Source organism: Vigna umbellata, chromosome 7 (genome assembly GCF_029865625.1).
Source record: "Vigna umbellata cultivar VRB3 chromosome 7, Vumbellata_1.0, whole genome shotgun sequence".
In the NCBI taxonomy this organism is placed as follows: domain Eukaryota; kingdom Viridiplantae; phylum Streptophyta; class Magnoliopsida; order Fabales; family Fabaceae; genus Vigna; species Vigna umbellata.
This window is the reverse complement of record NC_142171.1, coordinates 23,976,080-24,047,121: the sequence shown is the minus strand read 5'-3', so window position 1 is coordinate 24,047,121 and position 71,042 is coordinate 23,976,080. Positions and strand designations below refer to the sequence as shown.

The 71,042-nt window shown below is 34.9% G+C and overlaps 7 protein-coding genes and 2 pseudogenes across 15 annotated transcripts in view; 5 read left to right on the top strand and 4 right to left on the bottom strand.

Moving 5' to 3' along the window:
- Positions 1-1,610: 1,610 nt before the first annotated feature.
- Positions 1,611-2,968, top strand: LOC124824445 (ankyrin repeat-containing protein ITN1-like). Its single transcript, XM_088094049.1, has 2 exons — positions 1,611-1,989; positions 2,072-2,968. Exons 1-2 carry the CDS (start codon positions 1,965-1,967, stop codon positions 2,551-2,553), a joined length of 507 nt encoding a protein of 168 aa, XP_087950175.1. The 5' UTR covers positions 1,611-1,964; the 3' UTR covers positions 2,554-2,968.
- Positions 2,969-3,393: 425 nt separating this feature from the next.
- LOC148195521 (uncharacterized) lies at positions 3,394-4,691 on the bottom strand (annotated as a pseudogene).
- A 5,803-nt stretch (positions 4,692-10,494) lies between these two features.
- On the bottom strand, positions 10,495-15,541 carry LOC124824437 (disease resistance protein RPV1-like). Its single transcript, XM_088094798.1, has 5 exons — positions 14,975-15,541; positions 13,448-14,549; positions 12,906-13,181; positions 11,849-12,622; positions 10,495-11,148 (listed from the first exon to the last, which is right to left on the bottom strand). Exons 1-5 carry the CDS (start codon positions 15,451-15,453, stop codon positions 10,576-10,578), a joined length of 3,204 nt encoding a protein of 1,067 aa, XP_087950924.1. The 5' UTR covers positions 15,454-15,541; the 3' UTR covers positions 10,495-10,575.
- A 3,485-nt stretch (positions 15,542-19,026) lies between these two features.
- On the top strand, positions 19,027-23,016 carry LOC148195520 (disease resistance protein Roq1-like; annotated as a pseudogene).
- Positions 23,017-29,648: 6,632 nt separating this feature from the next.
- LOC124845457 (disease resistance protein RPV1-like) lies at positions 29,649-36,649 on the top strand. The gene is made up of 5 exons (XM_088094796.1): positions 29,649-30,234; positions 30,314-31,442; positions 31,544-31,759; positions 31,881-32,612; positions 35,088-36,649. The coding sequence occupies exons 1-5, from the start codon at positions 29,750-29,752 to the stop codon at positions 35,505-35,507; spliced, it is 2,982 nt and encodes a 993-aa protein (XP_087950922.1). The 5' UTR covers positions 29,649-29,749; the 3' UTR covers positions 35,508-36,649.
- Positions 36,650-36,789: 140 nt separating this feature from the next.
- On the top strand, positions 36,790-48,101 carry LOC148195519 (disease resistance protein Roq1-like). The gene is made up of 5 exons (XM_088094799.1): positions 36,790-37,545; positions 38,132-39,230; positions 39,533-39,814; positions 39,905-40,669; positions 46,776-48,101. The coding sequence occupies exons 1-5, from the start codon at positions 37,049-37,051 to the stop codon at positions 47,343-47,345; spliced, it is 3,213 nt and encodes a 1,070-aa protein (XP_087950925.1). The 5' UTR covers positions 36,790-37,048; the 3' UTR covers positions 47,346-48,101.
- LOC148195518 (disease resistance protein RUN1-like) lies at positions 46,986-54,368 on the bottom strand. Of its 9 annotated transcripts, none has more exons than XM_088094789.1 (9): positions 53,680-54,368; positions 51,452-52,553; positions 51,021-51,296; positions 50,134-50,895; positions 49,015-49,639; positions 48,399-48,570; positions 48,108-48,260; positions 47,185-47,232; positions 46,986-47,076 (listed from the first exon to the last, which is right to left on the bottom strand). In XM_088094789.1, exons 1-5 carry the CDS (start codon positions 54,165-54,167, stop codon positions 49,169-49,171), a joined length of 3,099 nt encoding a protein of 1,032 aa, XP_087950915.1. In that variant the 5' UTR covers positions 54,168-54,368; the 3' UTR covers positions 46,986-47,076; positions 47,185-47,232; positions 48,108-48,260; positions 48,399-48,570; positions 49,015-49,168. The 9 variants fall into 9 exon arrangements, with proteins under 9 accessions (XP_087950915.1, XP_087950916.1, XP_087950918.1 ...); XM_088094790.1 differs by having other exon boundaries at positions 48,108-48,227; XM_088094787.1 differs by having other exon boundaries at positions 47,027-47,076; positions 47,185-47,273; positions 48,390-48,570.
- Positions 54,369-59,628: 5,260 nt separating this feature from the next.
- On the top strand, positions 59,629-66,559 carry LOC148195517 (uncharacterized). The gene is made up of 2 exons (XM_088094797.1): positions 59,629-60,799; positions 66,489-66,559. The coding sequence occupies exons 1-2, from the start codon at positions 59,629-59,631 to the stop codon at positions 66,557-66,559; spliced, it is 1,242 nt and encodes a 413-aa protein (XP_087950923.1).
- A 1,319-nt stretch (positions 66,560-67,878) lies between these two features.
- The window catches only part of LOC148195516 (putative mitochondrial-processing peptidase subunit beta, mitochondrial), a 5,146-nt gene continuing 1,982 nt past the window's right edge, over positions 67,879-71,042 (bottom strand). The window contains exons 2-9 of the mRNA XM_088094822.1: positions 71,007-71,042; positions 70,078-70,215; positions 69,836-69,987; positions 69,632-69,740; positions 68,971-69,069; positions 68,767-68,832; positions 68,201-68,308; positions 67,879-68,090 (exon numbers count right to left, since the gene is read on the bottom strand). The exon at positions 71,007-71,042 is cut by the window's right edge and continues 129 nt beyond it. Of these exons, the coding sequence (XP_087950948.1) occupies positions 68,004-68,090; positions 68,201-68,308; positions 68,767-68,832; positions 68,971-69,069; positions 69,632-69,740; positions 69,836-69,987; positions 70,078-70,215; positions 71,007-71,042 (795 nt within the window). The 3' untranslated portion in view covers positions 67,879-68,003. The remainder of the gene's footprint in view (positions 68,091-68,200; positions 68,309-68,766; positions 68,833-68,970; positions 69,070-69,631; positions 69,741-69,835; positions 69,988-70,077; positions 70,216-71,006) is intronic.

The window sequence follows — 71,042 nt, the reverse complement described above, 5'->3', positions numbered from 1 at the left end:
ATATTGAAGTAAATGAAAGATGTACTATATGTGGTCGTAAATCCTTTGACCTTATCAACTATATTCCTGAAATAGTTACTTAACACATCGATAGGATATTGTCTACCAAATATTTACACTACTACCTTGTAGCCAATACAATTATATGGAAGATCATCGAATACTCTGCAATTGATGAACTATATATTGAATACCGATGACTGCACTCCCAAATGAGTAAGTTCAATATTGCATAGCGCGTGCCAATAACCAAATACCGAATATTATGTTTCCTAAACTAAAGGCTACATCGATCCTCTAATAAGCATGCTCCTCATTACTAGTACTTACTCCAGCCTAACAAAGACATTTCATATTAGATAACCTAGTCAAAAATGGTTGTAGTTCGCTGCAAGTAAGCTAGTCATTGGACCTATAGGCCAATGGACCCATTGAGGCTCATTTTAGTGAAGACCCATGATGACGAAAACACCTTATAAATATTATTTTAATCAAATTTTAACTTATTTTTATATTAATTCAAATTTAACTAGATTTTTTGACTAAAGCACCACTTGAATGTTGAAAATTTTTTTATAAAAACCTTACCATTCAATAAAAAACAAAAAAAATTTGAAGTACGAGTAACAAGAGGTAAGAGTTTGTGGAGTAGAAAGAAGATTTACAATTTGATAACAAAATAAATATGACGATATTAAACTTTTAAATAAAATGTTTTCTTTATTGTGGTATATGTTATCTTAAAACCTTTATGAATTTTCTAGTATGCGTTAAACACTATTGTTATGGATGTTGTTTTAATATATTAGTTATTATTTTATCCTTCAAGTGTTCTACTCCATCACATAAAACAAGCTACATACCTTTAGTCCGTGACTTTCTATTTTTATATGCTTTATATCGTTTTATCTTCAATTGTATGCCTAAATGATTAGATAATTACAAAATCTTGATCTTAGTACGTAAGATACCCACTTAATCCATTATGAATGGTTATCTAAGACCACATTAATCTAAGATCTACATAATTAACTTTTGTATAAACCACAATTAATTATACATATATATCATAATCAAATACAAACATAGCATAATTATCATATAAACACAATTTTTGAAAAGTCATTATTTTTAAATTTACTTTGGTTTTACAATTAAAACATAATAATCATTTCATAATAATTCTTATTTTCTTTTTCTCTTAAATCAAACCTGTTCATTCAAACTTTTTTAATATTTTTTTCTGTCCTATTCAATTTGTTCTAATCATCTCTTTTTCTATGTATTATTTTTCTTCGATTTCCCACTTTCTTTACACCATAAAAAACAAATAATTAAAAGTATTGGTTCCAGGACACCCTGTTTGTTCAAGCCAACTGTCCCTTTCCTATAGCAAGAAACACCATATGCTAAAACCTATCACATGCACACTCATTTCGGTGTATCCCATTGTCTAAACACGTGACAACATTATCTGCGCTTTAATAAGAAAAGATTTGAGTCAACAACGTATTAATTTCATGGACCAAGTATACTCATTCCTAATTTAATTCAATTTATTGTTTAATTTTTTATTTTAATGAACAAGATGTACTTATCTCTAATTTAATTTAGGCATAATACCCAATTTTGTCCTCACTTTGGTTCGGAAATCTCAAGTTAGTCCCTTTCTAGAAATGTGAGTGCAATGGATCCTTACTTGTAATTTTTTGAGTCTAATGAGTCCCTTCCGTTAAATAGAAGGAAACGGAGTTAGTGGGCTGATGATGTGGCAGTACTTATTGATTACGTGTCAAAAGTCCAAAGTGTCTTCCTCCGAATGCGTGTGTTTCTCTGAAGTTTCGTGTTTCTGAGTCTGTTTCTCCACTTTCCTTCCACCCATCTTCCTTTCCTTTAAGATTCTCAATATCTTGAAATCATAACAATCCAATGGCCTCTCCTCTGTTCCTTCTTCCACCATCTCAATGGCCTCTCACCCAAACCAAACAGGTTCTCCCTCTCTCTCTCTCTTTCTATATTTCTTCACTCTTCTAAATTTTTCATTTTTCGATCACCCTTTTGCTTGTATCAGGAACGGGAGCTGACGGGCAAGGAGAAAAGGACCCCCCATCGCCGATCCCAGCATCAGCCTTTCAGAATCCACTTTCTGAGATATCGCCGTCACCGTCGCCGTCGCCGTCCTCATCGACAGCTCCGGCGCTGGTGCTTTCGAACTCGGGGAAGCGCATCGACCAGACGGGGAGGAAGAAGTACGTGAAGCAAGTGACGGGGCGGCATAACGACACGGAGCTGCACCTGGCGGCACAGAGGGGCGACGTCGGCGCCGTGAGACAGATCCTTCTCGACGTCGAATCTCAGGTTATGGGAACTCTCGGCGACGGCGACGACGACGATCTCGACATCGAGATTGCGGAAGTGCGAGCTTGCCTCGTCAACGAAGAGAACGAGCTCGGTGAGACCCCTTTGTTCACTGCAGCTGAAAAGGGTCATCTCCATGTCGTGAAGGAGCTTCTCAACCATTCCACTGCTCAGACTGTTTCCAAGAAGAACTGATCGGGATTTGATCCCTTGCATATTGCAGCTAGTAAAGGCCACCACTGTATGTAGTATCTCTCTTTTAGGGTTTCGAGGATGTCTTTGGCAGAGGGGAAGGTTGTTTTGAAGGTGATTGGGAAATTGTGCGAGGAGAGGAAGGAGTTGATGGTGGAAACTACCGTTTGCTGGAACTGGCGGTCTTTGTAGAAATCGAGAGTGGGGCGTCCGCCGACGCCAACGGATGAGGGGCGGCTGCTGACGTCGGAGTCGCGGGAGGGGTACTGGCGGCGGTGGAAGTCGACTGGAGTGGGTGGCGGTGGAGGAAGGAAAGAGTCCTTGGGTTGGCGTCGCGCGGTAGGTCTCATCCTCCCCAATTTCTGAATAAAATCCTTTCTTCCCTAATTTATTTCCTAATTAACCAACACATGTAAGCACATTTTTGACACGTAATCAATAAGTACTGCCACATCATCAGCCCACTAACTCCGTTTCTTTCTATTTAACGGAAGGGACTCATTAGACTCAAAAAATTACAAGTAAGGATCCATTGCACTCACATTTCTAGAAAGGGACTAACTTGAGATTTCCGAACCAAAGTGAGGACAAAATTGGGTATTATGCCTTTAATTTACTAAATTTCAAATTTATATTTCTCTTTAAAAATTCAGGGGTGGTCCCTTTTGAATTCATTATCCAAACCATTCATTATCCAAAACATTCGTGTTTATTTTTTTCAATTATCGTTACACTCTGTATGGTCCGATGATCCTGTAAAACAACACCATCCTATTCGCCGCATAGAATAAACAACATCGTTCATTTGCCGCATTTAAGTTCGATTATTTATGCCCAATAATATTTCTCAACAACCCATAGTTCCTTTTTATAAAATCTCTCATATGCAACACCTATATTAAACTAAAATAAAAAATAAAATAAAAGCTTAAAAAAAAATCAATCATCTCGTACGGACAACCACGCCGCCGCGTCTGGCCTCAGAAACAGAGTCGTCAAAGCCCACGAACCTACATTTGGCACCACCCATCACAGAGACGACAGCGGGAACCGGGTTTCCCTGAACCGGGTTCGTGGTCCTCCGATACGGACCAAACCACTTGTTCTGCATGTACCGGTTTTTCTCCACGGAGGCACAGTTAACCCCCGTTTCCTAAAACAACGCTTCGCAACACCGCACAAGATCCGAACGGTGCGCTTCAATTCCTCTGCAGTTCCAACGAATATTCGCGGCACGTAGCTCAGAAAATCTAGATACTCACTCGTGGGCCGTGCGATCTCGAACTGGCCCACGAAATCAAGGTCCACGAAGTACCTCTTATGCCACGTGGACGGTCCTGATCGTACCACGTCGATAAACTCATAGTTACCCGCCGTGGTGCCACCGGAAGAATCCCACCGCGTTTTGCAAATCGCGGCATTGTGTCCGCTCTCGCGCAAAAACGACATGGCGTTTCGCAGATACGTCGAAATGTTTCGTTCCTTCAAAAACGCGAACTTCTCCGCGGCCTCCGAAGCGTGCGCGAGAAGCAAGTTTGTGTAAGAGTCGGAAGCGTTGGATTCCCTTAGCATAAGAAGATCATCCACCGAGTCTAAACAATCGGAGACCGAGTCGACTCGCTCCGAGTCAAAGTCGTTCCTCGCTGAGTTATTATCCGAGCCGTCATTGTCCTCGAGGAAATCATGCACGAGTTCGGAGAGGCACGGCGAGTCGCCGTCACCGGAATGTTCGCTCCCGCTGCTGGTGTAGCTCAGTTGCCGACGATCGCCGCCGACTAGACGCGCTTTGGCTTCGTCGTCAAACGGGTCAGTAACTCGTTTCTTTCTTGCTAAAACCACCATGGATTGTGTTTTCCAGAAAATTTTGGATCAGTTAATAATCAATTGCCAGATTCGGTGATGGATTGGGTTTGAGCGTGGTTTGTGTTTGTAGAAGTTACTTTTAAAGACGAAAAAATAGCTGGAATTTTCTCGAGAATATTCGTGGGAACAGTTTCATTTAAAATGATTGCTGCGATTTAATGCAATCTTGTCTGTGATTTGACTCATTTGAAGTCTGGGGAAGTTAAAATGGGGATATGCGGGTAGGATCCGAATGAAGGGAATGTAGTTGTTGTGAGATGCTTGGCATATCCAGTTATATTCGGGTCAAGTCTTGGATCCTTGACGTGTGAGAGCGTGATTCCCCATGTGGGAGCGAGGTGTAGGCGAGCTTGCATCGGCGTGGCACGTGGTGCATTGATTGAGATAGTAGTTGGATAAGGTGGTAACGGGAAGGAAGGGTGGGGTCGTTTAAGTGGATAGGGGTTGCCGTTTAGTGAACCGGAAGGTCATATACACAAGTTGTGGACGTGTTTGTATCATGTTTATTATTATTAATCATTAATACTATTAAGACAAGTTAAATTGATTAATTTTGTATAAAAATTTATTGTAATTAATTTTGAAGATATTAACTTTAATATAACTATTAGTTTAAGGAATTATTTTAGTATGTGTACATTCTAATTATATTAATTAATATGTTTTTAATATGTAAGTTAATTTTACTTTAAAATAAAAATAATATTGTTTCAATAATGGGGTGGAGGCCAATTGTCTTCAAAATCAAACTTCAAATCAACTCCAAACTGTCTTATTAATCTAAGTTTTCACTTCAATACTCCTTATATCGTGTGAGATTAGCCTTATTAATCTAAGTTTTCACTTCAATACTCCTTATATTGTGAGATTAGCTGGGTTATCTGCAAAAGATATTCTATGCTTAAGTCAGTAAATAATCATTCGATAATCAGAATCATTTCTCAGCAATGTGATAAATGTGATCATCTATCTTCTTACCTTAAATTTGTATTTATAATTTTAGAACGAGCTTTCAATTAACATTGACTTAATCATGGTCCAATAATTGATAAACATATTTTAGTTGTAAACGTGCTTAATTTGCAATCTTGATTACTCATTATGTGACTTACCGATCAATTACCGTTTCTCTAATAGAAGTCATCCGGTTTTCGAGAACCAATTATGGGTATGAGGGAGTTGACTGCTCGATCAATTGTTGACGAGACAATTATACGATATATATACATATATAATATAATATATTAGATTTATTATGACTAATATAATTAATATAGAATTATTTTTTATTATTAATTTGGTACGATCCTTTAAGAAAATGTAAATGAGAGAAACTAGGGAAAAAAAGGAAAATAAAAAGTTGAGTCTATAGTGAAGTATTAAGTTTGTCCCTTTAGTCTTAGGAACCAATTTGTAATTATCATATGCAACTTACCAACAACAACTCACCATTAGAGCAACCACCTTTGTCGGTTCCCTCCAGCCTTACAAATAGGGTCCACTTTCCATTACTCTCCTCGAGTTTTCCTAACAAAGTATACATGTGTCATTTTTCATTACTCTCTTTGAGAGATTCCCCAACGAGGTACATAGGTATTACTCGCCATCACTCTTTTCGAGAGCTTTTCTAGCAAAGTATACACATGTCACTTTCCATTATTATACAATAATAATCATTGCAAAAGAAATGTTAGTTTTAAATGCTAGCCAACAATTTTTATTTTCTTATATAAGTGTACAATTTTTTCTTTCATTAAAGTTGACAAGTGCCAACAACCAATTTTTATTATTTACTGTAGCAACGGTTTTGACCAAGTTTCTACTCTATAAATAGAGCATTTTCTGCATGCCAAAAAAACACATCAAATCAAAGCTTTCTCTTCTCCTCTCAAAAAGAAAATTTTATTCCTTAAACTATCTTCTTAGTCTTTTCTTCTTATATTTTCTTATCCTCTTTACATCCTGGGTTTTCTCTTTTACTTTCTTTAGAGTTCCTTGCTAGTTCTGAGATTTTCAAAAATTTTTAAGAAATTCTTATTGTATCTTGGGGAACTTGTGTAATACATCGCGGATAAATCCTTAAAAATAGTGATCTATACGTCTCGAAAAAATTTGTTCGTGATTTTGTCAGTTTTTCTACAACACCCATAGCAAATGTTACCTCTAATATAACTATGTAGAGTTACCATTCCTATTGCTTCCCAAGAGTCTTGTAGACGAAGAACACTCCTCATTACTCCCCAAAAGTCTTACATACGAAGACTACTCTTCACTAATTTCCAAGAATCTTATAGATAGAGTACACACTCAAACTCACACTAGAAATTAATAGAGTGAACCACCTTTCCCTCACACATTCACAATCCCAAGTAATCACATCTTATAATTTAATGTATTTGAATATAATATCATATACATAAACTCATTCACTAATAACAAATATTTTACAATCAATCCACAAAACTTCACCAAAACAATCCAAACAACATCTCATGTTTAAAATAAAACAATGCACAAAAATATTCAACTATAAACATTATAGATACATACTATAATAATATAAAAAAAGTAATTACATATATATTAAAAATAACAAAACTATAATAATAATAGTAATTATTATTATTATTACTATTATTATCATTATATATATATATATAATATATCTAGCCAAATAAAAATAATGGAGATTTGATGAGCCAATCTAAAGTTTTCCAAGAAAAAAAAAAGAAACCCATATAGTAACTAAAACTCCTAAAATCTCATAAAGATATAATTATATTATCCTTAAGATAAGACTCTGAATGAAATTAGATGTAAATATCGGTACCACCTATATTCTCATCTCTGCACTTGATTTTAATAGTAGTATACATAAAAAAACCCCGCATATACATTCTGCTGCAATTATGTGGAACTCTGCGTACAAAAATACACAATAAACGCCGCATAAATAATAAAATGCATCATACATAATAAAACGCATCAAGGAAAACCAACCGCATTTTTCCAAAAATTAACACTATATATCAAACTTGTAAAATAAGTTGGCCTAAAAATTGAAAAAAAAAATTATAGGTTCAACTCCTTTCAAGAACATTGAAAAAAAATATTATGAATTCAATTCTCTTCACTTACGAAACTAACCACTAACAAAATCAATCACAAGTGGTTAAATGAATCATTATAAAGAAATAAGAAAAAAAAACATATATAATACATTACATAAATTAGATATATATTTCTTTGCATGACTCAGGGAGTCAATGGTTTGATGCACATTTATAGAAAACGTCTCATTCTTTGCTATTTTCTAAAATTACTTTCCGTTATGGTACAAGTATCTATAGATTCTCAACTCCTATATAATAAGCTTAAATGCTTATTTTGTTCCCGATGAATTTCTGTTTAGTATCCGATTTTAAAAAAATGAAAACATTGAATTCCTATGTTATGTAAAATATATGAATAAGGTCCACAAAGAAAGAACAAGTTCAACAAATCATCAAAGAAAAAGCTGAACAAGAGAGAGAAAAAACTGGACAGCAGAAGAGAGAAGAGAAAAAATACAACCACATCAGCATAGACTTAATGTCGTTGTTGTCGACTTAATGGACAAAACCTTATTCATACACTTTTCATAACATAGGGACCCAATGTCTTTATTTTTAAGATCGGGTACTAAACAAAAATTCACCTTCTTAACATGAAGACGAAATAAACATATTTAAGCCTATATAATATGATTATATAATATGATATGTTAACTTTGTCCTAATGGTCAATAGCTACTAAAAAGGCAGTATGCAGTTAATCACTAACTCATCATCAACCATACGATTCATAATCCGTATCAACTTAGTTGAACATAATGTGGTGCCCACACATAAAATTATAATAAATTTTTTTCAAAAGATTAACATAGACGACAAATAATCAATATAACTCAATTGCATAAAACAAATGAGTGTTTCTATCCCGCAACTTGGATATATAAACAAACATGACTTTTCTATATCTAAGATTAAGTGAAAAAAATGTAAATAACCTTTAACTCACTTTCATAATACAATCAATAATTTGATCCTCCAGTCATTCGATAACCCATAAATAATTAATCTCATTTAACTTATGTCCCTTTTCTTATTCTATTTCTTTACTCTAATAATGCGGATAAACCTATGCTATGTTTTTCCATCTTAAAATTTTTCATTCACTTTTTTCATTTTAGACTTCTCTTGTCACACCATTCAAAAGATAATACAATTTAATTTGTAGATAAAGGCATTTGTATAACTAAACGTAATTAATTTTATGTTGGTTTATTTGTTCCTCATCCCTAACCTTGTTTTTATATGGGAATTTCAACAAATTCAAGAAATTAAAATATATGGTATTTAAATTATTTAAAATTGAATTCTCCTCATTTTTTAAAGAGTTTGTTTGAACGGTGTAATTAAAATATTTTAGATTTTAATTTTCTTATTTGAATAAAGTAATTTAATTTATCTTTTAAGACAAAATTTTATTTAAAAAAATACTTCTATGATTCATCTATTCTTAGTTGAGTTAACTTGATCTTCATTCTAGGTCGACCAACATCCTGTGTCGACTTTTGATCTATGTCGATTCATCTTGACTTTCAGTCTGACTAACTCGTCTCGACATCAGTTAAGTGGATTTGGCTCAAACTTTGGTCTAGATCCGACTCGACTTGATATTTGGTTTGAGCCCAACTCAGCTTGACCTTCGCTCAGGTTCCCTTGACTCAAACTTCAACTCAATTTCACTCGGCTTTACATTCGACCTAAACCTACTTGACTCGACCTTCAGTTCAAGGTGACTCCACACAACCTTTGTCCTAAAATTGACTCGACTCGACTTTCAACCTAGACATGTCTCATCTTGACTTTCAGTTTAGACCTGATTTGACTCGACATTTGGATTAAATCCCGCTTAACTTGACCTTTGATCCAAATAGGCTAAACACAACCTTTGGCTCAGACTAAGTAGGCACGCGACAATATAGTACAGGTCGACTTAATATATCCTTCAGTCCATACCAACTCAACCTGAAAGAAGTTCAATATAAGTCAGAGTTTTATTCTTGTGTACTTTTTCAACATAAAGAATAAAGAATTTCAATTTCTTTCTTTTTTCAATAAATTTTAAATTTTATTATTTTAATTATTTGAAATATCATATTAAGATTTATATGTTTCAATTTTCTCATCTAAATAAATCATTTTATTTTAAAAATGATAAATTTTCCAAGTAAATAAATTACTCTGTACATAATATAAACACAACATAAATGTTTCCGAATAGAAAAGTAATCTTAAACTACATAATATAAACACAACATAAATGTTTCCAAATAGAAAAGTAGTCGTTTGTAGAAATGCAGAAAATTCCAGCTGGGGAATTAGTCCTTGTCCCATTATATATTCCTTCATAATGAAATAATATAGTAGTCAACCAGTATGTTTTTACAGCTGTACAATATCATAGATTGTCTTGTACAGCGTTTCTCTATATATATTATTAATTTTGTTTTGAACTTTAAATAAAATTATGAATTTATTATTATTAATTTAAACTTGTTTTGAAATAAAATCAAAATATTACTTTTAAATGTTAACTTTGAAATTAATATTAACTATTTTAATATTATATTAAATTTATATGTACTGATTTGAAATATGCTATAAATTTATAATTAAGACATAAAAATTGGTGTGCATTTTACAAAATTTAGTTACTGGAAAATGGGTATCAAAATTCAGATAATAGAATCAAAACATTTAAGTCTCTAATAATATGAATAGAAACAAAAATATGATTTTTAGTTTTATTATTTTTATTGGGACAAACTTAGCCTGAAAATATATTAAAAGTAAAAAATGATTTATAATTACATCTTAACATGAAATTAAAAAGTTATCTCTAATAAACAATTTTTTTATCATTAACTATTAAAAATATAGTATTTAATTACATTTTAAATTTTTATTAAAAATAAAAACTAATTTAAATACTAATAAATTTTAATTTAGGCAATAGAATAATTATTTTTTTTGTTTTAAAATTAATTTATATTTAAGCAATTCCTTCTAGTTATATATTACACACAACAGAATGATAACAATGGAGTGCCGTATTCTACTCCAAGCATGAACAACATACTCTAACAATGCTTCTAATTTTTGAAAACATATTTTTCTTCGGTTTCTTCGCCTCCATTTTCACATCAGTGGTTGGTCGTGCACTCATTTTAGGTGACAGAATCACACTCAGCTCAGGTGATTCTTGTGCACTCAGTCCAAGTGACTCCATTCTCATTGTAATTGACTGACCATATATCAGATACACTGCTGTTTTCTTAGCAGTGATTCCATCACCAACACCTACAAAAATCTCCACGTTGTCTCCGGGTCCTAGATTTGATATTACACCCTGCCAATCTTCATCACTAAAGAACATTGTTGTTGCTTGCTTATATATCTGAATGGTGCACTTTGTGTAATTAAAGATTAAGACATTATCAAGATTTTGAGTTGTCATGTTTCCAGGGATTGATGAATAAACAACACACAACAGCATTCCCTTCATGCGACAATCACTATCTTCAGGAACTTGAAAAGGTACTGAATAACCTTCCCCTCTATAGGCTAACCAATAAGGATAATTGTCCCCTGGAAGCACAAAATCAGTAGAACTATTGGTTCTCAATTCCTGTATCATGCAACAAAGCTTAGTTATTCATTTAATATCATATTCAAGTTTATATTGTCTGCTATTATACACACTGTACTTCATAAAAAAGTAGACAAGGAAATGGATTGAAATGAATTCAGTCAACAGAGAAAAAGCACCTATAGACAATAGAAAGTTAGGAGAGATTTCTATTTCAATCAGTTCTGAAACTCTCACCGAAAGAAAAACTTGTAGAACTGCTATGTCACAAAAAACTTTCAACCCTATTGAAATAATGACCATTTTCCAAAGTTGATTCACTCACTATTACACCCTTTTTACCCTTCTTTTCACCTTCCACATCCTCTTTTTGGCCCCACTTAAAAAATAGATTTGATAGTCTCTAACTATAAATTTATTTAGGACAATACTTAATTTTAACATGGTCACCAAAGACTCCCACAAAGAGGAAGATATGGTCCTATGTCCTATCTAGGAAAAGAAAGTGTATTATTAAATTTAGTTTATTATAGAAGAAGAGAAATGACAGAGTAGTGTTCCCATCCCAGCCAGAGAAATTCGCTAAGCGCCAAGCTGAATGCAAAATAAATGAATATGTACGTAACCCCATGATATGCTATACAACCAAATGCATATTTTTGTGAGGAAACAATATTTCATGCTTTGTAAAAGTGAATAGGAAATGTAAGGTAGACACAGAGAAAGAAAGAAAAGGAACCTTTGATATGCTATCGCTAAGCATATCGAAGACTTGCTGGTAGCTTCCCATTCCAATCAAATACGATGCCAAAGAATTTTCGGGAATTTGTGATTGATATGCATTTTCCGATTCAGAAGAGTTTGCGTTGCATAACTTATCCAGAATTGTTCTTAGTTCTTGAGTTAGTTGAAAATCTGAGTCGCATTGTACAGAAATACTACGAAGTTTTGAAAATTCACTTACCTTTGATAATAGGCTAACCAAATTATTATCCTGTATATTCATGGAGACTATAGATGTTGGCATGATCCCAAATGGTTGAAAACAGGATAAAGTTCCTCTTGTATGTGACATCAAAGTCCATATGAGAGAAGGGAATACATCTCGTGCCAATCCTTCATATCCACAAAGGGATATATATCCAATCTGTTTGGATCTTACTATGGCAAAAGGCACTTGTTTTAGACTAGTATTGTCTGCAATTAGAGTTGTTAAGGATTCCATCTGCCCTATGTCTTCTTCTAACTTGTCAATATTTGAACAACCAGAAAGGATGAGGGTTTGTAATGACTTTAACTTATAGATTACCATAGGAAGATTGCCTAGGCATGTACAATCCTTCAAGTTTAGAAGAAGGAGGTTATTTAGATCTCCAATTGAATGGTGTAGTTCATACAAGCTTGGACAATCTTTGAGAATGAGCTTCTCAAGATTTGGTAGTTTTGAAAAATCTGGGGTCTTTGATAAGTACTTGGAATGACTAAGATTGAGAAATTTTAGCCTCTCCAGAAACTGCAAAAAAATTTAAAACGAACAAAAAGAAAGATTAGCAACGTATATGGCTGAAAAATTTTACAAGACAACTTAATGTATTATATATACATTTGTTGTTGTTCTTCATTCAAATTTCACTCTCGTGTAATCAGTAATGCATATAATAAAAATCAAATTACTAAAGTAAAACACCAAATTTGATTGGAGAACAACGACAATTGTAAAAGACCATGTGAGTTTTGGTCCAAATTGGTATTTTCGTCATAGAAAATATCAGGTAATATATACTATATACGTGTACCTGAGGCACCTTCCATACTAGTTTAAGATAACTGTATTTTAAGTCAATAGCAACTATGTTTTCCTGATAAAAGTTTTCAGGTATGTGGGTTGACGAAAATGCTTTCCAATCAACCCATCTCAGTTGTTTGGGAAGATGCCCATAATCTCCAGCTACTTGTACATTATCAAGTTTCAAAAGTCTCAGTCTCTTCATTTTCCCAAATGTTTCAGTACTGAAACAAACTCCACTGGTTCTTTGCATCTTCAAAGCCAATCCCTCAATGACTCCTGTTCCCTATGAAAAGTAAATGAAAAAAAGTTATAAACAAGGAGAAGCATTGGCTGTTTTCACTAGAGAAAGTTAAGAAGTAATACACATAAGATGCAACTTATGTATAGATCTAGAAGCTAAATACTTTGAAAAAGGTAAAATATATATCCCATGGTGTCAAACCGAAACTTAGTTAAAATTTAGAAAATAAAAATCAAAACTTCTATTATGGTGCTCATGATATCATTGAGAATGATTGATAGTTCAAAAATAGTAAGAGAAGTTCTTACAGTATGTTCTGTCAATATATCAAGTACATCATCATGAACCCACAACCGACTGCGCTTCTGTGGTTCTAGTGGTGAACTTCGACGAACAATTTCTCTTCCCATGTCTCGTAGCAAATCATGAATTCCAAGTTTGTTATTCTTTTCAACTTTTATGAGGCTCCTTTCTATCAGGACTGTTATTCCGATTTCAGCATGAAGTCCACAGCCATTTAGTATCTCTGTGACATAGCCTCTGTCCTTACCGATAAAGAAGCAACATATGTCAAGGAATATGTCCTTCTCCTTATGATCGGTTAAGCCGTCATAGCTTATTTTCAATTTCTCTTGTATTTTATCATTTGGTATTTCTTTTAGTTTTGATAATACACTCTGCCACTCTTTTTCTCTTCTCTTGTATAGATGAGATCCAAGAACTTCAAGAGCTAGAGGTAGTGCTCCACAGTAAGTGACTACTTGTTTTGAGAGTTCAAGGAAATCTTCAGGTGGATTTGCTTCCTTAAAAGCATGCCAACTGAAAAGCTCAAGGGACTCAATCTCATTCATTTCCTCCACTTCATATACATGGTCAACTTCGAGAACATTGAGTAGACGTACATCTCTTGTTGTAATGAGTATTACACTTCCTTGAACAATCCCATTACCATTTCCACATAATGCACTTAATTGTTCTAATGTATTAACATCATCAAGTACAACAAGTACTCTTTTGGTGCAAAGCGTTTCCTTGATCATAGCTTTTCCCCAATCACTGCTATAAACCTTCACTTTTTCTGTTTTCAGGATATCTGAAAGAAGTCGTTCTTGTAAATCAATCTGCCCTTGATCTCTTTGCCAAACTTCTCTAATATTTGCCAGGAAACTTTTATGTTTAAATTCATATCGTATTTCATTGTAGATGGCTTTGGCTATGGTTGTTTTACCAATCCCTCCCATTCCCCAAATCCCTAATATATAAGCTCCTCTTGTTTCCTTTCTTAGAAGGCCAATACAATGTTCCACACGACATTCCAATCCAACTGGAAAGTCTGTAATAGACATGTATGTTCTATCTAGTCTTTCCAAAACTTCACTAACAATTTCCTTCACAACAAAGTTTTCATTTCTGCAAAAAAAGAAAATTTCTCGAATTGATAATGGATACAAATTATAATAGATCCTAAAATAAAATCGAAGTTGCATAAATCCTTTGACACGGTTGATCTTCTGTCTTTCTGCCATAGTGTTCATAGCAGAAACCGTTTTACTAAACCTTTTACAGGTACATCAGAGAAGCCACAAAGATACTATTTGCCGGTTTATGAATTTTCTTTATTTCACTTTTGCTTGCCACTAAATATATGAATTTAAAATAAGTACTAGAAGAAAATCATAATATTTTATCCGTAGGAATTGAAAACATGTAAGGATGTTCATAACAATTCGCACCCTGCTCAATTAAGTGCGTTAGATTCCCTTTCAAGAAAGAATAACTGATGGATAGACAAAAAAAATCTGATAATCAAAAGGGAACAAAAAGTACATGCGTACCTGTAATTTGAAACATCCCACCCTGCAAAACCTGCTGCTTCGCCCAGCGCTTTCTTCCATTGTTTCACCCGGTGGAGGTCACTAGCTTTTTCCAGAATGACTTCGAAAGAAACATCGTAAAGGTCACGTAGAAACGAAGGGAAAACGCCGTAAAACACGGGTAAAACCACTTGACCTCTAAAAGCATGACATTCCATGATTTTGACTAGTTCGTCGAGACACCATGTAGAGTAAATGTAGTTTTCGGATAAAACAACAATGGAAATTTGAGAGCCTTCTATTGCATGAAACAGTTCTGTTTTCAGCTGTTGTCCCTTGGAAAGCTTCTCATCGTCCAGAAAAGTGTTGACCCCGGCATTTGCAAGAGCGGAATAGAGATGAGAAACGAAATTCTTACGAGTGTCTTCCCCGCGGAAACTGATGAACGCATCGTATATCCATCGAAGCTTAGATTTTGAGGATGATGAAGTGTAAGACATTGATTCAATTCGATGAAACAAGACCGAGACGGTAAAAGCAAGAAAGCAAGTTGATTCAATTTGATGTCGATACGAGTTATAAGAGCAAGTGAATATGGTTAATAATGAAACTGCAACGATGTTATCGGAGCGCATAACGACAAGTTCGATATATTTTGCTTCCTTCACTCTCTCTACGAGGAAGTAAAACAACAACCACAGCAGTAAGTGGCAACAATGACTATTATAATTAACCTCGTTTTTAAATGAAAATGACATGAAAAATATTCAGAGAAGTTGTTGACGTTGGACAGCTAAAACAACTTAGAAGGGGAATTCTGAATTAGACGTGTGGATTTTATTTATATTTTTAATGTAACAAAATTTTAGTTTAGAGATCAATAGAATAGAAGTAATGAAATCATTGTACATGAGCAGCTTCTTGATTTTAGCAGCGACAATAACCTAGAAGAGTAATCAGACAAATAAGAATAATAAGAACAGAGCATGAAAGAAACATAATATCCGAGAGAGAATTTAAGAGAGAATATATACCTCACTCTGTGTCCTCTCCTGTACAAAATCCATGAATATGGTATTCTTTTTCTTTTGCTTTACACTTTTCCTTTCTGTCTCCATCTTTCAGATCACCCTCCACGTGGCCTTTTTGCATTACTCACTTTTTTCTTTCTCATCTAGCTTACCATTATATTGTGTGTTAGAATACCCCTCCGCACTCTAACATCCTTATCCTCAAGGTTGACCTTAGGAAAATTTTCGAATCTCCTTAACATACTCCTAGCTAGCATTAGCAATCTAAAGAATTCCATTGAATTAAAAGTCGAGGAGTTAGCAAACAAGCTCTAGATGAATAATTTGAGTCAAGTTTCTCTTTGTTTTTTCATTCATGCACTCAACAATTCAATTTATAGACTCACATATTTCTGATCACAATACTCAAAATAGACAAAAACGACTAATACATTACCTACGCATAAGACTCCAATGAATAATACATTAACTATCCACAACGATTAATACATTTAATTTATTCCATTTAAATTTACTTAACAGAACTCCCTCGTAGACTTAAATGCTTTTTTGCTCAGTTTTTCTACCCTTCATCCTAGCTTTGCCATGGAGTGCACACCATGCTTGCTCCCTTCATTAATTGTCAAATTTGATTTGTTTAGATAAAATTTGATCATTTAAACTTTTCACTAAGATACCAAGTAGTTGATGGACTTCACCATTGGATGAAGTAGATTGTTTAACACATGGTATCGTCTAACTAGCCTATGTAACTACTTTAAGTTTGTCTTTATTATTTCAATAAATGTGTTTAGCAAAGTGTATTTCAATATAAGTTTTTAGAATATCATTTGAGACTTTCAGCGTGTTTTTCAAAAATATCGTTTGACACTTTTATCTATCAAGACGCATTGAGAGTTTGTTTGATCATTGCCTAGCAAAGTATAACATTCGTTGTATTCAACAAGACTCTCATTGACATTTAGTGGTGTATGTGTTCATACCTAGGTGTTTTACCAAGTCTTTTCCTAAGGTATTTAGGTTTCTCAGAGCATTTTCACAAATTACTTACCTATGTTGTTATTCTAATGATAACACTGTCATATACTTATTTCATTTAATATTGTTTTGTTAAATTTCAAAACACATGAAAGCGTTTACACAATTTAGTCTTATAGACGATCTTGTCTTAACACAAATATATATATATATATATATATATATATATATATATATATATATATATATAAGACATAATAGTGGACGAGTACAATAAACCTATAGAGGATGAACATCAGGTAGTGAGCTAGATTTTTGTAGTTATCGACGAATTTTTGACATTATCGACACCTTTCGATAAATCTAGTTTTTCTTTTGTAGTATGTATATACTCTATTATAAATTAATAAAAGGATTAAATATGTTTTTAGTCCCTAAACTATCAAGCGATTTTGGGTTTCGTCCCTCTTTGAAAGGTTTGTTCATTTTAGTCCTCTTAGTTTTGAAACTCTTATGTTTAGTCTTTAAAATTGAACGACGTTAAATTTTTGTCTGAGGTGGCTAACGGTGAGCCAAGTGTGTGCCATGTTTGGGGTTTCTCATCTCTTTCACACCCACCACTGTACCCTCCCCTGAGTCTCCATTTTCATCCATTTGGGGTTTCTCATGGTGCAGGTTCAGATCATGCAAGAGGACAACCCCGATCTCATCGCCCCTCCGCCGCCTCTTTTGCCTCCCCACCAACAACAACCTAGGGTCTGAGGGTCTCGTTAATGGTTTCGAGACAATCTCAGTAACATTATCATTTGATTCTTCTTGTTTCCCAAAACTACCAGACCCGCACCTCACCCAGACCCGCACCTCACCCAGACTCGCACGCCTCCGCCTCTTTTTGTTCTCGCTCCACAACAATAACACCAACAACAACATCAATTTTGCACTCACTGATCCCAAACCAAAGCAACAGTGGTTCGTCGACGCTCTGGATTCTGTTCAGGTTCCGCTTGTTGATGTTCTTCGCCGCTGCATACGGCATCGCCAAATCTAGATTTTATCTTCGGATTAGATAAGCAGCCGTTGGCGGCTGCCAATGCTCCTATGAAGAATCCTTCACCGGAAACGTAATGCATCTCCAAGGATCGTCCAGCAGTCAGAGATGCCGAAACCAAAACGGAACGCGCGCCCGAGTCTGAGATTCGGAGGTTGCAGATTAGTCACAATATTGAGCAGCAACTCCTGCAACGGAAGATGAAAATAGAGGAAGATAATAACGGTAGGGTTCACGAGGTTAACAACGCAAAAGGTTTCTCTCATAAGAATATAGGCTATTCAGTTCCTTCGACCGGAGTGGGTGTGAAAGAGATGAGCATTTTGAGTGACTGAGGGAGAAGAAGGAAGGGTTTGAGAAAAACGTGGCAAATATTTCAGAAAAAAAAAAGAAAAAACGTGGCACACACCTAACTCACCGTTAGTTGTCTCATACAAAAATTTAACATTGTTCAATTTTAAGGACTAAACATAAGAGTTTCAAAACTAAGACGACTAATACGAACAAACCTTTTGAAGAGGGACAAAACTCAAATTCGTTTCATAGTTTAGGGACTAAAAATATATTTAACCCTTAATAAAATTAAAATTATTGTATGTGATTGTTTTTCTAGTTAAAATGAAACATGTTAATGCTTATCATGCTATACTAGTTGTTTACTCTAATTAGTTAGTAAAAAGAAATTGAGTTGTCTTGATGTTTTCCAAAACGGTATTTATACTTTCTACTTCTTTTCATTATAAGAATAACCTCTTTTGAGAGATATATGTGTATTTGTGTACTATGAAATATGCTCATGTTATTTAAAGGGATATTTGCACAGTATAAAAAGAGACTTGATGTTTTAAAAATTAAAGTAAAGTTAATATGTAATTTTAAATAAAATAGAAAATATTTAGTAATTAGTGGAATTATTTTTTAGTGGTTGAAAGTTGGTGCTGGTTGAAAGTAAAAAAGGTTCTATGATGGTCTTAACGCGTTTCCACGACGATTGAAAAAAGCACTTTGAATCGATTTTGTGTCTGTACGGATAATCTCTGAGAGTGTTTCATTATTGCTATTTCTTCTAACAGTTCATTACCTCATCAATTCCTTCCATGGAATTCGGGTCTTCATCAACCAAACTCCCACGGTATTACGACGTGCTCATCAACTTCAATGGAGAAGACATCCGCAGGAAATTTGTTTCTCATCTCGATTTTGCCCTCTCGTCCGTTGGACTCACCACTTTCCTTCACCATCAGAATGTAGTGGAGTCAATGCACGTCCAACAACCTATCCTCAATCTGTGTCGGGTAGTAATAATTGTTTTCACCAAAACCTATTCTGAATCTGCTTGGTGTCTTCATCAGCTTCAACAAATCATTCAATGGCACCAAACTTATTGCCGACATATTCTGCCTGTATATTACGAAATTCAGCCATCTGATGTACGTCTTCAGAAGGGCGATTTTGGAAAGGCCTTGAAAGCAACTGCACATCAAACATTTTCAGCACAGCAACTTGAGCATGGCATGTCTAGATGGAGCCACGCACTCACCAAAGCCGCAAATTTCTTTGGATGGGATGAGAGCAATCACAGGTAAATCACTCACTCACTCAACGGTATTTCAGGCTTGTGATTTAACTTTGTTAATACATGACTTCTTCTTTAAATGATATTTAACTTGAAGGAGCGATGCTGAACTAGTGGACAAAATTGTTAAGAGCGTTCTTAATTTATCAGTTTTGTCTGCTACTAAATTCCCAGTTGGATTACAAGACCAAGTGCAATATTTAATTCGAACTATAAAAGAAAAGTCCACGGATGTTTGTACAATAGGGATATTTGGAATGGAAGGATCAGGTAAAACCACCCTTGCCAAAGCCATCTACCATCAAATCCATGGTACATTCATGCATAAAAGTTTCATTGAAGATATTGCACAAGTTAGTGAACCAACTCATTTACAGGAACAACTTCTTTCAGATGTCCTAAAAACAAAGGTGAAGATAGATACCTTCGAGATGGGAAGAAATATGATTAGGGACAGACTTTTTGGGAAAAGAGTCCTCATTGTACTTGACGATATGGATGACTATCTTCCCTTATTAGATCTATGGGAGTGTCGTTCATGGTTAAGTAAAGGAAGTGTAATAATCATGACAAAAAGAGACCAAGTCCTATTTCTTAGATATCAAGTTCATTCTGTTTTTGAGATAAATCTAATGAATGAAAACGAGTCCCTTGAGCTTCTTAGTTGGCACGCATTTAGAGAAGCAAAACCAAAAAAAGGATACCATCACCTAGCCAGAAGTGTAATTTCTTGCTGTGGAGGAGTACCTCTAGCTCTTGAAGTCATTGGAAGTACTTTATTTGAAAGGACCAATGAGGAATGGCGTAGTGTATTGTTTAAATTAGAGAAAAATCCCATGTACAATGTTCGAATGATATTGAAAATAAGCTTCGACCATTTACGCAATCAAATGGAAAGGGATTTATTCTTTGATGTATGTTGTTTCTTTGTTGGTAAGGACAGAGGCTACGCTACGAAGATCCTAAATGGCTCTGGAGTAGAAAATGATAGTGAAACAAGTGTTCTACATGGCTTTAGAGTAGACGCTGATAGTGGAATAAGAGTTCTCATGGAGCGTAACCTCATTAAAGTCAAAAGAAATAACAAATTTGGAATGCATCCTTTACTACAAGAAATGGGAATAGCAATTTTTCGTGAAATTTCAGGAGAGAGACGTTGGAAGAACGGTCAACTGTTGTTTGATGGGGATGCAGAATATGCATTGAAAGTGAATGCTGTAAGAACATTCGTTATATGTGATTTGAAACTTCTTTTGAAAGTGTTTAACTTCTCATGTACGCAATTCATTTTTCTTTTTTGGTTCTTTAAATCACAGGAGAGAAACGACTATGAGGTATTGCCTGTCTTGCTTTCAACAAGAAGAGAACCATCAAGACTTCCGAAAGACGGTGTAAATTCTGAGAACCTTTATCCGAAATTGAGATGGATTAGTTTCCGTGGATTTTCTATAGAATACCTACCCAACTACTTTAATGCGGATGATACCATAGCGATTGATCTAAAACACAGTCTTCTTCAATTCTTTTTGGAAGAACCCCAGGTTTTATTACGAGCCATTCTTCATTACAACATAAAGCTTAATTAAAATAAAATAGTGACTTGCTACAGTCTCAATTTTTATTTTCTGTCTCTAATATTTATCAAAAACTATCTTGGTGTAGGTTTTGAAATCACTAAAAGTCCTTAACCTTAGTCACTCCATGTACTTAACAGAAACACCTGACTTTTCGAGACTACCAAATCTTGAAGAACTCATTCTAAAAGATTGTCCGAGATTACGGGAAGTACACCGATCTATTGGACATCTCTGTTATCTTATATTACTCAATTTGAAGGACTGTAAACGTCTAAGAAATCTCCCCCAAGAGATATATAGGTTGAAATCTTTAAGAACTCTTATCCTCTCTGGGTGTTCGAAGATTGACCCAATGGAGAAAGATATAGTGCAAATGAAATCCTTGATAACTCTAGCTGCTGAAAATACAACTGTGAAAAAAGTGCCTTTTTCAATTGTAAGTTCAAAAGCCACTGGATATATATCCTTACAAGGATTTGAGAGATTGTCATGTAATCCTTTTCCTTCAATCATTATTCGGTCTTGGATGTCGCCAACAATGAATTCCATATCTTATATTAATTTGAATTGTGTGGATATGGAGGATAATAGTTGGGATGATATTGCGCCATTGCTTGGCAACTTGGCAAATCTTCGAACTGTTTTGGTGCAATGTGACACCGAGTTTCAACTATCTAAGCAAGTAAAAAGTATTCTGGTCGACTATTTTTCAAATATTACCGAATCAGAAATTTCAAAGCAGCATTTCAGGTCTTCTTTGATCGGTGTTGGAGCATACCATGAATTCTTCAACGCTGTCAGCAATAACATATCTGAGGTTCTTCTCTCCCTTTTCCTTTGTTTTTTTCATTCTCCATCATTTTAGTTATTAATTAAGAGAACGGAAAATAATCATAAGAAAGTATCTAATAGAAATTACAATTCTATACTTTTAGCACTTGTTGCTTCTAGAGCTATTCAACTTTATCCAAAAATTTTAATAATCGAATAACCAAATGATCATGCTTATAACTAGGAAATTGATTTCCTCTTTCTTGCTTGACTAGTTTTTTCATTTTTTAATACTCAATGATTATATATACTGAAAGAGACGAAAACAGAAATGGATTCTAAATCCCTAACGACAAGATGGTGATATATACACAACGAAACTACTAATCAAATTTATTTTAATTCCATTGGTATGCTTTAATGGAGTATTGGATTTTGTAATCTTTATCGGCAAATAATGATTGTAGAAGACAATATGAATAGGAAAATTAAATAAATGACTAAGCTTTTATCTCATGGTACAGGTATTGGCAAGTAGTGAGTCTTCTGATGTCTCTCTTCCAGGTGACAACCCCCCTTATTGGTTGGCCTATATGGGTCAGGGAGATTCTGTTTCTTTCACTGTGCCTCCAGATAATGTCATGAAGGGAATGTTTTTGTGTGTTTTTAATGTATCAACTCCTGAAATTGTGGCATCTGAAGGTCTTAGAAGTGTGTTAATTGTTAATTACACAAAGTGCACATTGCAGATACACATGCATGGCAAAAGAATTTCCTTTAATGATATAGATTGGCAGGCTATAAGGTCAAATTTAGGATCAGGAGACAAGGTGGAGATTTTTGTGACTTTTTCTCAAGGAGTGGTGGTCAAGAATACACATGTCTATCTTATATGTGGTGAATCACATTACTTGGAAAAAGTGCCTACTCCAAAAAAAAAATGATCTCCTTAGATTCATAAAGAAAATTGTAAAGTGACTTCTGGCAAGTCATTTATCTTCTATGAGAACTGCAGGATCCCTTTACATATGGAATTAATCTGTGCCCTTGATTGCAATGCATTTTTTTCCATCCTTTCCTTATTTTTCTTTGGAGTATAGCTTATAGTTAAGAAATTCATGTTTGCTTTATCCTGTTTCTCACTGCTCACGTTGTGCTTCCTTGGCTTCACTTGAGCTGTTTATGTATTTGTTTTCTTGTTACTTTTTTGTCAATTCTTTTACATTTAAACATATAATATCTCACTAAGAAATCGTCTTAAAAAAAAACATGCATTATGAAATAAAGACAGACGTTGTTCGATATTCTGTTAGGTGTTCTGTTTTAATCTCTGCTAGGTAGTCTCTGTTTTTTGTTTCAACATAATAAGCACCTTAGCCTCATCCCTTTACTCTGTTTCGATGTGTTTTTATTTATAATTAAATATATCAATCTTTTCAATTGACATTCATTATAGTTTTTAGTTGTAAGTTTTTAACTAGTTTTTTTTTTTCAAATATAGCCATGATCTTACAAATTATTTTAATTTTGTTAAAAAAATTTTAAACTTAATTCTTATAAATTAATATTCATTTCATATGACCAAATATAATCTTTTAAAAGATCCATAAAAAAAATAACTATTTTGACAAGTACAATTAATATTTATACTATCGTGGGTAACATTTTTATTCACATTTTAGACTTTATCCCGGTTGTAAAATTGACACATATTATGATAAACTTGAAATTATTCATTTTCAAATGTTTTTTGCATAGAAAGTTCATTCCTATATCTTGTTCTCGTAATCACTTTTATAGTAAGGTGTCAACCTTCTCTTGCAATCACTTCTGAAGATTGAATAAACTTTCATTTTGTGAGACAAACTTAAGAGTCTACTTTGGTTTTTATTATTCATATCTTGGATAGATTTTAAAGTAACAAATCCTCCTTGCAGTTATCCTTTGGTATTGAACATAAAGGTAGCGTGCTCTTCCTTCAAGATGTGGACCGCATAACCAAGAAGCTGCTGCAAAGCAATTGTGGAATTTAGCAAAATACGATTAATCAATCTTGAGACAAAGATCAAGTGATATATGGATTGTAAAAGGGAATAATATTAACAAGTACATTCACTCCATGGTGAATTGGAATAGGAGGAAAAAACCATATAAATAGGATTGAAGGTGGATGGAAGATCTAACTATAGTGAAGAAGAAGGCTAAACAACTCTCTGAGTAAAGGTTTATGGAAACCTTATAGATAGACCAAATAGTGTAAATTTCATTAAAATTCCTAATCAAGAAAATGAGTGGTTGATTGGCTTGGAACCTATGAAGAAGGAAAGGTAAAATGGGCAATTTGGTAAAATTTGATTTCTTGGGGATTTCTTCTCTACATGATCAGAAGACTAGACTTTTATGAAAAGTGTTGGGTGATCATGCTGTGTATCTATTTCTGTCCATGGAAGCCCTACTATTTCTTGAAAATATAGTACTTTTCTTAATATGTCAATTTTGATTTTAAATCAAACCACGTTACTTGATGTTGTCAGTCACTTCAACCGTTTCAACATTTTTCAAAAGTACAGGATGAAAAAATAAAATTCAAAGTTCAGGGATTAAAATAAAAATAGACAAGTTAGGGGAAAACATATTTATCGTAACTAGGGTTTAAAATAGAGGTGAAAAGCACAATTGTTAAGCGTGCAAGATGCATTTGACATGTGGAATAAAATTTTCACTAATTGTTTTGGTCTCATCGCAAGTAAGTTTTTTTTTTCAGGAGGATTAAACTAGTAAATAAAAAATTGATTAAATTGTTAAAATTTATATAACTTTTCACTTCTTTTTTTATCATTTTAGACATGCTAAATTTGCAAGGTTTTCAAAATCAATATATATACAAAAAAAAGATAGTTATTTAATAATTATAACAAAATGATTTTGAAATAATTTTATAAATTGATTAAAATTAAATGAGTAAATAGTTGATTCCAAATAACATAGGTTACATATTATTATAAATTTGACATGTAAGTTATGTTAATACATCAAAGCTTATCAATCATTTGCCATCATCCGAAAATTTATTAAAAGATAAAATAAAACAAAAGAATACAAAAGCATAAAAGATCATACTAAATCTATGATAAAAATTACACCTTAAAATTCATGATAAAAAATAATGACATAAGAATAACTACTTTTCAATCAAAGCTTTTGAAAACTATACTTTCAAGTATGTTTTAATTTATAAATATTTCACATAAATTCGACATAAATAAAAGTTTATACCTCGCAGTTAAAAAGTTATTCATATATTAACCACAGTCTTCAATAAAAGTATAAGCATATGAAATCAAACCAAGATAACTACTAGTTGTACCTACACTTAGTAGTCACTTTAAGTCAATTGATAGTTAAGTTGATTTAATAAAATAAGTATATGTTGCCATTTTAGAATAATAAGAAAAAATATTATAGTTTTAATACAAAAGTTTTAATTCAATTAGTTTTTGTTTAAAATTTGTTAATTGTTGAGTTATTTGAACGTATGTGTGGTTTTTTAATAATTTTTATTTGTATTTATTAAATAAAAAATTAACAATGCTTTAAATATTGAAAGGTGTATTTACCTCTACTTGTTGCTTTCTAAACATAAATGTTTAGTGATTTCTTAAAGATTAATTACATCTTAAGTTTAATTTTTCTTTTACTAAACATATTGGTAATTCTAATAAACACGAAATATTTACTTAATTATAAATTAATAAAATTAAAATTATTGTATGTGATTGTTTTTTTACTCAAAATGAAATATGTTAATGCTTATTCTACTATACTAGTTGTTTACTCTTATTATTTACTAAAAATAAATTGAGTTGTCTTTATGTTTTCCAAAACGGCACTTATACTTTCTACTTTTTTTCATTTATAAGAATAAACTATTTCATATATATATATATATATATATATATATATATATATATATATATATATATATATATATATATATATATACGTGTGTGTGTTTATACTGTGAAATATGCTCGTGTTATTTAAAGGGATATTTGCATACTATAAAAAGAGACTCGATGTTTTTAAACATAAAAGTAAAGTTAATATGTAATTTTAAATAAAATTAATAGATAATATTTCATAGCAATTATTGTAATATTTTTTTTGTAGATGAGACTGGATACTCTTTCCTCCTTAACACATAATCATTTTAAAATTACCTATATAATATATTGTGTGTACCGTATGGTCCGGACGACCATATATACACCCCACACCAATCATGCTGAATGACTCCAAGGACAACAAGCAACCTAGTGAAGGAATGCGACAGAATTGATAGGCAAGACCGAACGACCGAATATAGGGGCGTCCGACCTTAGCTGATAAACATGTTTTTCTATGAGGATTAAGATAAACGGTAATTAGAGGTATTAGGCTGAGGTTGGACCGTGATTAAGGTTTCACTTATCTCAAGCCCACTGTTAAGACCTCAGCAAACATACCGAATCGTATCAAGTAATAAATTGGTAAGACCAGATATCATTTCCTAAGTGACTCGTGTAACACTAAACGATCGTATAATTGTTTAACTAATTAAGACTAAAGAATGATTCCATTAAGTAAGATTTAAATGCACTTAAAGTAAACAAATTGCATGAATAGTAAAATGATCTTTTGTAGCCAAAAATACTTGGAAATGAATGAGATTTGAAACAATGGAATGGTAATGTTGGGGTTAGACTTCACCTACTTCACTTTCATGCATATTAGAACTTATATTCTTCATTAAAATGCTAATGTCAACTTACTATATTACTTAGAACCCAATTCTTTGGTGTAAAAAGCCTAGACTTGCTTATATGACTCCAATCTCTTGAAAACCCTAATAATCAATTTTGTAGTAAGAAAAAAAGTTCATGACAACTAAAGGTCCTAGCTCCATTTCTAAATACTATTTCCTTTAGGTAGCTTACTTCAAGTCATGGTTCATGAGCTATCTTCCAATAACAAACAAACCCAAACATCAAGTTATGAATGACCAAAACATAACAAGCATTAAGAGTGGGAGAAAACCACTTGCATTCAATGAACGAAGCTTAATGTATTCAAAACATGTTCATATACATGAAGTTTAGAGGTTACATCTTTCCGCAACAAGAAATGAAGTTAGCTCTCCATTGCCATGGAGCTTGAGCTTACAATGGAAGATAATGAAAGAGATTTAAGACCCAAGGAAGAGAAATGGAGAGCTCCCACACGCCCAAACTTGCTCCAAGAGGTCCAAAACTCTAAGGTTCGTGCTTCAGCCGCTAAAAGATGGCACCTCATTGCATGGTAGCCTTAAATAGGTCTAGGGTGCCACATCAGCAAGTGTCACACTCAACGCCAAGACAAGAGGGCGCCCAGGCGAGCTTACGAGGCAATGACGCTCAGTGCCCCTAGAGGGGGCGCCTAGGCGAGACTACAAGGCAATGGCGCTCAGCGCCCCTAGAGGGGGGGTGTTGCTCCCTCCACCACCCCAAGTGCTCCTGGACCTCTCCACTATTTTCTTTTATTCCAAAAATACTCTACACCTCTCCATTATTTTTTTTATTTCAAAAATACCCTACACCTCCCCACTATATTCAACAATCTTTCTCTTTCTCTCTCCATATTAATGGAGCATTCACATGACTCAAATTTAAACTTGTGATATATTGCAAAATTTTATTTACACTTTCCCTTAAATAAGTTTGATTCAATCTTATTTTCACTGTTCAATATATATATTTTTTCTTCAAATTACTTAATAAATGGTAAAATTTTGTTCTAAATTTCTAGAAAAATGTTTATATATATGTGTGTTTTTTTACATTTAATATTTATAATTTTTAATATTATATTATGTTTTAACTTATTGACATGTTTGACTCAAATAACTTGAATAATGTATTTAATTTATTAGATAAATAATATAAAAATATTATTAAATACTTAAAATATAAAAGAAAAGTTATATTTGTTAAAGATTTGGAATTTATTTAGTTCTTTCGTCATTATAAAGTTAGTATATAATAATAATAATATATTATTTACTATTAACATTATTATGTTTATTATTTTGTATTTGCATCTAACTTTTAAGTTTATAAAATGAAAGTGGTAGAAGCATTAATGTTGAAGTTTTCTCATATTTTGCAATATATCACAAGTTTAAATCTAAGCCATATAAATGCTCCATTAATGCAGAGAGAGAAAGAGAAATATTGTTGAGGATAGTGGGGAGGTGTAGGGTATTTTTGGAATAAAAGAAAATAGTGGGAAGGTGTAGAATATTTTTGAAATAAAAGAAAATAGTGGAGAGGTACAGAAACACTTTGGGGTGGTGGAGGGAGCAATACCCTAATACCAATATCCGTGTTGGCCCAATAATAACTCAATACTCATAGGGTGTTGCTCCCTCCACCACCACCCTATACTTCCTCCACCTCCCCACATTATTTTAAATATAATTATATCCTTAAGTTAAATTTTTTTTACACTTTTACCCTATTTTAAATAATTTGAAACCCTAATTTTACTTTCCCAGCACCCACCCACGAAACTCTCTTCCCCTTTCCCCGTTTTCGTTTCACCTCCCCACCTCCCGCACTTCCATTCCTTTTTCTTCCCAGTTTTTTTTTTTGTTTGAAAGCTTCCATTGTTGTCTTGGTGTGAAGGAGCGTCGCCGCCGTGGTGTGGAGGAACATCGAGGAACGACTAGAGCATCAACCAGCGAGGAAGTATACATCAATGGAGGTGACATTCTTCAACGGATGTCCCCTAATAAAACAAACTCTAAAATAAAAAACGTAACCTTTAAACAGGAGGTGACATCTTCAACGGATTTCAACATCCGTTTAAGGTAAAACGGATGTCGACATCCGTTTTTCCTTAAACAAATGTTGACATCCGTTGTTCCTTAAACGGATGTTGACATCCGTTGTTCCTTAAACGGATTTTGACATCCGTTGTTCCTTAAACGGATGTTGACATCCGTTGTTCCTTAAACGGATGTTGACATCCGTTGAAGGATGTTCACATCCGTTGAAGGATGTTGACATCCGTTTAAAGGTTACGTTTTTTATTTAGGGTTTTATTTCAAGGTTTATTCGAATACGAGGAAGCACTCCACGCACTGCACCACGAGATGGAGATTGCATGATAATTCTTTCCACCACCACCAACCTTTGCAACTTGTAGTATCTCACAACGACGAAAGAAAGAGAAAAAGAAATATAATGTTAAAATGAAAGAAAAGTATTTTACTCATATGTACGAGACTAGAATAAGTTATTAATGAAATAGGTTGTGAATAAATAAAATTAAAAAATAATAATCCTAAAAATAAAATTTTACTAAGAGACAAAATAATAAAGAGATGTGAAAAGAAAAAGGTGTGGTGGTGGAGGGAACCACACCCATAGTCATAGGCTATTTTACCAAATAGAACAAACGGGCTTAAATATCTTTAGAACACGGTTCAGTAATATGTCATGTTTGTCGGCGGCGATGCATTGTTGCAAAGCCTACCGGATCAGACACTATAGCATTAAAATATGTAATTTTAAATAAAATAGAAAATATTTCATAGTAATTAGTGTAATATATTTTTTTGTGGTTGAAAGTGGGTGCTGGTTCAAAGTAAAAAAGGTTCTGTGATGGTCTTAACGCGTTACGAGGATAATTAAAATATGTACTTTGACTCGCTTAGGTGTCTGTACGGATAATCTCTTTGGGAGTGATTCATTATTGCTTTCTCTTCTAACAGTTCATTACCTCTCAATTCCCTCCATGGAATTCGCGTCTTCATCATCCAAACTCCCACGGTATTACGACGTGCTCATCAATTTCAATGGAGAAGACATCCTCACGAAATTTGTTTCTCATCTAGATTCTGTCCTCTCGTCCGTTGGACTCACCACTTTCCTTCACCATCAGAATGCAGTGGAGTCAACGCACGTCCAACAACCTATTCTCGATCTGTGTCGGGTAGTAATAGTTGTTTTCACCAAAACCTATTCTGAATCTGCTTGGTGTCTTCATCAGCTTCAACAAATCATTCAATGGCACCAAACTTATTGCCGACATGTTCTGCCTGTATATTACGAAATTCAGCCATCCGATGTACGTTTTCAGAAGGGTGATTTTGGAAAGGCCTTCAAAGAAACTGCACATCAAACATTTTCAGCACAACAACTTAAGCATGGCATGTCCAGATGGAGCCACGCACTCACCAAAGCTGCAAATTTGTTTGGATGGGATGAGAGTAATCACAGGTAAATCACTCACTCACTCAACCATATTTCAGGCTTTTGATTTAACATTGTTAATACATGACTTCTGTTAAACTTGAAGGAGTGATGCTGAACTAGTGCACGAAATTGTTAAGAGCGTTCGTAATTCATCAGTTTTTTCTGCTACTAAATTCCCAGTTGGATTACAATACCCAGTGGAAGAACTGATTCAAACTATAAAAGATAAATCCATGGATGTTTGTACAATAGGGATATGTGGAATGAGAGGATCAGGTAAAACCACCCTTGCCAAAGCCATCTACCATCAAATCCATGGTACATTCATGCATAAAAGTTTCATTGAAGGTATTGCACAATTTAGTGAACCAAGAGGGGGTATACATTTTCAGGAACAACTTCTTTCAGATGTCATAAAAACAAAGGTGAAGATAGATACCCTTGAGATGGGAAAAGATATGATTCGGGACAGACTTTTGGGGAAAAGGATCCTCATTGTACTTGACGATATGGATGACTATCTTTTATTATTATCTCTAAGGGAAAGTCTTTCATGGTTAAGTAAAGGAACTGTAATAATCATGACAACAACAGACGACGACCTATTTAACGAATATCAAGTTCAATCTGTTTTTCGGATAAATCCAATGAATGAACATAGGTCCCTTGAACTTCTTAGTTGGCACGCATTTAGAGAAGCAAAACCGAAAGAAGAATACGATTACCTTGCAAGAAGATTAATTTCTCTTTGTGGAGGACTACCTCTAGTTCTTGAAGTCATTGGAAGTACCTTATTTGAAAGGACGGAAGTGGAATGGTATAGTGTATTGTTTAAATTAGAGAAAATTCCCTCTTACAATGTTCAACAGAAATTGAAAATAAGCTTGGACCGTTTAAGCAATCAATTGGAAAGGAATTTATTCGTTGATTTATGTTGTTTCTTTGTTGGTAAGGACAGAGCCTATGCTACGAAAATCCTAAGTAGCTCTGTAGTAGAAGCTGATAGTGAAACAGGTGTTCTACATCGGTTTAGAGTAGATGCTGATAGAGGAATAAGAGTTCTGATGGAGGGTAACCTTATTAAAGTCAAAAGGAATAACAAATTGGGAATGCATCCTTTACTACAAGAATTGGGAAAAACAATTTTTCATGAAACTTCAAGAAGGAAACTTTGGAATAACGGTCAACTGTTGTTTTATGTGGATGCAGAATATGCATTGAAAGTGAATGATGTAAGAACATTCTTTATATGTGATTTGAAACATCTTTTGAAAGTGTTTAATTTCTCATCTACGCAATGCATTTTTTTCTTTTTTTACTCTTTAAATCACAGGGGAGAAAAGACTATGAGGTATTGCTATCGACAAGAAGAGAACCATCAAGACTTCCGAAAGACGGTGTAAATTCTGAGAACCTTTCTCCGAAATTGAGATGGATTAGTTTCCGTGGATTTTCTACAGAATACTTACCCAACGACTTTAATGCGCATGATATCATAGCGATTGATCTAAAACACAGTCTTCTTCAATTCTTTTTGGAAAAACCCCAGGTTTTATTACGAGCCATTCTTCATTACAAGATAAAGCTTAATTAAAATAAAATAGTGACTTGCTACTGTCTCAATTTTTATTTTCTGTCTCTAATATTTATCAAAAACTATCTTGGTGTAGGTTTTGAAATCACTAAAAGTCCTTAACCTTAGTCACTCCATGTACTTAACAGAAACACCTAACTTTTGGAGACTACCAAATCTTGAAGAACTCATTCTAAAAGATTGTCCGAGATTGCAGGAAGTACACCAATCTATTGGACATCTCTGTTATCTTATACTACTCAATTTGAAGGACTGTAAGAGTCTAAGCAATCTCCCCCAAGAGATATATAGGTTGAAATCTTTAAGAACTCTTATCCTCTCTGGGTGTTCGAAGATTGACCCAATGGAGAAAGATATAGTGCAAATGAAATCCTTGATAACTCTAGCTGCTGAAAATACAACTGTGAAAAAAGTGCCGTTTTCAATTGTAAGTTCAAAAGCCATTGGATATATATCCTTACGAGGATTTGAGAGATTGTCATGTAATCCTTTTCCTTCCATCATTATTCGGTCTTGGATGTCGCCAACAATTAATTCCATATCTTATATTAATTTGAATTGTGTGGATATGGAGGATAATAGTTGGGATGATATTGCGCCATTGCTTGGCAACTTGGCAAATCTTCGAACTGTTTTGGTGCAATGTAACACCGAGTTTCAACTATCTAAGCAAGTAAAAAATATTCTGGTCGACTATTTTTCAAATATTACTGAATCAGAAATTTCAAAGCAGCATTTCAGGTCTTCTTTGATCGGTGTTGGAGCATACCATGAATTCTTCAACGCTGTCAGCAATAACATATCTGAGGTTCTTCTCTCCCTTTTCCTTTGTTTTTTTCATTCTCCATCATTTTAGTTATTAATTAAGAGAACGGAAAATAATCATAAGTGTTAGATATATTATATCTTTTATCTTTTAGTTAGTTTGTTATTATTTCTCATTTGTATTTTGAGCTTAGCCCATATTTCTTCTATTTTAAATAGAGAACCCTATGTGTGTATTTTACACAAGGGAGATTAATCCAAATATAGTTTTTCACTATATTCAACATGGTATCAAAGCAAGTTCTCTGATCCTCTTCTGGTGGTCTCTGCTGTCTGCCAGCGTCCGGCCGCCGGCAGCCCCTAAAATCTCAGTGGGCAGTCCATTTTTTCTTCTTAAATCTCTGTCACAGTCAGCACCAGTCCAAACCTAGTGTGCCACTGCTGTTGCCGCCACTTTCCGCTGCCGTCGCTGCTAACTCCGGCCACCGTCGCCGCAGCTGGCGCCGCTGCCGTCGCCGCCGCCACCGCCGGCCACCGTCACAGTTTCGACGGGTGACCTGCTGGACCGTCTCTTCGAGCGACGGCCAACCACGCCGGTTTCGAGAGCCGCTTCTCAGTCACGCGCTGTCACGCAGCGCTTCTTTCAGGCCACTCCGCTATCGCCAGCCACCGCCGGCCGCCGTCACAATTTCGACCGGTGACCAACGGATCTGAAGCGTCTCCTCGAGCGACGGCCAACCCCGCCGGAGTGAAGCATATACTCCGCTCAACGCGCCTCCATGTGCTGCCTTCTTCTCGTCAGATCTCGGGCGCGTGTTCTGCACGCGCCGCCTTCCCGGTGTCGGAGTTTCACCGCGACACCTCCATAGCTCTCGCCGGACCTCCCTCTCTCTGTTCAGACCTTCCAGAGTAGCCATTGCTGCCATCTTCGTCTGTCTTCGTCTTCGCCGTTGATTGTCCAGGCACCGTTTGCCGCTGTCCAGGCGCCGTTTGCCGCTGTCCAGGCGCCGTTTGCCGCTGTCCAGGCGCCGTTTGCCGCTTTCCAGGCGCCGTTTGCCGCCGTCCAGGCGCCGTTTGCCGCCGTCCAGGCGCCGTTTGCCGCCGTCCAGGCGCCGTTTGCCGCCGTCCAGGCGCCGTTTGCCGCCGTCCAGGCGCCGTTTGCCGCCGTCCAGGCGCCGTTTGCCGCCGTCCAGGCGCCGTTTGCCGCCGTCCAGGCGCCGTTTGCCGCCGTCCAGGCGCCGTTTGCCGCCGTCCAGGCGCCGTGTGGTTCCAACCACTGTAGGCGCCCATCACACAGTTAGTGATGGCAGTCCCTGTAGTTTTGTCGCTTCCAGCCACTATAGGCCCCATCAGTCAGTGATGGCAATTTAGTCCCTGCAGTTTTATAGCTATCAACCGCCGCTTCAGTCGTTACCGTCTCAGACAGACGCAACTGCGTCAGTTCTTCTTGGGCTAGAGTTTAGCCCGATCTTCTTGTGATACACTGCTAAGTATCACCACTTGGGAGTTGTCCAACAAAGAATTTTGGACCTCCAACATGTCTTTGGATCTTTGATGCCTTTGTTTCAGCATTGTAGCTTAATATTTTGTTTTGTTTTAGTGGTTCAGCAACTGTGATCTTTCACATTTCCACCTTCACACTGAGGGGGAGTACGTTTCCAAGACACTGCAAGTCACATAAATATGGGTGTAGTCCCTGCAGTTTTGTAGATTTCAGCTACTACTGTTTCCCGTCACCCATCCATCATTGATGAGGATTTAGTGTAGTCCCTGCAGTTTTGTAGCTCTTAGCTTTCAGCTACTACTGTTGATCCCATCACTCATCCATCATTGATTGGGAATCAGTCCTTGCAGCTTGTCATTGTCCACCACTGCTCTCCTTCAACACTGAGTTCATCTATTCCAAGCTTAGTTCATACAATTTGTATGCTCCAGCTTGAGGGGGATTGTTAGATATATTATATCTTTTATCTTTTAGTTAGTTTGTTATTATTTCTCATTTGTATTTTGGGCTTAACCCATATTTCTTCTATTATAAATAGAGAACCTTATGTGTGTATTTTACACAAGGGAGATTAATCCAAATATAGTTTTTCACTATATTCAACAAATAAGAAAGTATCTAATAGAAATTACAATTCTATACTTTTAGCACTTGTTGCTTCTAGAGCTATTCAACTTTATCCAAAAATTTTAATAATCGAATAACCAATTGATCATGCTTATACTAAGTACTAGGAAATTGATTTCCTCTTTCTTGCTTGACTAGTTTTTTCATTTTTTAATACTCAATGATTATATATACTGAAAGAGACGAAAACAGAAATGGATTCTAAATCCCTAACGACAAGATGGTGATATATACACAACGAAACTACTAATCAAATTTATTTTAATTCCATTGGTATGCTTTAATGGAGTATTGGATTTTGTAATCTTTATCGACAAATAATGATTGTAGATGACAATATGAATAGGAAAATTAAATAAATGACTAAGCTTTTATCTCATGGTACAGGTATTGGCAAGTAGTGAGTCTTCTGATGTCTCTCTTCCAGGTGACAACCCCCCTTATTGGTTGGCCTATATGGGTCAGGGAGATTCTGTTTCTTTCACTGTGCCTCCGGATAATGCCATGAAGGGAATGTTTTTGTGTGTTTTTAATGTATCAACTCCTGAAATTGTGGCATCTGAAGGTTTTAGAAGTGTGTTAATTGTTAATTACACAAAGTGCACATTGCAGATACACATGCATGGCAAAAGAATTTCCTTTAATGATATAGATTGGCAGGCTATAAGGTCAAATTTAGGATCAGGAGACAAGGTGGAGATTTTTGTGACTTTTTCTCAAGGAGTGGTGGTCAAGAATACACATGTCTATCTTATATTTGGTGAATCACATTACTTGGAAAAAGTGCCTACTCCAAAAAAAAAATGATCTCCTTAGATTCATAAAGAAAATTGTAATGTGTGACTTTTGGTAAGTCATTTATCTTCTTTGAGAACTGCAGATCCCTTTTGGCAATCCATAAAAGGCTTTTAGTTGAATTTCACTTTCATGGACCTCTGCCAAGAGGAAGCAACTCATCATTCATATCACTCATCCCTAAGGGGGAGAATCCCTAGAGATTTAATGATTACAGACTCTTATCTCTAGTAAGTTGCATGTATAAAGTCTCGGGGATTTCTTCTCCACATGCTTAGAAGACTAGGCTTTTATGAAAAGTGTTATTTTGGATCATGCTCTGTATCTATTTCTGTCAATGAAAGCCCTACTATGGAGTTCGGTATGCAAAGAGGCATCAAACAAGGGGATCCGCTTGCTCGTTTTGTGCTAGAACATTTAAGTTTATCGTTAGATGTTATAGGTAAAAGACTCTTTAGTGTGGAAGTTGAACTTCTGTTGTTTGTTGATGATATGATTTTCCTTTGGGAAATGTCAATGAATAATACATGATATAAAATGCTTGATGAGATGGTCATACGGCACAATTGGGATGAAGAGGAAGAACGTGGAAGAAGAAATTGATGGTAATGAAGGAGAAGTGGATGAAGATGATGATGTTGCCTAGTGTTTTGACTATGCAGATGTTGATAGGAGGTTGATAGCAGAGTTCCTTCTGTTTTATGTGTTCTTGAGGGATTAAGAGGATGAATATGTGTTCAGGAAATTTGTACTGCATTGCCTATTGTGTTTTTCAGTTGCTGACAAAAATGAAGAGGAAAATGGATGAAGAACGGAAGAGGGTCTGGTTTTGGAGGATGGGAAGAATCTGTGTGGATGTCTTGTAGAAGAAAAAAGGAATTGTTGGTGATGGATGAGCGAGATAAAATGTGAAGAACCCGTAATGATGGTCTCTGCTTTTTGTATGAAGATGGAAGAGGCAAAGGAGTGGAGACCGCTGAGGATTTATGTTATTATTTTTATTGTGCAAGCAATTAGAGTTTTCTTGTTAGGATTCACGTTGTTAATGAAAAGACAATTGTCTATTAATCCTTAGATACTTTGACGAAGATATATCCATTATTTATTATTGGCGAAAAGTTTTTAATAGATTAAATTAGTAGATTTTTCCTTTCTGTTGTGATTTTTTTGTCTGAAAATGTTGGTTTATGGGCATTTTCCTCTTTCGTGTAGGGTATACTGGCAACAAGTGGTGTGACTTTTGCTTCCAGTTGTTACTTTTCTAATCTTCCTAATAATTATACACTAAATATCTACAAGCGAAATTGAAACTGAACTGTGCCAGCTATTATTTCTTTCTTCCTCTGATTCTATTTTGCTTCCTCGTAAAAACCGAAAAGCAAGAAAAACAAAATGGACTTCTGTCATATGCTTCGGAAACATCGTTGTAGTTTCGTTAATAGCCGGAGTTACGAGGCATTCAGCCCCTCATATAAGTTGTAAAAAAACACCAAAATGAAAAAACATGCTTTTTCACTTTTACTGGCTTGGTCGTTTTTCATCGAATTCAACCAATGCCTTCTTATTCTTCGTCGCCATCCTTCTCAAAATCAAGATCAAAATCAAAATCAAAACCCCAGTTCACATATGATGTCTTCATCAGTTTTAGGGGAGAAGACACTCGGAGGAATTTCGTTTCCCATCTCTATTCTGCCCTCAAAGACACTGGAGTCAACGCTTTTCTGGACGATGAGAAGCTTGATAAGGGAGAAGAGCTGAAATCTGAACTGTTGCATGCAATAGAAGGATCTCAGATAACCATCATTGTTTTCTCCCATAACTACATTCACTCTACATGGTGTCTTGATGAACTCCTCAAAATCATGGAATGCCATGCTTTTAGAGGACAAGTGGTTATGCCAGTGTTTTATGATATTGGCCCCTCATTTTTACGTGACACCCAACATATTTCTTTCGAAGTCATTTCTGACCAACAGAACAAGATAAAACAATGGAAGAAAGCCCTGACACAAGCAGCAAATTTATCAGGTTGGGATTTGAAAAATTACAGGTAAGCAATCTATTCTGTTTTATTATTATTATTATCATTTAAGTTCAGCACCAGCACTGAAAGAAGTAAAATCTGAGTGAAATTTCCCCGAGTCAATGTTTGCATTAGAAGAATGTTTGTGTAGAAGTAGAGAGATAGTATACAAGAGGCCTACTAATATCATTCCCTTGTAAGCTACCTCTTGGAGTAAATCCCATGAAGGCTTTTATTGTGATACTTTGCTGTTATACCATAAAATTCTTCACGTGGGCTTAAGGGTAGGTCAAAAATTGAACATTAATATATTGAGAAGTATATTTTATATTTCGGAATATGTGAACTGAGAGCAATTTTAGATGAAGAAAGTTCAGTCCTAGTTATGAATATAGTCTTAGAGGAGTCCAGTATAGTTTATGAAACCACACACATCAATTTGCTATTTACGAGATTTCTGATGTACTTGTAAAAGATTTAGTAAAAGTGCTTCTGCTATGAACACTGCTACAGAAAGTGTTTCTGAGGTTGTATACAATTGAAATTTTATTCGAAGCTTATAATCTTTTGACAATTTGTGTCCATTCTCATTTTGGGTTATTTTTTGTTGCAGAAATGAAAATAATCTTATGAAGGAAATTGTTTGTAAGGTTTTGAAAAGACTGGATAGAACATACTTGTCTATCACAAACTTTCCAGTTGGACTAGAATGTCGTCTGCAGCATGCTATTGACTTTATTAGAAATAAAAAAATAGGAACCTGTATATTAGGGATTTGGGGAATGGGAGGGATTGGCAAAACAACCATAGCCAAATCCATTTACAATGAAATTCGTCAAGAATTCAAATATAGAAGTTTTCTTGCAAATATTAGAGAAGTTTGGGGAGGAGATCGGGGCCCAATTGATTTGCAAGAACAGCTTCTTTCAGATATCCTTAAAACAACAAAGACGAACGTGCATAGCATTGATTGGGGAAAAGGAAAGATCAAAGAAATGCTTTGCACAAAAAAGGTACTTGTTGTTCTTGATGATGTGAACATCTTTGAACAATTAAATGCATTATGTGGAAATCGTAATGAAATCAGTCGAGGAAGTGTAATAATCATTACCACCAGAAACGTACGTCTACTCAAAGAGATTGGAGTTGACTATGTGCATGGAGTCGAGAAAATGAATAAAATTGAGTCCCTTGAGCTTTTTAGTTGGCATGCTTTTAGGAGAGCAAATCCAACTAGGGACTTTTTTGAAGTCTCAAAGGAAGTAATCACATACTGCGGAGGGCTACCACTAGCTCTTGAAGTTCTTGGATCTTACTTATACAAGAGAAGCAAAGAAGAGTGGCAAAGTGTATTATCAAAACTAAAAGAAATACCAAATGATAAAATACAAGAGAAATTGAAAATAAGCTATGATGGTTTATCAGATCATATGGAGAAGGACATATTCCTTGACATATGCTGCTTCTTTATTGGTAAGGACAGAGGCTATGTCTCAGAGATACTAAATGGTTGTGGGCTTCATGCTGATATTGGAATACCAGTACTAGTAGAAAGGAGCCTAATCAAAGTTGAGAAGAATAACAAGCTCGGAATTCATGATTTACTACGTGATATGGGAAGAGAAATTGTTCGTCAAAGTTCACCGCTACGACAAAAGCGCAGTAGATTATGGGTTCATGATCACGTACTTGATATATTGACAGAACATACCGTAAGAACTTTCTGTAACTATTTTAAAATTTCAATCATCCATTGTGATCTTATCAAGAACATAGTAACACATTCTGTTTTTATTTTTTCAATCATATTGTTTTTCTTAATCTTTTGGGTGAAAGCCGTAGGACTGTTAATTTTTGGGTTTTGAATGTGTTTGTCTTGGTAACGCACACTATATGCATGCTGAGGCTATAGGCTTTGTGAAAACAGCCTATAGCTTATTACCTTTCTACTTGAAAATAGCATATGGTTAGCTTCATTGAATTGTCAAATTTTCCTGTGCTTATTTGATTACAGGGAACAGAAGCCATTGAGGGATTAGCTTTGAAATTGCATAGACATGGAAGAGTTCACTTCAGTGCCGAAACATTTGAGAACATGAAAAGACTGAGAATTTTGCAATTTGATCATGTCCAACTTGCTGGAGATTATGGGCATATTTCCAAACAATTGACATGGGTCTATTGGCGAGGATTTTCATTAAAATACATACCTGACAACTTTTATCAGGGAAAAGTAGTTGCTATTGACATGAAACACAGTAATCTTAAGCTAGTATGGAAGGAGCCCCAACGACAGGTATATCATCAACAGAGTTTTCTATGGTGAGCGTACTAATTGTTTCTCCCATCTACTTTACTAATACTCTTCTAAATATATCTCTTGCAGATACTGCAAAGTCTAAAGTTCATCAATCTTAGTCATTCCAAGTTGTTATCAAAGACCCCTGACTTTTCAAAACTACCAAATCTTGAGAGAGTCATTCTAAAAGATTGTCCAAACTTGTCTGAGCTGCACCATTCCATTGGAGATCTGCCTAATCTTCTTATTTTAAATTTGAAAGACTGTAAATGCCTTCGGAATCTCCCAGTGATAAAATCGAAGTCTTTAAGAGTACTCATCCTTTCTGGTTGTTCAAAGATCGACAAGTTAGAAGAAGAAATAGTGCAGATGGAATCGTTAACAACTCTAAGGGCAGAGAATACTAGCCTAACACAAGTGCCATTTTCTATAATAAGATTAAAAAAGATTGGGTTTATATCACTTTGTGGATATGAAGGATTAGCAAGTGTTTTGTTTCCTTCTATCATATGGTCTTGGATGTCGCCAACAACAGGTCGTGTATCCTCTATGCAATCATTTGGAAGCATGTCAACATCTTTAGTCTCTGTACATCTACAGGATAATAATTTGGTTAACCTACTATCAAAGGTTAGTGAGTTTTCAAAACTTCGAAGCATTTGCGTGCAATGTAACTCAGATCTTCAACTAACTCAAGAATTAAGAAGAGTAGTGGATGACTTCTGCAAATTACATTCTGCAATGGAAACAACCTATGCACCACATATTTCAGAAAATTCCATGGTATCTCGTTTAATTGGATTTGGAAGTCACTACCAAGTCATGGATATGCTTAGCAATGATATGACAGAGGTTCATTCTATCTCTCTAATCTCTCGCCTCTCTTTTTCTGTGTGTGTGACTCATATTAACTTCTTAATTTTTTTAGAGAGCATTGGATAACCTTTACTTGGAAAAATGGAATATGCTTCACTTTTTTGGCATTTAGCTTGGTTGGGAGCACTGCTCTATCACTTCTATTACAAACTGAATCTCATAAAATATTTCAGAAGATAAGTCCCACGTTAAGAAAAATTTACGTTGATGCTTACTTTTCTTGTTATAAATTAGCACATTATTTTCTTAGGAAGACAACAAAATCTATTTCATGTTTTTTCAGTGTACTTTACTGCTTCAGAGAAAAGAAGAAGAATAGTTTCTCCTATAAGGTTCTCCTCTTAGTTATTTTTCTGATTTCTGGGGAGAGGAGAGTACTGTAATTTTCTTTCCTTCAGTAAAATTAAATTATTGTCTATTATCTGCTTATTCATCTTATCATCTTTTATTTTAGTTGTGATAGTTTAGCTGGGACTTCATATGTTCTTACTCTCCTAATTCATATTACACCTACACATCGTGGAAGTTCTAAAGGTTCTTATTGTAACAAGAATATAGTATTCTTCATATTTTAAGTGTGTCCTACTTCAACCCATCATCAATATAAAAATAATATTGAAGACACCTACACTTTAAAGTATGTTCGTGTGTCCATTGGTGACCCACTTCTACTTCAGAATTTACCTACTACTTCAGAATTTACCTAATCAACCCATCATCAATATAAAAATAACAATATTGAAGGACACCCTTAATTAATCATCAATATAAAAATAACAAAGGCCTTGAGAATGATGTTGAATGATGTTCCTGAAAGTTCAAAGTATGCAAAAAAAAAAAAGCAAAAAAAGGCCTTAAGAATGAAGGTAAGCAAAAAAAGGCCTTAAGAATGAAGGAGCTAGATTGGGAATGATGTTTCTGAAAGTTCAAAGTAAGCAAAAAAAGGCTTTAAGAATGAAGGGAGGTAAATCAATAGGACATTTTGAGAATGATGTTACTGAAAGTTCAAAGTAAGCAAAGGCCTGAATGGTGATTTTGAGGATGTTTGTGGAAGTTCAAAGTAAGCAAAGACCTTGAGAATGGAGGGAGGTAGATCAATAGGGCATAACTCTAGTGGGAAAAGTAAGCAAAGCATGTTTGTGAAAGTTCAAAGTAAGCAAAGCCGGTTTTGTAAGGTTGAGTTAAGCTTAAAATTCACTTCTTAATATGGTATCTAAAGCTTAAGGTTGTTTTGAAAAATTTTCGTCACCCCTGTCCACTGCAACTGTCACCGCCATCAAAGTCGTCATCATTGCCATCACCCTAGTGTCAAACCCAAGTGTCAACTACTATGTCTTCTCTAGCTCTGACAACTAAGTTTGACCTCTCAATTGCTCTCTGTAAAGGTATACGTTCTACCTATAATCCTTCTCCACATTATATTTCTTTAAGTTATCATAAATTACCTTCATTTTTTTATATTTGTCTTTCATCTATTTATTTTGTGACCATTCCCAATATTTGTTAGTGATGCCTTAGCCCATCCTAGTTGATGTCAGGCCAATGAACTAAGTGCTCTACAGAATAGTGAAGCTCGGGAGCTCATCCCATTATTGTCCAGGAAATTTGTTGTTGGTTGCAGGTGGGTTTTCTCTATCAAAGTTGGTCCTGATGGTAATATGATTGCCTCAAAGCCCGTATTGAGATCAAAGTTTACACAAATTTTTGCGTTAGATTATGGTGATACATTTTCTCGCGTGGTAAAAATGACTTTTGTTCGTTTATTTATAACTATGGTTGTTATTCAAGAATAGCCTATTTATCAAATGGATGTCAAAAATGTGTTGTTTAATAGATATTTGCAGGAAGAGATATATATGAAGAAACCTCCAAGATTTATTGTTCAAGGAGAGTCTTTCGGATTGGTATGTCATCTTCACAAATATTTATATGGCCTAAAACAGTTTCCTACGCCCTGGCTTGGAAAATTTAGCAATGCTTTTCAATAATTTGGTATGAAATAGTGTGAGGTAGCTCATTCAGTCTCTTATTCTCACTCAAGAGATGGATGTGTCTACTTAATAGTATATGTTGGTGACAATTTTCTTCTAGGTAGTGATAACCACAACATCTCCCATATCAAACAACATCCCAGACCAAAGATCTTGGTAAACTCAAATATTTCTTAGGTATTTAGGTGGTCCAATCCAACAATGGTATTGTTATATCTCAAAGAAAGCATGCATAAATATTTTGGAGAAAACTGAGTTGGTGAATTCAAAATTTGTTGACACACCTATGGATCCCAATACCAAACTCATAACAAATCAATGGTAGCCTATGTTAGATCTTGATCTTATAGTTACTCGTCCTAACATTTCCTTGCAATTAGTGTGGTAAGCCAATTTTTTAATTCCTCATGCAAAGATCATTGGCCTGGTTTTGAAAATTTAACAGTGTTATTCAACAATATGGGGCAAATCATTCAATCTTTTAACAGTGTTATTCAAATGTTGATTGGTCAAGATCTCCTTCCGATAGAAGATCAAGTTTTGGATATTGTGTCTCCATTGGTGGTAACTTGATTTCTTGAAAAAGCAAGAAAAAAAGTGTTCTGGCAAGATCTAGTGCAAAGGCAAAATATAAAGCTATGGCATAAGCTACTTCTGAACTTGTTTATCTTAAGCAATTGCTTAGAGAGTTATAATTGGGAGATGTCACTAAAATGACACTTATATGTGTGACAATCAAGTTGTTTTCAATATTAGTTCTAATCTTGTATTTCATGAGAGAACCAAACATATTTAGATTGATTGTCATTTCATTCGAGAGAAGATTGTATTTGGAGATATTAAGACTAAGTTCGTTAACTCAAATGATTAGTTAGCAAATATTTTTTCTAAGTCTTTACAAGAATCGAGAAATGAATATATTTGTAACAAGTTTGGTACATACAATTTATATGCATTAGCTTGAGGGTGAGTGTTTGATATCTTAGATTATTAGATATCTTAGATATCTTATATTTGTCTTTTATCTTATGTTACTTTGTATTATTCTTTAGTTTGTATTTTGGGCTTAGCCCATATTTCCTTCATCATAAATAAAGTTCTTTATGTGTATTTTCTATACAAAGGAGATTAATCCCATATATAGTTTTTTACTACATCTAATAATTATGATGTGAGAATTACCAGTATTATCCTTCGAAGGAGCAAAGTATTTTGTATCATACATTAATGATTACTTTAAGTGATTACGGGTGTACCCTATCAAAGGAAGTCAAATGTGTTTTCAATAGCATTGTGCAAGTAAGAAGCTATTACATGACAATTTAATGTTTCATATACACCTCAAAAAAATGGTGTGACAAAGCGGATGAATAGAACTCTCATGTATAGAACAAGAACTACGTTGAGTATAGTGGGAGTGACTATGTCTTTTTGGGGGATAAGTAGTTAAAATCGCCTATTACATGATAAATTGAACACTGTCAATAGTTATATGTTTGAAGGCCGCGATGGAGATTGGAAATGGCAAATCGATTTATTATTCTTTCTACATGCATTTGGTTGTACCTCATACGTAAAGTACAACTTTCAAGAAAGAGCAAAACTAGATCAAAAATTTAGAAAATATATATTCTTGGGTTATGATGACAATGTGAAAGGGTATCACTTGTAAGATTCTACTACCTACAAGGTTGTTGTTAGTAGGGATGTGGCCTTTGCAGACAATTAATAGCAAAATAAGTACACAAATGACAACTTTACAAAGGATACTACCATAGTACAAATAGAAAGCCTTTGGATAATTCTTCTTAGTCAAAACAAGAGCATGAAGAACAAGAGCCAAATGTAGTTAGTAAGGGAGGACACCAACGATCAACATGAGAAAAGGTTAAACCATCTTAGCACTTACAATATGTTTTGCAAGCCAAGATGTATATTGTCTTCTGAATGAGGAAGAGCCTTCAATTTTTCAAGAGGTTGTGAGCGGTTTAGATGCTTCTTTATGTATGATGGTGATGCAAGAAGAAACAAAGGCTCTATACAAAAATAAGACATGGAAGCTTGTTGCACTTCTAAAATGTCAATAAGTCATTGGTTACAAATGGGTCTATAAGATCAAAAAAGATGACAATGATCAAGTACAACAATGTCATGTTAGATTGGTAGTGAAGTGATATACTTATAAAGAAGGCATTGTCTTAAGCAAAATGTTTTTAATATCTAATTGTTAGATTGACAATTTAAGTTGTTTTAGCCTTGTGTGCTCCATTTGATCTACATCTTGAGTAATTGGATATAAAAATTGTTTTTCTTCATGAAGGCCTAGAAGAGGTAAAATATATTCTCCAAACAAAAGACTTTACAGAATAACAAAACTTGGTTTGCAAATTGACCATACCATTATATGGCTTAAAGCTCTGCCTAGGTGTTGATACAAGAAATTTGTTTCCTTCATTATTAGCTTTGGTTACAACATATTGAGTGAAAACCATTGTACTTATTACAATAAGTTTGATGAGAACGATTTTATCATCTTGTTGTTACATGTAGATGACATAGTGGTAGGCCCAAACAAAGCTTGAATTCAAGAATTGAGGCACAGTTGGATAAGAAGTTTGATATGATCAGTAAACAAGATTTTAGGGATGTAAATTATCCAAGACAAAAAAGATAAGAAGATTTGGTTTTCTCGTAATAATTACAAAAAATCTTGTGATGATTCAAAATACAAGATTGCAAGAAATTTTTTTGACTTATTTCTTGTCAATTGTAAGTTATCCTCAAGTATGAGTCCTAGCAATTAAGCAGATAAGATGAAAATATATTGAGTATTGTATGCATTAGCAATAGAAAACATTATATATGTCGAGATATATACAAGACCAAACATCTTATAAGCAATGAGAGTGGTTAGTAGATTCATGAAAATCCTAATGGAGAGAATTGAAGTGCTACTTAGATAATCCTTAAATAAGCCAAAGAGATATACTACTGACTTTGTGTTTATACTTCCAAGAGGGGTAGTAAGTTGGTTATGGTAGTAAGTTGGTTATCCAAGTTACAACATGTTATAGCTTTGTCTACTACAAAAGTTGAGTACAAGGCAACTACTCAAGCATGTAAGGAAACTATTTAGATTCAAAGGTTAATGGATCAACTCAAGCACAAGCAACAAAATCTTGTTGTATATTGTGACAATCAAAAAGCCTTTGCACATTGTAAGAAATCTTGTCTTTTACTCCAAGACAAAGCACATAGGTATACACTACCACTTTGTTTGAGAAGTAGTAGAGAAAATATGCAAAAGATTCACATCAATGAAAACCTGACCAATGTTATGACAAATTCCATTAGCATTGACAAGTTTATGAGAGTTTGATACTACTGTGACTTATCAGAAAAATAGACAACATGATGACAAAAATAAATCATGATGTAAAAATTTAATTAATTTCATCAAAATCTTCAAGTGAGAAAATGTGAAAAGAGAAATTCATATCGGAGAAAATTTACTTTGATGCTTACTTTTCTTGTTATAAAAAGAGCAAAATGTTTGCTTAGCAAGACATCAAAATCTCTTCCTCTTCTTGTATACTGCTTTGATGTTTTAGTGGTTGAGAGAAATATTATTAAAAGAAAAACAAGTTTTCTTCTAAGGTTCTCCATGTCATTGTTTTTCCTATTATTTTCCCCTTCATGTTAGAGAGAAGATTGTTGTAATTTTCTTTCCTTTAGTGAGATTACATTACTCCGTTACCCAACAAAAATCTCTTTTTTCAAATGGGAGTTATGATGGGGAGTCTTATTTTGGAATTGTCAATGACAAAATCTTAAAACTCAATGCACAAGTATTACCTTGAACAAATTTATGGTTTGAGATGATCAAATTTTATTGTAAGCGGGTATCATAAATAAAGTGCATGTGGAAATCTCACCTAACTATTGACTGAATTCATTTCAATCCGTTTCCTTACCTAAATTTTATGCTGTACACTTTTGTTCCTAAACAGACACTATAGTGGCACAAAATATCCACTTGAATTGAATAGCATATAAATACGTAAATGACTAAGATTTAGTTCATGATACAGGTCCTCAAAACCCATAGTTCGAGTGATTTTCTCCTTCCAGGGGACAAGTATCCTTATTGGTTAACCTATACAGGGGAAGATTATTCAATACCTTTTCAAGTGCCTGATGATATTGACTGCCCAATGAAGGGGATGATTTTGTGTGTTGTTTGTTCATCAACCCCCGATAACATGGCAACTGAAAGTCTTGCTAGTGTATTCATCTTTAATTACACAAAGAACACCATTCAGATATACAAGCAAACAGCAACAATGTCTTTTAGTGATGAAGATTGGGTAGGCATAATATCAAATCTAGGACCTGGTGACAATGTCGACATTTTCGTAAGTTTTGAGCATGGAATGACAATAAAAAAAGCAGGTGTCTATCTAATATTTAGTCAGCCAATTGTAACACAAAGTCCATCACCTGAACAGAGCACACAGCCATCAGGAGAAGGGAGTGCGCAATCATCACCTGAAGCACAAATGGAGCCATCTCATAATATCCAAATGGAGCTACCAAAGAAACAAAAGAAAAAAAGAACTTCAAAAAGTGCAAAGAAAATTAAAGCATGTTTATGCTTCTAGTAGAACTTTTTTTATTGGACATTAAACAGCATCATGTGGGATTTAAGTGTTTCTAGTTGAGTGTATTAATGAAATATTCTTGTCAAGAAAAAAACATTGTTTTGTATGTACATAATTTAAATTATATATATATATATATATATATATATATATATGAAAATGAATTAAATTACACTATATAACTTTTATTTACATCGGTTAATCTATTAAATCATCTTTTCTAAATTCATAACTAGTTTGAAAGTTCACTTTACAAATTATATATGCAAAATTTTTTATTAATATAAAGTTATCTGATTTCTTACATAAATAAATCAAATCGAAATCAGTGTAATCTAATGTATACTTTTAAAAATTTGAAATTTTAACAAAAATTTGATATGGATAATCATTATTATTTTTGTTCAAATTTAATCTGAGTAATCATATACGATTGTTCAAATTTAACAAAATTTATAAGGATAGAAATTATAATTTAACAATTAGATCAACAAAATTAATTTTTTTATAAAGTTATTTACAGTCTAACATTTAACAAAAACTACGCCTATCTAATTTGACTTTACATTTTTTGGAAAACTTTGTGTAATATACTGCTGTTCTAACTTCAAGCACAAGTTTCTAATATCTTCTCTGTGTATTTTCTAATACTCGACTGAAAGGGTCAAATAAAACAATATTTGTACGTAAACGTCATTATCAATGAACTACATTTTATTGTCATTTGAGGATTATAAGAGACTTTGGATCTTTAGGTAGTACCTTAAATTTAGATTGGAACCCCCTTGATACTTGAGATTATCATAAGCTTGATACAACAGGATACTATTGTGCAAGTCTAGGATAGAAAAGCTTGTTCGTCGGGTATTGTACCCATTTCTCCTATGTGAAGTTGAAAAATTGAAGAAACGGATTCTGAGGAAGTTGTCTTGTGAAGATCAGTCCACATTTAAAAAGTAAAAATAAAAACATCATTTTAAAATGTAAAATTTGATTTGGCCCAATTTCATCTAAGTATACTTTGTCAAATACTAGCAGTATTACCACTTTTACCTCTACATTGTTGGATAATGTTGTATTCCTTAAAATTTGAAAATGCCTCTAAGCCAAATCAGAGTTTACATTCCAACCAACATATGTAAATAACTTAAGCTTGAGAGAATATTGCCATTTTCTCCACAGCAGTGACAACATCATTCTGTTTCAGAGCTGAGCAAGAGAAAGCCTGTCAAAATTTTTTATTTTATATAACAATGAATCAATTAATCAGATCTAGTAGCACAAATAACTAAGCAGAATAAAAATTCAGGTTCAATCCTTACCCTGTAATTTTCATCATTGAAAATTAAAGGCAAATAAGAGAAGTATCATTAGAGTAAACAAGTATATTATACCCCATAAAACATCAATACCCAACTGCATATATAAAATACATACTAACTAAAACAAGAGTTAGGAAATAATGGAGGATACACACATCCTGTAAATGAACGACCTTCATCTGCTGAAAATTAGATACATACAACAATGTGCATGCACAAAAATTTCCTTCGGAAAATAGAAAGAAAAAGACAACTATTTGCATTTCTTTTTCTTCCATCTTTTAAATTTTACACAAAAAGTGCTACAATAAATTAATATTATTTGCTACGATTCTTATGCATCATACCTTGAGAAACCATGAGGCTAGCACAACGGTAAGAAAGATTGAGGAATGTTTGTAACATAGATATCCCTCCTCTCCCCATGAATACGAATAGGTATCCCAGACTGAATTTGGCGGTCCGGGCAAAATTGGCTGAAGCCTCTACCCTTTTGAAATCTTATATTAAAATTTTCTTTATAAATCTTTCAAAGACGTTTTTCTTTGGTTCCTTCTTTGGCTCAGGAGAAGGTTTGACTTCCTTATCAATTGATTCATCACACATTAGATAGATAACTGTCTTCTTGACCTCCAATCCATGGCCAAAATTCACAAAAATCTCCACCTTGTCTCCAGGGCCTGAATGTGATATTATGCCCTGCCAATCTACATCATTAAAGGAAAATACCGTCTCTCGCTTGAATACCTGGATAGTGTACCTTGTGTAATTAACCATTAAAACACTAATAAGATATTCAGTTGCTGTGATTTCAGGGGCTGATAAATAAACTACACACAAAGTCATTCCTTTCATGCGACAATCCTCTGGCACAGTAAAATACACTGAATTTCCCTCACCCATATGGGCCAACCAAAAAGGATCATTGTCACCTGGGAGAAAAGCATCACAAGACTCGCTGGTTGCCAATCCCTGTATCATGAGAAAAAAGTTTAGCCATTTATGTAATTGTTATATTCAAAATGGATTCCTACAATCATTATTTTGTCATTCCAGGCTTTTTAACAATATAACAGCATAATGCATAAATTAAAACATTGTTATGATAACTAACTCAAAATTTTGGATAATAGTTTTGTTGTGTACTCTATAACAGATCATTAGGATGCATTTCTGTATATATCACACAGGTCTTTCAACCTGTTTTTCTCTGGGAGTATAAGAAACATGAAGGAAGCATGGCAGGAAGAAAGTGGGAATCAATTTCCTAGTGCTTCATATGAGAATGATCACTTGGCTTGTTGAGTATTAAAATAAAGTATTTTTAAATGAAGCCGTGTGATTAGAGAAGGAAAAAGAACTAAAAGAACCAGAACATTTAAGTTTTATTTAGATATGTCATGTTCACTAAAGTAATAGCTAAATTGAAAAGTGAAGGAAAGCAGACAAAGGAAAAGGGAAGGAACCTCAGATATGCTAGCGCTTAGAATATTGAAGACTTCTTGATAACTTCCAATTCCAATCAAATAAGACCTAAAGTAATGATTTGATATTTGAGATGCTATTTCGACCTGTGTAAAATTTACACTGTTGCCCAAAAGTGCCCTTACTTGCATAGAAACTTGAGACTCTGTGTCACATTGAACCAAAACACTTCGTAGATTTGAGAGGCTGCTAAGCATTTGTTCAAGATCACCCAAACTATAACTTTGCATATCCATGGAAACTAGATATGACGATGTGCTACAAAATGGATGAACATAAGATAGGGGATTCATTGTTGGTGACATCCAAGAACGAATGATAGAAGGGAAAACATTACGCGAAAATCCTTCAAATCCACATAGCGATATATAAACAATGCTTTTTGACTTTACTATTGAAAAGGGCACTTGTTTCATAGAAGTATTTTCAGCAATTAGTGTTGTCAAGGATTCCATCTGCACTATATCTTCTTCTAATTTGTCAATCTTCAAACAACCTGAAAGGATGAGAGTTTTTACAGATTTCAACTTATAAACTCCCCTTGGCAGATTGCCAAGACTTTTACAGTCTTCTAAATTTATCAGTAGAAGATTGCGGAGACCTCCTATGGACTTGTGTACCTTGCACAAACGTGGGCAATCTTTGAGAATAAGCTTTTCAAGATTTGGTAGTTTGGAAAAGTCAGGAGTTACAGTCAAGTACTTGGAGTGACTAAGATTGAGGATTTTTAGCCACCTCAAAATCTACAAGAAGATAGTTTTAGTTAGGAAAAGATTAGAGAAGGAAAAAATTGAAACAGTGGTAAAGTGGAAAAAATTCCTAGATTAGTTAAATTGAGTTTTAAAAGAAAACGGAATGTGATACGTACCTGAGGTTCTTTCCAGAAAAGTTGAAGATTACTGTGTTTTAAATCAATCACAACTGCACCTTCCAGAAAAAAATTTTTAGGTATATATTTTGAAGGAAATCCTTGCCAACAAACCCACCTCAGTTGCTTAGAAAGATAACCATAATTTCCAGTAAGCTGTACATCATCAAGTTGCAACAGTCTCAATTTCTTCATTTCCTCAAAAGCATAAGCTTTGAAGCAATCTTTGCCAATGAAATCTGATTTCAGAGCCAATCCCTCAATAGTTTCAGTTCCCTGTGATGATAAGAAAAAAGAAAAAGAAAAATGGAAACCTCTTTTGTTAGCTCACGATAAAGTTATACTTAAAGCTCAGCCTAACCACACATATATTGAATGTAAAAAGACGAAAACTTTCAAGTTTCAAAACTGTATATAAAGAATGTACTTACTGTATTCTTTGTCAATACGTCAAGTACATCCTCACGAAACCACAATCGACTCCGCTTCCCAGGATCCTTTCTTGAACTCTCACAAATTATCTCTCTTCCCATGTCCCGTAGCAATTGATGCATTCCAAGTTTGTTGTTCTTTTCAACTTTTAAGAGACTACGCTCAATAAGAACTGTTATTCCAATGTCAGCATGTAACCCACAACCATTCAATATCTCTATAACATAGGCTTTGTCTTTACCAATAAAGAAACAACATACATCAAGAAATATATCCTTTTCCATGTCATCACATAAACCATCAAAGCTTATTCTTAATTTCTCTTGAACTTGATCATTGGGAATTTTTTCTAGTTTTAACAATACACTTTCCCAATCTTTCTTTGTCCTCTCTATTAAATAAGAACCAAGGACTTCAAGAGCTAGTGGTAGGCCTCCACAATAAGCAACTACATTTCTTGCGAGCTCATCAAAGTCTTCTCTTGGTTTCGCTTCTCTGAAAGCATGCCAACTAAAAAGCTCAAGGGACTCATTTTTGTCCATTTCCTCCATTTTATAAACATAATCAACTTTAAGTAGGTCAAGTAGGTGTAGATCTCTAGTTGTAATGATTATTACACTTTCCTTACCAAACCATTTACGATTTCCACATAGATCTTTTAATTGGCCAAAATCATTCACATCGTCAAGTACAATGAACACCTTCTTTCTAGAAAGTCTGTTCTCGATGACAGTTGTTCCCATCCCAACACTATGTATCTTGACCTTTGTTTTTAGGACATCTGAAAGAAGTTTTTCTTGTAAGTGAACATGCCCTCTTCCATCTGTTTCACGAACTTCCCTAATATTTTCAATGAAACTCTTATCATTGAATCTACGATGAATTTGATTGTAGATGGCTTTGGCCATGGTAGTTTTGCCCGATCCACCCATTCCCCAAATTCCTATGGTGCAGACCTTGGCGGATTGATTTTCTATAATTCCAACCACTTCTTGCACACGGGATTCCAATCCAACAGGAAATTCAGTTATAGACAAGAGTGCGTAGTCTAGTTTTGTCAGTATGTCATCAACAATGTCCTTCACTAGTTTAGCTGTATTCCTTCAAATTCAATAACGAGTACAAACAATCAAAATGACGACGTACTAGAAAGATACTCTTTTGTTTTTTATAACAACCAATATTAACTCATTCACAAAAAACTAAGAAACTTAATTAATTTACTTAGTAGCGTTATATCAGTCCTAAATTTATATGTTCTTCCAAAATTCTTCGAATAAAAACAAGACATGCTCCTATTCATTTTTCAAATACTTTTATTGGCTTTATTTCTTGTAATCTCTCTCATATATATTGCTCTAATTTTATTAGATATGCATGTGAGCATGGAAGATTCCCAAAAACTATTTTGTATACAAGGCAAAGTTAGGCTTCCAAAGAGTTTAAGACAGTTAGGTATTGCACTTATTATATGTTAAAGCAGATATGTCTCAAATTAGGAAAAACTGAGTGAAAATTTAATGCAAGACACATTTCTAAATTACTACTAAACTCAAATTACTTAATTCTACACTAATTAAGAATGTTATGAAACTTCCTGCAATATTCTTGATTTCATAAGTACATTCTACAAATTACAATAATTTAATATTTAAAGGCAAATTAAGATTTTACACTGAAATAAATACATATATATGTGTGTATATACACACCAAATTTTAAAACAATTTTGGTAAAATAATTTTGAAATTAATTAAGTTTTTTAAGTAACTCATATTTTTAATTGATTTTTTATTAAAAAATTTCATTATATTAAGTCTCAAAAATATCTTTTATTTTTGGTTAAGAACCCTACTGTTCGCCATCCACTCATTTCTTTCCTCTGTCCTCTTCCAATTTCAAGTTACTCTTTTTCTCTTTAATCTCTTTCAACTATCCGATTAATTTGTTCCTTCTCTTTTCAAGAATGACCAAGTTTGAGGAAATTAGAGAGGGGAAAAAAGCAAGTTCATTGGTGAGTTGAAAAAAGCAAGTTCATTGGTGAGTTGAAAAAGTAATGTTAGTGAAACATTTGTGGAGACAAATTTGGAAAAATTAGAGAAAAAAAAAATGTCCAAGTGAAAATTAACAACTTCATTCAATTCAAAATTTGAAATCTTTTAAAAATATTAAAACTGCAGGATTAAGCTTAAAACATGATGTATTAAGTCTAAAACCTGTGATGTACCTGTGATTCTTCACATCCCAACCAGAGAAATTTGCAGCTTTCTTGAGCACGTTTTTCCATCTCGACAACCCATACTCCCTATGCTCTTCGGAAAACTTTTTCTTCGCAGCAGCTTCCAAAGCCTCACGAAAGCGACCTTTGGGATTGCGTAGAATGGACGGTTCGACGCCGTGGAATATGGGCACAACGATTTGGCCGTAGGATTCGTGGCAATCGATTATTTTCTGAAGCTCGGTGAGACACCAAGTGGATTCGGTGTAGGTTTCGGAGAAAACGACGATCGCAATCTGAGAGGCTTCGATCGCTCGCGTTAGCTCCTCCAGCGGCGTTCCCTTGAGCAGATTCTCGTCGTCGAAGAAAGTGTTGACGCCGGCGTTGGAGAGGGCGCAGTAGAGATGCGAGACGAAGTCTCTGCGAGTGTCTCCTCCCCTGAAGTTGATGAAGACGTCGTAGATCCATTGGGGTTGTGATGATGAAGAAGAAGACATTGGGGTCAACAATAATGCAAAAACACGCAGAGAAACTTGCAAAAGCTGCTTAAAAGAGAAACGCGTTTGACTGCAGATGAACTTATAATCTTGATTTCAGAAAGAAATTAAGTGTTGAATGAAGTTGAAATCAATAGAATTTTATCATTATTACCGGTTAATTTCTAAGTTCTTTTTCTCGGTTAGTATGCTTTTCAAATCACTTCGATTTCTTTTTAAATTACCTAAAAGGTTAAGGGAGTCTCATACGAACGACTTTTGAACAAGTCTTTAATTGTGAAGATGAAGTCATAAGATGATTTTCATTAGGATTAATTTTAATTACTTATATACTTAATTTTTTATTACGTTGAAGTTGTGTATTTTGTTTAAAGATTTTTTTTTCTAAAACAAAGTCGTTTTAGGTATAGACGACGTCTTTCAAAATAATTTACATTGAAAGTTGTTTTTTTTATATGATAACTCTCATAAAATAAGTTTTATTGAAGTCATGAGTAGGTAACTTTTGTCAAATTTTGGCAAAAAAAGAAACTCTTAATCGTAATACCATGTCATGATATTAATCACAACTAAACTAAACACAAAATCAAAGTAATTATATCTTAACTTCAATTCAATTTGTATTAAACCAAAGTTATCTTTATTTTAAGAAAAGATGACTTCTCTTATTAAATTTTTTGAAAAATTTTAAATAAAGTTAATTATAAAGAAAGATAATTTCAGTCTTAACATAAAAGTCGTTATAAAAAAGATCAATAAAATTATTGATCAAATTAGTTATTAGTGATTTTAATCTTATCATAATGTGTTTTTACGACTTCACTCCCATAGTCAAAAGTCGTCCATAAACATAACAACTTCTTCCTAATGAAGTTCATAATGAAATTATGTTATGTAAGCAATGATCTTTCAAATAATTCTTTTAAAAGAGAGTTTAGATATGCGATTTTGAAATGTAATTGACTAAAAACCTAATTTTTATATATAAGAAAGTAATTAATATATGAAAAATATTGATTCTAATCTTATGTTATTTTTAAAAATTTTCTTCTTATCTTTACATTTTGTTTTTTCGCAGTTATAATAATTAGGATGATTTTTTTAACAATTTTTTAAAATGAAATATAAATATATAACAATTTTTTATGTAACAATAAGTAAATTATATTGTCTTAAATAATATAATAATACAAAGTTCATAAAATTTAAATAATATCTCTAAAAAAATTCGACTCGAATACCTGAAAAATGGTTAAATAAAAATATCTAATAATATTTACCATTAAGTAAAATAGTAGATTCAAGTATTATTGTTAGTCTCACTTAGGTACTTTTTTTAAGTTGGAAACCCACCTATCTTATCACCTTTAAACGTTCTTTTCTATGTTGCTTTTTGATGTCCTTTAGTCTTTGACTTTAGAGGAACTTTCAAAAATACCAAACAATTATTTCGTTGTTGTTTTCACTCTTTTCCTAATATAATGGTTATTCATATGCCAACTTGGTGTATTAGTGAATGGGACAATTATTAAAGTTTTGGACAGCTATAAATTTTATACTAGAGTTACCTTCATATGTCAACATACTTCTACATAAAAATCAACTACAACTTACTGTAAGAATAAGTTTCAAATAATCTAATACAAGTTATATCTTGAATATCAAGAGCTTAAAGATGCATCCATGAAGACAACTCAAAATTTTGTTTTCTTCACTTCCACTTCTCCTTTCTTGTCTTTTATTTCTAAAAATATAAATTGTTTTAATTTCTATTACGGGAGCAATAAGTTGTATTGGTTATTAAGAAACGTGAATTTCATCGCTTTGTCGCAAACCCGTTATTTTCATATGGTTTCTCATTGAAGAAAACTGTCAAATAGGAAGTAAAATTTTGGCTTATTGCAATTGAGAACAAGATTAGATCCTTATATTGTGTCTTTGATTTCTTGTCAATTTTATCTTGATTAATAGGCTGTGATTTTATCTGGGTTAATAGGTCCTGAACATTTATCAAATTTGGGAGTTCATGAGTATTTTTAGAAATGTAGACATGTGAAAGCCCAACAATTATAGTGTTTTTGTATCATGATGCTTGATGAATTTCTTCTTTGTATCAATTTAGTAGTTAATGCCCTTGGTTATTCAAAGCAATTTTGGCTGTACTCCAATAAGTGACATTGAGCCATTATTACTTGCACACTAATCAAGTATAAACAAGTTTAGGAGAAGTTAATTGAATCTTCTACCATTAACATTGCTAAAAAAGATTCAATTATAACTTAGCATTCTATGTTAATGTGGATTAAAATAGTTCAACTCACGAAATTAGTATCTAATGACAAATTTTTTAGCAATAGAGGTAATTTCAATCATGCTAGAAATTTTAACCAAAAAATGGTGATTTTGGATGACAATAGTAGTGGTAACAATTACCTATTACGCAATATGAACAAGTTTGTACCTATATACAAGTTTATCCATACATATATTAGATGAATTTATTAATACATTTTAGATGATTCTATTTATCATATAATTAAATGAGTCTTACAATATATATTATATAAGTTTGTACATTAAGAGAAAAATAAAGAGGAAGAGGGAAAATGTAAAGACCAAGTAATTTTTTTATATATAATATTATTTTAGAAGGGGTGGGGGAAGCAATTAGAAGTCACGGGGTTTGGTTGTATTTGGAAGTGGGGAGCAAAAAACGTCCGTGACCCCTCTCACATGATTTTGGCACCATTCAAAAGCTTAGGAGAATAAAAGGAGTTGAGGGATTCTGCACTGGGAGAGGTTTGCTACTGTATTTTGGTAAAGAACGTGAAGTTCAAAGTTGCTGGGAGAGATGAAGTGAAGAGCTTTGGAGTTGGAAGGAGATCCACACACTTGTATTTCTAGGTTCAAGAATTCACAAAGGAAGTCTTCAAGAGGTAAGGGGTGCTAGATTTTTCGTTTTGATTAGTTAATCTTACTGTTTTTGAAGAAATCTAAAAGCTTTAGAGTTAAAAATGGAGGTTTTCTGGTTTTCTGGAAAACCTGCGATTCTGCAGAATCTGCAGAATCGCGTTCGTCCAATTTGGTTTCAAATTGGACGTTCGTCCAATTTGGTTTCAAAATTTGGACGTTCGTCCGCTTTGATTTGAACGCTCGTTTTTCTTTAGCCTGACGAGCGTTCGCTCGTGCGTTGCTCATGCGTTCATCCATTGTAGATTGGTTTGGACGAGCGTTGACGAGCGGGGGATTTATAGTGGAAAGGTGAAATTGTGTACGTCTGTGAACGTTCGTTCATTTCCGGGTAAGGGAAGCTTACTTAATTTAACTGGTTTGATGTATGCTATGTGAACGTTCGTCATTTTACTGTTTGATGCTGCTATGATTTGGCTATGTGAACGTTCGTTATTTACATGAATATGATGCATGATGTTACTGTGATTAAGTTGCATGAACGTTCGTTGTTGAATGAATGAAAATGAAATATGATTGAATTTATGTATGAAGCATGAAATACATGAGATTTTGATGTTCTGGATCGTATGAGATGTTGGATGAAATGAGATATATGAAATCTGAAATTTTGAGTTGATATAAACGAATGAAATTATGTGATTTTGATGAGAAATGAACTTCCCATGAAATACTGTACGTTCGTCCTGAACGGTCCTTGACCGTTCGGTTTTTCCTTAGTAATATGGTTGAGATGTTGATTCTGCCATTTGGCTAAATCCTTGGTTGAGGACGAGCGTCCTCAACCTAGAATACTCTGTTTGAACGTTCGGTTTGGCACTGTAGAAATCTCGTACGTTTGATAAACTTCTCTCTTTTTGTACTTGCATATATATATGTAACAGTGCATATTCCGTTCGTATTACTTCTACAAAAATTCTCTTAGTTTATTTTCAAAGATTTATCAATCTGAGTCACTGAACGTGCGGTCTTACACCTGACGTTCGCCCAGAATAGCGTGCGGTCTTACACCGGACGATCGTACTGGAAGGTGTTCGGTCTTACACTGAACGTACGCTCAAAGTAGCGTTCGGTTTCATACCGAGCGTTCGTCCTAATAGTGCTCGGTATTATTTTGAGCGCTCGTCCTCTTTTCCCACCAAATAGCGTTCGTCCAATGAACAGTACCAGATTTAGAAATTTCTGAACTTAAACCGTTCGTTCTTTGATTCGAACGAGCGTCCTTTTGGGTCTCATTTCACAGCGTTCGTCCTCAGACTTATTGGGGACAGAACGTTCGTTTTTGATGGTTTTCTTAAGAATGATGAAAATGATGATAGAATGACGAATAATGAATGATGAACAGTATGTGAGATGAAATAAAAGTATGAATACATGATGAAAAGTGAATGATGAAGAGTATATGAGATGAATGGAAAGTTATGGTTTATGAAAGAGCGTTCCAAGGAGGAACGACTCAGAATTTGATTATTGTGAATTGTAATGTATGAATGTGGTAAGCTTAGCCGGTCGTTCATCCTGATATTCCGTGAGTACTTGTCCTCACGAAGAGGCAGTACGTCATGTGTGGGAATGGCAGGAGGTCCTAGTCCTGATGATTATTTGGACAGATAGGATTAACCTCGGGTGGCAGCTGATGAGAGTTCCAGTTACTACATCACCCGGGTGCACGAACACCGAAGCTACACAGATTTCATACAGTCCGGACAGTCAGTCGTGTTGAGTTTTAATTCGTGAATACATTAAAGTGGACTGTTATGTAATGAATGTGTATATTGAGATATGCATGTATGTTGAATTATTTACCTGAAATTGTATGTTGATGCATGAGTTAAATTACGTAAGCTTACCCTTTCGTTTCCTTGTGTTGTCTATTGTCCTTGTACGTCCGTCTTGTCTTTGCAATGATCATCCGTGTGGATGTGAGCAGAGGGAGAAGAGCGTTTGGAAGAGGCGCTGAATGAAGAGAACCTGGTTGATGTCGAAGTGAAGATCGAGCAGTGAGACCGCTTGGCCAGTAGTGTATTTTGTTGAACTGAGTGGTCGTTCGACCATCTCTTGATTTCGTTTAAGTTTATTTCGACCGTTCGGTATTTGTTCTGTGTGAACCGTTCGGTCAGGTTTCCTGTACGTTTGGATTTAAATTGTAAACTCTTATGTGTGACGTGCGACTTTAGCACATTCGCCGTTATGTTGGATTTGTACTCAAGGACGTTTGTCCTTGAGCGATCGTTAATTTCTCATTTCTTTAACTTTTAGTGTAAAAACTGATTGAGATTATTATTAAATGTGATTTCTAAATTTATAGTTATAACTGTATTTTTGGGATGTCACATTAGTGGTATCAGAGCAGTTTTGTTCTTTTAAAGGACACTGTAGGTTATGAGTACACTGTGTTTTTGCTGTGTGCTTAAATTGCGTTTAATGAGTTATTTTCAACTCTTTGAACAGGACTAAAGTTCATTTCTTTTCTCTGTTTCTCAGAGAACCTATGGCACCTAGACTACCTCCTCCTCCTCCACCACAGACCAATGAACATGATGGGTCCAACAACAACACCAGATTGTTGGAATCAATAATTGAGAGGTTACAAGAACAGAACGTTGTTTTAACGCAGCAAAATGCGACTGCCTTACAGAGTTTGGAGGCTGCTCGCGCAAGTTCTGAAGTCACTCAGAGACAGCTTATGGAGATTCTTGCAGCTACCAGGGGTACACCGGGAGCATCTGCTTCAAACACTACTCATCAGACTGAGTGGAGTTTGGAGAACTTTTTACAGCATCGTCCTACAAAATTTGATGGGAAGTGCCTTCCCGACGGAGCTGATCAGTGGATAAGGGACATGGAACAGATTTACGATGCCAAGGAATGTCCTAATGATCGAAGACTGGCATTCACGGAGTATCTGTTGACTGGAGAGGCCAGTCATTGGTGGTCTACTGCGAAGATGATACTAGCAGAATCTCACAGCCCTATTTCATGGAACGTCTTCAAGGAAAAGTTTTATGAGGAGTATTTCCCGGATAGTGTTCGCTTCGGCAAAGAGGTGGAATTTCTCCAGTTGGTACAAGGTAATATGTCTGTTTCGGAGTACACCAACAAGTTCAAACACCTGGTTCGCTTTAATACCCTTGCCACCAGTGAAGTGTGGCAGTGCAGGAAGTTTGAAAATGGACTGAGAAGCGATCTTAAGGTGTTGATATCCAGCCTCTGCATTAAGTCCTTTCCTGTTATGATTGAGAGAGCCAAAGTATTAGAGAAAAATGTGGCTGAAACAGAACGTCAGAAGAAGCAACAGCAGCAAATTAAAGGGCCGATCATGTCCAGGCCAAATCTGAATCGGAACAGGTTGCCGTATGCTCGTCCAGCACAACCATCAAATTCTCAGGCTATGGTTGTTGCAGGACAATCTGGACAGCAGGGATTAGTCAAATGTTTTAAGTGTGGAGGACCACACTACAGATCATCGTGTCCTCTGTTAGAGGGAACAAAATACTGCACTCGCTGTAGAAGAAACGGTCACATGGAGCACGAGTGTAATATGGGCGGACGAGCAGTACTGAGGCCGCCAAATGCTGGAAGAATGCAACAGGATCGGGGTGGAAGAGCACAAGCTGTTGGTCGAGTTTATGCGATAACAGGCGCCGAAGCTGCCAGTTCAGGTACGCTCATCACCAGTACATGTTTATTGTTTGGGAAGCCTTGCTGTGTGTTGTATGATTCGGGGGCGACACACTCCTTCATCTCGAAGGCGTGCGTCGAGAAATTGGGTATAACCGAACGCGAAATGCAGTTCGACTTGGTAGTATCAACCCCAGCGGCTGGTGAGGTTAGGACGTCTACTGTATGCGTTAAATGTCCTATAGAGGTTGAGGGGCGTAATTATAAAGTGAATCTCATCTGTCTACCCTTAAAAGATTTAGAAGTGATTCTAGGAATGGATTGGCTGGCTACCAACCGCATTCTCATAGATTGTGGTGCAAAGGAATTGGTGTTTCCGGACGAGTATGAAGTAGATCTATCTGTGACGTTCGGTCAACTAAAAGAAGACATCGGGGATGGCGCCAGTTGCTTTCTGATCATGACTCATTCGGACGAACGACTTGAAGGTTTGACTCATGAGCGATCGTCCATTAAACTGAATGGGGGACAATCAGTTGTGGATGAATTCCCTGATGTGTTTCCAGACGAAGTGCCCGGACTACCTCCTTCACGCGAGGTGGAATTTACTATCGACCTAGTGTCAAATGCTGGACCTATCTCTATTGCACCCTATCGGATGTCGCCAGCAGAATTAGCTGAACTGAAGGAGCAGATTGAAGAGTTGATGGATAAGCAGTTTATCAGACCAAGCGTATCACCTTGGGGAGCACCAGTACTCTTAGTGAAGAAGAAGGATGGCAGTTCTCGTCTCTGCATTGATTACAGGCAGTTAAACAAGTTGACTATCAAGAATAAGTATCCTTTGCCTCGGATAGACGACCTGCTAGATCAATTACATGGCGCGACCATATTCTCAAAGATTGATTTACGGTCGGGATACCATCAGATTCGAGTGAAGGAAGAAGACATTCAGAAGACGGCCTTCCGATCTCGTTATGGACACTACGAGTATGTAGTGATGCCATTCGGTGTGACAAACGCCCCAGCAATATTTATGGACTACATGAACCGTATCTTCAGGCCGTATCTTGACAAGTTTGTGGTTGTATTCATTGATGATATTCTTGTCTACTCCAAGAGCTATGAAGAGCATGAAGATCACTTGAGGGTTGTTCTAGGCATCTTAAGAGAAAAGGAGTTGTACGCCAAGTTCTCTAAATGTGAATTTTGGATGAAGGAAGTGCCATTTTTGGGACACGTGGTTTCAGCTGGAGGAATCTCAGTGGATCCGGCTAAAGTACGAGCAGTGTTGGAATGGGAGAGTCCACGTTCGGTAACTGAAGTTCGCAGCTTTGTGGGACTCGCAGGCTACTATAGACGGTTCATTGAGGGGTTTTCCAAAATAGTGACTCCGCTTACTCAGCTGACCAGAAAGGATCAACCGTTCGCTTGGACCGATCGGTGTGAAGAAAGTTTCCAGGAATTGAAGAATAAGTTAACAAGCGCCCCGGTATTAGTCATACCTGACACGGCTAAACTCTTCGTGGTATATTGTGACGCGTCTCATCAGGGTCTGGGTTGTGTACTCATGCAAGAAAAGAGGGTGGTTGCGTATGCATCTCGACAACTGAAGGTTCATGAGAAGAACTACCCAACTCACGACCTGGAATTAGCAGCAGTCGTCTTTGCCTTGAAAATCTGGAGACATTACTTGTATGGATCAACATTTCAAGTATTCAGTGATCACAAGAGTCTCAAATACCTGTTTGATCAGAAGGAGCTGAATATGAGACAGAGACGTTGGTTGGAGTTCTTGAAGGATTACGACTTTGAACTACTATACCATCCGGGAAAAGCAAATGTTGTAGCAGACGCTTTAAGCAGAAAGGTAGTTCACGTCTCCTCCATGATGGTCCGAGAGTTAAGTTTGGTAGAAAGCTTTAGAGATCTAAGGTTACAGTTCGACTTGGAACCGAATGTTATCAAATGCTGTACTCTTAGGATCTCCAGTGACGTGTTCGACCGGATCAGAGTGAAGCAGCGAGAAGATGAAGAGCTGGTGAAGATCTTGAACGCACTCGGTACAGATCAAGCAAAACATTTTAACACTGGAACAGATGGTATGCTACGCTACATGGGTAGAACGTGCATTCCGAATGATGGCGAGTTGAAAAGAATTATTCTTGAGGAAGGACATCACAGTCGTCTTAGTATACACCCTGGTATGACTAAGATGTATCAAGACCTCAGGAGCTCATTCTGGTGGCCAGGAATGAAGAGTGACGTTGCACGTTTTGTGGCATCCTGTTTAACATGCCAGCGAGCCAAGGCTGAGTATCAAAGGCCTGGTGGATTACTTCAGCAGTTAGAAATCCCAGAATGGAAGTGGGACAGCATTGCGATGGATTTCGTGACTCACTTACCTCGCACGGTCAGGAATCATGATTCCGTGTGGGTAATTGTGGATCGACTGACGAAGAGTGCTCATTTCCTAGCAGTCAATCTGAAGATGTCCATGACGAACCTGGCTAAGCTTTACATCAAGGAAATTGTTCGTCTACATGGAGTCCCGTCTAGCATTGTTTCAGACCGAGACACGAGATTTACTTCTCGGTTCTGGCGATCATTACAAAGTGAGCTCGGTAGCAAACTCCATATGAGTTCGGCTTATCATCCTCAGACAGACGGTCAGTCCGAGAGAACCATCCAGACGCTTGAAGACTTACTGAGGACGTGTGTCCTAGATCACATGGGCGTCTGGGATGAAGTCTTGCCTTTAGTGGAGTTCACATACAACAACAGTTTTCAAGCCAGTATAGGAATGGCTCCTTTTGAAGCTCTGTATGGTAGGAAATGTCGAACGCCCTTGTGTTGGTTTCAAGAAGGAGAAAAGGTCTTAACTGGACCAGAGCTCATTCAGCAGACGACTGAGAAGGTGAAGTTAATTCAAGAGAGGCTGAAGACATCCAGGAGTCGACAGAAATCCTACGCTGACAAGAGGAGAAGACCCTTGGAGTTCGATGCAGAAGATCATGTTTTCCTTAGATTGCATCCGACCACTGGAGTTGGGAGAGCGATTCGACCCAAAAAGTTGTCTCCCAAGTTCATCGGACCCTATCAAATCTTGAGGAAGATTGGACCAGTTGCATACGAGTTGTCTTTGCCGCCTCAGTTATCAAACTTGCATCCAGTCTTTCACGTTTCTCAACTCCGAAAATACGTATCCGACCCTTCTCACGTATTGGAGTTAGAAGATATTCGTCTTCGTCAAGACCGTACATTAGAAATGCAGCCGGTACACATTGAAGATAGCAACACCAAGTACTACAAGAGGAAAGCAGTCAGATTGGTGAAAGTCGTCTGGGACGAGAAGACGGGCGACTCTACTTGGGAAGTGGAAGATGCTATGAAAGACTTGTATCCCCATCTGTTCGAGACTCCGTCCTAATTTTCGAGGACGAAAATTTTTGTTGTTGGGGAGAATGTAAAGACCAAGTAATTTTTTTATATATAATATTATTTTAGAAGGGGTGGGGGAAGCAATTAGAAGTCACGGGGTTTGGTTGTATTTGGAAGTGGGGAGCAAAAAACGTCCGTGACCCCTCTCACATGATTTTGGCACCATTCAAAAGCTTAGGAGAATAAAAGGAGTTGAGGGATTCTGCACTGGGAGAGGTTTGCTACTGTATTTTGGTAAAGAACGTGAAGTTCAAAGTTGCTGGGAGAGATGAAGTGAAGAGCTTTGGAGTTGGAAGGAGATCCACACACTTGTATTTCTAGGTTCAAGAATTCACAAAGGAAGTCTTCAAGAGGTAAGGGGTGCTAGATTTTTCGTTTTGATTAGTTAATCTTACTGTTTTTGAAGAAATCTAAAAGCTTTAGAGTTAAAAATGGAGGTTTTCTGGTTTTCTGGAAAACCTGCGATTCTGCAGAATCTGCAGAATCGCGTTCGTCCAATTTGGTTTCAAAATTTGGACGTTCGTCCGCTTTGATTTGAACGCTCGTTTTTCTTTAGCCTGACGAGCGTTCGCTCGTGCGTTGCTCATGTGTTCATCCATTGTAGATTGGTTTGGACGAGCGTTGACGAGCGGGGGATTTATAGTGGAAAGGTGAAATTGTGTACGTCTGTGAACGTTCGTTCATTTCCGGGTAAGGGAAGCTTACTTAATTTAACTGGTTTGATGTATGCTATGTGAACGTTCGTCATTTTACTGTTTGATGCTGCTATGATTTGGCTATGTGAACGTTCGTTATTTACATGAATATGATGCATGATGTTACTGTGATTAAGTTGCATGAACGTTCGTTGTTGAATGAATGAAAATGAAATATGATTGAATTTATGTATGAAGCATGAAATACATGAGATTTTGATGTTCTGAATCGTATGAGATGTTGGATGAAATGAGATATATGAAATCTGAAATTTTGAGTTGATATAAACGAATGAAATTATGTGATTTTGATGAGAAATGAACTTCCCATGAAATACTGTACGTTCGTCCTGAACGGTCCTTGACCGTTCGGTTTTTCCTTAGTAATATGGTTGAGATGTTGATTCTGCCATTTGGCTAAATCCTTGGTTGAGGACGAGCGTCCTCAACCTAGAATACTCTGTTTGAACGTTCGGTTTGGCACTGTAGAAATCTCGTACGTTTGATAAACTTCTCTCTTTTTGTACTTGCATATATATATGTAACAGTGCATATTCCGTTCGTATTACTTCTCCAAAAATTCTCTTAGTTTATTTTCAAAGATTTATCAATCTGAGTCACTGAACGTGCGGTCTTACACCTGACGTTCGCCCAGAATAGCGTGCGGTCTTACACCGGACGATCGTACTGGAAGGTGTTCGGTCTTACACTGAACGTACGCTCAAAGTAGCGTTCGGTTTCATACCGATCGTTCGTCCTAATAGTGCTCGGTATTATTTTGAGCGCTCGTCCTCTTTTCCCACCAAATAGCGTTCGTCCAATGAACAGTACCAGATTTAGAAATTTCTGAACTTAAACCGTTCGTTCTTTGATTCGAACGAGCGTCCTTTTGGGTCTCATTTCACAGCGTTCGTCCTCAGACTTATTGGGGACAGAACGTTCGTTTTTGATGGTTTTCTTAAGAATGATGAAAATGATGATGGAATGACGAATAATGAATGATGAACAGTATGTGAGATGAAATAAAAGTATGAATACATGATGAAAAGTGAATGATGAAGAGTATATGAGATGAATGGAAAGTTATGGTTTATGAAAGAGCGTTCCAAGGAGGAACGACTCAGAATTTGATTATTGTGAATTGTAATGTATGAATGTGGTAAGCTTAGCCGGTCGTTCATCCTGATATTCCGTGAGTACTTGTCCTCACGAAGAGGCAGTACGTCATGTGTGGAAATGGCAGGAGGTCCTAGTCCTGATGATTATTTGGACAGATAGGACTAACCTCGGGTGGCAGCTGATGAGAGTTCCAGTTACTACATCACCCGGGTGCACGAACACCGAAGCTACACAGATTTCATACAGTCCGGACAGTCAGTCGTGTTGAGTTTTAATTCGTGAATACATTAAAGTGGACTGTTATGTAATGAATGTGTATATTGAGATATGCATGTATGTTGAATTATTTACCTGAAATTGTATGTTGATGCATGAGTTAAATTACGTAAGCTTACCCTTTCGTTTCCTTGTGTTGTCTATTGTCCTTGTACGTCCGTCTTGTCTTTGCAATGATCATCCGTGTGGATGTGAGCAGAGGGAGAAGAGCGTTTGGAAGAGGCGCTGAATGAAGAGAACCTGGTTGATGTCGAAGTGAAGATCGAGTAGTGAGACCGCTCGGCCAGTAGTGTATTTTGTTGAACTGAGTGGTCGTTCGACCATCTCTTGATTTCGTTTAAGTTTATTTCGACCGTTCGGTATTTGTTCTGTGTGAACCGTTCGGTCAGGTTTCCTGTACGTTTGGATTTAAATTGTAAACTCTTATGTGTGACGTGCGACTTTAGCACATTCGCCGTTATGTTGGATTTGTACTCAAGGACGTTTGTCCTTGAGCGATCGTTAATTTCTCATTTCTTTAACTTTTAGTGTAAAAACTGATTGAGATTATTATTAAATGTGATTTCTAAATTTATAGTTATAACTGTATTTTTGGGATGTCACAGAAAAAAAGAAGAGAAGGAAGAAAAAGAAGAAAAAATAAAAGAAGAGGAGAAAGAAGAGAAAAATGACAAAATTTTAAAATATACCTATGAACAAAATTAATCAATAATTATTTATTGATTTTGGTTTTTGATAATTATTAATAGATTTTGGTCATTTGATATTACCAACAAAATTTTTTATTTGTCAATAAAATTTATCCACAAGCATTTAATCGATAGACTTTCTATGACCGACGAGTTGTTAATAATTTTGATTTATCAACAAATTTTGATCATTATTTACAATTTTTTATTATTTGTTAGTTGGTTTTTTTTGTATTAATAAAGTTTCAAATATGTCATATTTTTCGTGAAGGTAATTATTTTGTTAACTTTTGAGATTCTAATATATTAGACTTAGTGGCCAATATATATATATACACGCGAGAGTGTACATGTACACCTCCTGATTTTATTAAAATTATTACTAAGTGTCTAAAAAAATTATTTTAATCCCACTAATCTTAGATATTTAATCCCGCTTGCCCTCCTCTATGATAAACCATATGTAGTTCAGAGTGTACAAATATACCACTTTACATTCAAAGTAAATTGCTTTCATTAACTTAGGGTCTCGTATCCACCACTTACTTGGTTTAATGTTCTTCATTTATTAGTTTAAACTTTAGTAATATGTATCAATTCCTAGATTTGTTTTATAACATTCTATTTATTAGAGGTTTGGTTGTATGTTTTTTTAGCATGAATTTAGTTTGATCTCCATGTTTTTGTGTTTGTTTTTCCTTTTTCTTTTAAGCAGATTTCCATGTGATAATATGATTGTTGAACTTTGAATCATAATAACACCTAACAAGTAGATTTTTAATAAAAAATTAAACTACCATGTATCATTAACTAGTCGCGCATTCTGAGGGTTCGGAGTCAATCACAATTACACCGTGAAGAATAGCATATTTATTTCTCCCTTTGTTTTAAAAATGCCTATACCAAATAAATGAATAAATAGATAATTGAATGTTGTAACAACTATTTGGAGATACACAAGGTGTAAATTTGATTCCTTGGGCACATCTCTCGGGAAGTTGAAGAAACGTAAACTATGATTAAAACTAATATCGATTCCAGTATGTTCTTCGTCTGAACCAGTTGTAATCAGGCAAACGCTGAACAGGTCCCATAGCAGCAATTGCAATATCCTGCAAGGCCAAATGTAATGAGTTCAGAGACAAGCTGACGAAACAAATTGCCTAATGAACTGGCGTTCGTGTTACTGAAAGATTAACAAGATAAATGGTTCCAACAAAACCTTGTCATAAATAAATCTGTTAGCAACACGTTTTATTGTGCTTGCATCAACAGCATCAATTCTAGCAAATAATTCTGCAAATGGTATTCTTCTGTTGTAGGTGAGTAGCTGAAATAATGACCACATAAAAAGTAAATAAAAATTGGAAATATCAAATGGAAGAAACAAAACATTGTATTGATTCAATTATTTGCATGGTATAAACAGCAAGGAAATTTCAGCATGATATTGGCCATTGAAATGACTTCTAGAGAAAAGTAATGAGCCAAGATAAAAGAAGGTTTTATACAACCTCTTACCAAAAATATTAAATATTATGTAAGCGCAAAAAACTGTCAGCTTTTCTGCATTCAGAATTTGGTTCTACTATTATTACCTTTTATTTAATCATCATATTCCTAATCCAAAATGGGAATCTTTTTTTTTTTCACAACTCATGCACCCATATATCTCCAAATCATAAGTATTTTTTTTCTTAAAATAAATTTGTGAACAGGGTAAACTACACTATTCTTATCATACCCTCTTGCTTTTTTTGTCATGAATGTTGTTAAGATTTATTGTACCTGGCGCCCAATATCTTCAGCTACTGGACTTGTTCCATCTATGTGGAGCAGGAGTGAAGATTTCAACTGTGAAAAATACAATTCTAAGTAGCTACCAGTGAACAGAATACAAAATTGAGCACCAACTAATCCAACGTATCTTGCATGCAAAAGCCAAATTAGCAGGGTAAAGAAACTGTGAAAAGTAGGAGTAATAGTAGACACCTGATTACGAGCTCGAATAACATCATCTTGTGAAACCTTATAAGCCAACTTGGTTGTCTCATTCATTATTGCATAGCTTAAGTCATCCAAGCAATCCTTCTGAAAGAACAAATTAAAAATGGATCTTCTTCATTAAATAAAAATGTAAAACTTATCGTAGAGCCAGAGGTTGCAGAAGAAAATATATTTTGCATACAACTTGTACATAATGTTCTTTAAAAAAAATGTTCATACACCGGTTGAAATAAAGGAATTCATGTACATTGCACACAGTTAAGAATACCGTAGCCACAACACTCTAGATTCTAATAGGTTTATACAGATAAAACACTATATATTCTAATAGGTTTATATAGCTCTGCCCAAGTTTTTTCACCTATTTCTAGTTTAAATTTTTGTTTTGAACATTATATATCATTTATATCTTATATTTGAAGTATCTTTTCATTATATTTGAATTTTACGATTCTAAACAAAATTAGGATAACCATGATTGGAAGCATAATAAGAAAGAAATGTTGAAAAATCAAAGATGATTAGAAAGATTCAAGATGGCTAAAAGTTAGTATGTGATGTGGAGATAGATGGTGCTTGTATTCAAATCTATTTGTAAACAATAAACAAATGCATTGTGAATCTTAGAATCTACACAATGACTCACCTTAGCAACAGCATAAACACCAAAGAGACCTGTATCCTTGTAATTAGTATTGAAGGCCATAATGCTTTCTGCAATTTCATTAATGCCAACTCGTTGCGCCAACCCAGAGCTGTAACAAGTAAAATTTACTCTGTTATGTGATCATGAGGAGGCAGAGCAGCTATTTTATATTTTGGGGTTTGAAAAAGTGCTTAAGTGGTGTACCCCATGTGCTTTCCACCTCCTGTGGATTTATTCCAAGAACCCAACATAGCTTGCATGACCATCAGAGCAACGGAATCAGGATCTGTCCAGGCAGCACCTTCAAAAGCTACAGCAAATTGTGCAAGGGGAATATCATCATCCAAAATTCTAACCTGTTTTAAAAACACATTAAAATAGCCATTAAATTTCACTACACAAGACAGGTTTTTCTGCACTCAACGTGTTTACTCTAATGATCTTGCCTCGGAACCGGTAAAAATGGCTGGTTCTTTTGCAGCTAATTGAGAAGCTGTGGTGGGATCTGTTGACAACTTAGTAAACAATGTTTTTACTTGCTCAACAATTTCTTCATGCTTGACAGCTCCAGATGCGGCAACCACCTAAGAAATCAGACCCAAACCAAACAGTTATAGTTCCATTTTGTGGTAAGGAGGATTAAATATGTTTACTTCCTAAACTTTAACGCAAAATTGAAATATGTCTATGTTTTAAAACTTTAATATATTTTAGTCTTCTAATTTAAAATATGAATAGTCCTCTTAATCTAAAAGTGTTAACATTTCTTTTACATACTTTTTTTTTATTTAAACACCCTTAAGAATCTCTTAATATTTCCAATTAAATCTTCTTGTTCTTGAATTAAAAAAAAAGTTATGTCTTTTCCTTACTAAGAAGAACCTTAATACCAAATTCAAGTTTCACCAAACAAGTATTTTTTAAATTAAAATGAAACATTTTTTTCCATAAATTTTATAAGATTAAATAGAATCTTATAGAGATAATAAAAAAATATATTAAATTATGTCTTTACTAACAAATAGTTGTGTTAAATGACTTTTTAGATGACATTTAAATTAAAATATCTTAAATAGTATAAAAAATTTAAATCTCAACCTAAAACACCATTTGATACATCAAAACAATTTAATGCACTTAGGTTAAAAGAATTATATTTATTTATTTTTAAAATTTGAGAACTAAATTGTGTCAAAGTTTTAAAATATAGATAAATTTTAAAACTTTAAAAACTAAAAACATATTTAATCTTATTTATAAATAGAAAGATATACTCTATGAAATGTCACAAAATAACAATGTAGTAAGAATATATATGATATGAATTACTAACAAGAGGACATGTACCAAAAGAAGCTCAAGAATTTCTGCATACCATTCTAGGAGCTGTGTAGTGTGCCTGAATATAGCT

Bases quoted from the DNA above. Each gene is read 5' to 3' on its own strand.
- LOC124824437 (XM_088094798.1), bottom strand. From the start codon at position 15,453: ATGTCTTACACTTCATCATCCTCAAAATCTAAGCTTCGATGGATATAC. The intron at 13,182-13,447 runs GTAAGAACTTCT...TACTTTTCATAG, and splicing joins ATATATTGACAGAACATACT to GGAACAGGAGTCATTGAGGG. The intron at 11,149-11,848 runs GTTCCTTTTCTT...TGCATGATACAG, and splicing joins TTAGCGATAGCATATCAAAG to GAATTGAGAACCAATAGTTC.
- LOC124845457 (XM_088094796.1), top strand. From the start codon at position 29,750: ATGGAATTCGCGTCTTCATCATCCAAACTCCCACGGTATTACGACGTG. The intron at 31,443-31,543 runs GTAAGAACATTC...TTTAAATCACAG, and splicing joins ATGCATTGAAAGTGAATGAT to GGGAGAAAAGACTATGAGGT. The intron at 31,760-31,880 runs GTTTTATTACGA...ATCTTGGTGTAG, and splicing joins TCTTTTTGGAAAAACCCCAG to GTTTTGAAATCACTAAAAGT.
- LOC148195518 (XM_088094789.1), bottom strand. From the start codon at position 54,167: ATGTCTTCTTCTTCATCATCACAACCCCAATGGATCTACGACGTCTTC. The intron at 51,297-51,451 runs GTAAGTACATTC...TTATCATCACAG, and splicing joins ACGTATTGACAAAGAATACA to GGAACTGAAACTATTGAGGG. The intron at 49,640-50,133 runs GTTCCTTCCCTT...CTCATGATACAG, and splicing joins TAAGCGCTAGCATATCTGAG to GGATTGGCAACCAGCGAGTC.
- LOC124824445 (XM_088094049.1), top strand. From the start codon at position 1,965: ATGGCCTCTCACCCAAACCAAACAG. The intron at 1,990-2,071 runs GTTCTCCCTCTC...TGCTTGTATCAG, and splicing joins CTCTCACCCAAACCAAACAG to GAACGGGAGCTGACGGGCAA.
- LOC148195517 (XM_088094797.1), top strand. From the start codon at position 59,629: ATGGCACCTAGACTACCTCCTCCTCCTCCACCACAGACCAATGAACAT. The intron at 60,800-66,488 runs GTACGCTCATCA...GGATGTGAGCAG, and splicing joins CGCCGAAGCTGCCAGTTCAG to AGGGAGAAGAGCGTTTGGAA.
- LOC148195519 (XM_088094799.1), top strand. From the start codon at position 37,049: ATGCCTTCTTATTCTTCGTCGCCATCCTTCTCAAAATCAAGATCAAAA. The intron at 39,815-39,904 runs GTATATCATCAA...TATCTCTTGCAG, and splicing joins GGAAGGAGCCCCAACGACAG to ATACTGCAAAGTCTAAAGTT. The intron at 40,670-46,775 runs GTTCATTCTATC...TTCATGATACAG, and splicing joins TTAGCAATGATATGACAGAG to GTCCTCAAAACCCATAGTTC.